The sequence below is a fragment of the Dryobates pubescens genome, chromosome Z (assembly GCF_014839835.1).
Source record: "Dryobates pubescens isolate bDryPub1 chromosome Z, bDryPub1.pri, whole genome shotgun sequence".
Lineage (NCBI taxonomy): Eukaryota > Metazoa > Chordata > Aves > Piciformes > Picidae > Dryobates > Dryobates pubescens.
This window is the reverse complement of record NC_071657.1, coordinates 115,745,207-115,817,295: the sequence shown is the minus strand read 5'-3', so window position 1 is coordinate 115,817,295 and position 72,089 is coordinate 115,745,207.

Below are 72,089 nucleotides of genomic sequence, written 5' to 3'. Positions count from 1 at the left end.
TTCTAATCTATTCCAACTCTCCTGTCATTGGTGTGGTATCAAAGATCCACATCTACTGAAAGACTTATATAGTGCAGCTCTGAATGTAGTAGCTTCTAATTCTTAGGAGCTTTGTTAATACTGAGCTGTACAACTTAGGCAAGTAAGCTTCTTATGCAATGCGTGGGGCATCAAGCACTTCCACGAGGGTTTAGCATGTGGCAGCAGAAGACAGAAGCCCAGTTTGATGGCAGAAAAGCCGAGGATAGATGTGAGGCTTTGTCCTCTTTACTTCTTAGGAATCCAGGTGCCTGGCTCCAGATTAGAGGTAGATATGGTCTTTCATTCAGGTTTCACAGCTTTCTTGTCAGTCTGTGAATTATGTCTCCAACAGCTAGTTGAAACACTCACTTGGTATCTTGGAGACTCTTTCAGATCTTCCCAGTCATAATGGAATTCAGCTCTTCTACCTGAATGGAATAAAAGGTAAAATGAAAAGTCATTCTGTATTGTTTGGACATGTTTTCCAAAGGTGGAGAACAGAAGGTGTTGGTGACCAGAGTTATCTCTGAATTTCTACCTTTACTATTTTCTTAAGAGGTAGAAACCCTAGAAACAGATCCTTAATTTGCTATGAGGGATAAGTGTGGCTTTGAACTGTGGTCATTCCTAGACTTCATGCACTGGGTCAGCCAGGAAACAGCCAGCTATTGAGATTACCTGCCCATACAGGCTTTACTTATGAGATAACAGAATGATTTCTATATTTTCTTGCCTCTAGATGCTGATTTCCTCACAGATATTGTCTAGGTTTGTGCCTGTGCAATGATTAGATCTGGAGCACTAAAGCACTGATAAATTTGTCAGTGATTTGCAACACTGTAAGAAGCAGTCTCCTCTGATCCAGGGTTGGGACAGTGTTGCTCAGTGGCTAATTTCAGTACTTGCAAATCTACATGCAAAGACCTTGTGATGCCTTTGAATCACCTCTCATTTCATGTTTCCCACTAACAATCATCTCAGTGGTGTTTGGCAGCAGCTATGACATGAGAGAAAGGACATCAGCCACAGGGTCCTTTTCTGGGCACAGAGATATTTTCTAGCTGTTTCACATTTCACAGAATACCAGACTTGAACCTTGGTAAGAAGCTCAGTGGCCAATGAATGAGTTTCCTATGCCTGATTGCCACGCAGGCTGGGAGTTTTCACCCTATTTTGTTTAGATAGCTGCCTCTGATCATCTCAACTTTCTTATTTATTGGCATGCTGACAGCATGCCAGTGGCAAGACAACTCCCTCCAGGAGTTCCCATCATTTGGAGAGCAGCTTCCTCCCTCTCCACCTACTGCAGCTATTAGGCACATTCAATATACACCCAGGCAAGCATGCACAAAAATACCTAGGTGAAGCCAAGGAACAGCCAACTCTGAATACAAAACAGGCCTCCAAATAATAATACCTGTGGAGCCTGAAGAGTTGCCTTCCTTGCCCAAAAGGCTTTTTAGAGGTGCTGGGGAGGGAGGGAAATGGCTTCTGAAACCTTGGGTTAAACCCTGGAGTGGAAATTTTGAGTGCCTCCACAGTTTTGAGGTGACCAATTTGGGATACCTGAAATAGGCCTGAAGCTAAGCTTCCTCTTCAGCTGTTAGATCCCATGGGAGGGGATGTGTATATCACTCAGCCAGACTTAATTTTTCAGTAGCATCCTGACTCTTCACCATCAAAGAGTTAATTTAGCCCACAAAAATGGGTAAGCCTGAGGGACAAGGGATTGGCTAACAAGGCTTTCAGCCTGGTCAGATGCAGTATTCTGGTGCAGGACAGGTCTTGCTCCTTGCATCAACTCTCCTCAAAACCAGATGCTAGGAAATGGTAGAAATCAGGGGGGAGATTTATCCTTCCAAGGCTTGTTCAAATGGAGGAGCATCAGGCATTGTTTTGCAAGATGAAGGCACTTTTGCCTGACTTTCCTTCAGGTTTGTAGGTGAACTTATAGTGGTGGAGTCACTGATAGGCTTGCCAAGTGGCAGAAGTAATAGGAATAGAAAACTGGGGATTTCCCAGCCAATCTTCACATAGCCAAGTATTCCAAATGATGTGTTGCTACTTATAAATCACTAAATGTTAAGGACTAGGGTGATTATTTGGACAGCTCATTTGCCCAGAGAGGTGAAGAGCTGAGAGAGACACCCCACTTCTTTTAGAGAACCCTCCCTGTATCACCAGCTAGAGTACAGAGAGATGTCTCTGAGTGGCCATTGCATTCTCCTCTCTCAGAGGCTGAGAGCAAGCTTCCCAATTTTCTGTACCTTCCAGGCAGAAAATCAGAAAGCTAAGCTGCCTTAAAATAAAAACATTTAGCAGTGCATATGTTTTCAGATAACTGCTTGAAGTTAAAGAATGTGCATTGAGAAGTGAATGGTTTGACTACTAGTGGCCATCACTTCATCTACTCACTGAATAAGGCAGGTGTATGAAAAAAGAGCAGAAAAAAGAGTTATGCAAGCTATACAAGGATTCATCTAGCACAGGCACATCTTCCTGACAGGGGCCAGCAGTAAATGCATGCTTGGGGAAAAGTAAAATAACAAAATGAGGTTTTCCTCAGAGAACTCTCCCAGCATCTTGAGATTTGCATTTCAGCATCTTCCGGAGCCAGAGGAAATGTCTTTGTGTTTAATAGCTCTTGAAGAATTTTTCTTTCATGAACTTGTCCAGTCCTTTTTGAATCCATGTAAATTTACATCATCCACAACATCCTGTGGCAAGAAGTTCCACGACTTAATTATACAATGTATAAAGAATCATTTCCCTTTGTTTGTTTTGAACCCTGTCTCCTCCGTGCTTTATTTGATGTCCCCTTGCTCTTGTTTTGGAAGAGACAGAGAACAATTGCTCTCAATTTCCATGCCTTTTTGATTTCATAGATCTCTGTCATCTACCCCTCATTCGCAAACTGAATCATAATGAGCAATCTAAGGTTATCACACTGACTCTTGATTGCTTAAAATTGTTTTTCCCACCTAATGGGAATCCACGTTTAGTAAAGAGAAGTGCAAGATTTTTTTTTCAGAATGAGGAAGAGCAAAATGTCTGGGTGGATTTGTAATATCAGTAACCATCACCATTTACAGGGAACAATCTTTGATCTGTGGGAAATTCCTCTCAACCATCTGTCTGAGGAATTATGAACGAGTTCCCTGTCTTGCAAGTATGCTGCAAAAGCAATCAGAGGATAACACCACATCTAAATCTGCTTATCAAAACCACTATCAGGAAGAGATGACAAAAATACACTATATGTTTACTGAAAGATCAGCTCTCTTTGTTAACTTTTGGTTCAAATTATATAGCCAGTAGACACTTAACATGTTATCTCCTTGAGATATCAGTGATACTGTATTACAACATTACAGAGCACTTTATGCACTAGTGACAAGAAGCTGAGAGTTTCTCAACTGACATATAATTATCTAATGTGCTTGATGTGCCAAAAATTGCTGCTTTACATGGACGAACTGAAAGCAGAGAAAGAGAAAATACCTGAAGTATTTGGTAAGCAGAAGGAAAAGATAATCCTTAAAGCAGAGGTTCTTAGCCTGGAGAAGAGGAGACTCAGGGGTGACCTTATTACTCTCTACAACTACCTGAAGGGAGGTTGTAGACAGACAGATGTTGGTCTCTTCTCCCAGGCAAGCAGTACCAGAACAAGAGGACACAGTCTCAGGCTGCGCCAGGGGAGGTTCAGGCTGGATGTTAGAAAAAGTTCTATACAGAAAGAGTGATTGCCCATTGGAATGGGCTGCCTGGGGAGGTGGTGGAGTCGCCATCACTGGAGGTTTTTAGGAGAAGACTTGACAGGGTGCTTGGTGCTGTGGGTTAGTTGCTTGGGCGGTGTTGGATTGGTGATGGGTTGGACGCGATGATCTTGAAGGTCTCTTCCAACCTGGTTTATTCTATGTATTCTATGTATTCTTTCTTAGAAAAATATCTCTGGAAAATAATAAGTCAATATCAGAAGCTTTTTTAATAATAAACTGGAGTTTAATAGAGTCATAGAATCATTTACATTGGAATAGACCTTTAAGATCATGGAGTCATTAAAAATCACTGAAAGTACTTGTCATCCTGTATTAAGCATGAACCTAACTGTCTTTCCTGACAAAAGTCTGACTGGTTCACTTTCAGAAAACTAGTCCATTCATTCTAAGGTTCACAACTTATAAAGAATTTCTGACAGCAAATGTTGAACATGTGCCCAAACAAATGCAGGCTTTGGGGTCTTTGGAGGAGCTCTAGACAGTGAAGAGAACACATAAAATGTCCTGCTTTGGGGTCAGTCGCTTGAGCAGTTTAACTAATTGCTAGTCTGTGTGTTTGTGCAGTTGTGTTTGCAACATCAAATGATTTCATATTTCTGCCTGCCTCATGTGATTTTCTCACAAGCTACCTCAATATGATGAATTGCCATCCTGAAAATGGAGAGACTGAGGGAGCTGTGGTTGCTTAGCCTGAAGAAGAGGAGGCTCAGAAGAGACCTTATTGCTCTCTACAACTACCTGCAAGGAGGTTGTAGACAGGCAGAGGCTGGCCTCTTCTCCCAGGCAACCAGTAACAGAACAAGAGGACACAGTCTCAAGCTGCAGCAGGGGAGGTTTATGCTGGAGGTTAGGAAGAAATTCTACACAGAGAGAGTGATTGGCCATTGGAATGGTCTGCCCAGGGAGGTGGTGGAGTCACCATCATTGGAGGTGTTTAGAAGGAGACTTGATAGGGTGCTTGGTTGCATGGTTTAGTTGATTAGGTGGGTTGGATGATAGGTTGGACGTGTTGATCTCAAACGTCTCTTCCAACCTGGTCTATTCTATTCTATTCTATTCTATTCTATTCTATTCTATTCTATTCTATTCTATTCTATGATACCTTTACTTAGCTAAATTCAATAAAAGTGAATATGCAAATGGATTTTTTTCTCCTGACACATTTGAATCCAGTCAGTCACTGATAGAGAAAAAACAATATTCAATATGAACCAGTGGGTTGACACAGGTTGTTTTTTATAGTCCTGCAGGACACTGACCATTATCTTAACCGTCATCAGTTCAGAGTGAATGTGAGACCCAGATCCTCAAAGGTATTCAGACATCTATCCCTGTTTAATTTGTACACCTAAGTAATTTGTAAGTTATGTACTCACATATCATGGATTAAATTAAAGGAAAAATAACAATTAATTTCTCATGATCCAAAGTTAAAATCAAAGCTTGTCACATCATGGCAAGTCATTGCAGAGATGTATGTTATTTTATATGCCTGGGAACATGTTCACCTGGCTGTAATTTTGTCCCTGTCACATGAACTTTCGCTCCGATTTTGAAACAACATACTGTCCCTACTCCTCATTTGACAAAATTTATTAAAGTAGTAGAGACATACATGAGAACTTGACATGGCTTATGTGTTGTTCTTGTGAGACAATTGTCTTTTATCCTGGATTGCCCTGTTCTTTGCTTGGCATGCCCCTCCTGTCTGTATCTAGATGGAACGACTTCTTTTCATTATCTCTTCTGCTCTGATTCCAAGCTTTCTGGACCAGATACTTCCTTTTTTGTCTTTTGTGTTCTTAGTATTGGTTTATGACATGCTTAAGTATAGTATGACTCCTAGACTCTTGAGTTTATAACTATTAAGCATCACACACATACAAAGAATAAATGACACCAATAAGATCATCTGAATCCATGGAACTTGTTCATTCTTCCATGCTGTTGGAAAAGGAGCCCTGCATCTCAAGGTACAGTCATTCTTGTCCATGACTGACTCTGTTTCAGTGGAAAAGTCCCTTCTATATTCTTTTTCCAGGTTTCTCTGGCTGTTTTATCTTTCTCTTACTCATTTGAGTAATATTGTGTGTTCAGATCAGGCGTAGATAAAATGATACATTTTTACCTTGCAGATAGAAATGAATCAACTTCTTGCTCTACTTATTAGGGGAAACAAAACAAAACAAAACAAAACAAAACAAAAAAGGAGGGAAAAACAAATTGCATTTTAAACTGCAACTTTTCCCTTAATTACCACTTGAGAAGAAAAATAAACTCAGCTGCTAGGCAAATAATCATCTTTCTGTGAAATTCTTTATCTTCATTAGTGTTAATGTACTTTCTGTGTGTCAGACTGCCTGCTTTTCAGAGGTTTCATAAAAATATTTCTTAAGGGCCTAGCTCAACCCAGCTTGCAGCTGGGTGAGCTGGAGGGAGCAAGGTAGACCTACTACTTACATGATGCAATTATTAGGCAGAACTGCAGTTCTTATCCTTTAGGGCCAACATACCTCATAGTAATCCAAACAGTAAGTAGAAGCATGATAGCTTGGAAGAGGAGGAATTTGAGACATCTATGAATCCTCTTTTGGCAGAGGGTTATCAAGAATTTGAGGTGGTCTATGGCTTACACATATCTTTATTTCCCACTCTTCCAACATGTGATTTACAGTGCCTCTTGGGGTTTAAGCTGGTTGTTAGAAATCAGTTCTATCACTCCAGAACAGAATTTTGGGTAAAAGATGTAGGGAAAAGTGAGCTTTTTGTTGCCTCATGAATGTCCTTTTCTGGTCACAGAATCAGATTTTCTGTGACAAAACAGCCAACTCAAGCGTAGGAAAATGCCTTGTGCTATGACCCTGTTCCTGCCCATGAAACCTTGATTTGCATGATGAACTGGGGAGAAAGAAGTTCTGGATGCAACAAGCCAGTCTGGCGGAGTCCCTCAGAGGTTCACTGCAGCACTCTGCAAACCATTTCCTTCTTGTTTACTCAGTAATTGCTCCTGCCCTTTCTTTCCAGCAGGCAGGAAGGAAAAAGAAAAGGTAATGTGACCTTTGGTATTTTGAAATAACATGATAACTATGCGCATCTTCAAAGGACATGACTGCTGAGGAACAGCTGGGGATGATGGTGGGAACATCCTCCCCTTAAAATGCAGGCCTGGTGGAGGAACCAGAAGAACCTGCAGAGCTCGTGAGAAGCAGTGGGGAAAACTAGGAGTGGCCGGAGCAAACTCATTGTCCCCTTTCATTATATCTGAGATTGACCTTTATTGGTTGCCTCTGGGTACGGAATGGGCTGAGTTGAAGCTCTTCAGAGGAGGCAGAACTCAAGCACCCATGCAAAGTATGGAAAAGGAGGAGATAGGGTGAATGGGAAAGTCACAGGGAATGATGATGGTTTTCCCTCTAGGGCCCTGCCAAACCACTGTAGAAGTTGAGCTTAGACTTAAAAAGACTTAGTTTTGCAGCATCTGGATAGTCCAGGAAAAGTTTGTTACTCCTGTTTGTGTGAAACAAGAGTGGTGAAGCAGAAGGCACCTGAATTCCTCTGAGGATGATGGAGAAATGAAATTGTAATTATTCATCAGAACCATTGCTTAGTGGAAGCTGAAGGCTTCTGCAAGCATTGGTGTTTCTGAGGGCAAAGAGACGAGACCTTTCCTCTGAAAATCCAAAAGAAATATTTTAATTCATGAGAAAAGAAAATAATTTCTCATTTCTCACAAAATCATTCTTGGACAGATTGCTCAGAAAACATAAGTCTTCAGCAGAAATAGAAGAAAAACACTTCACTTCAGGCTTCTATACTAACTTTGAAAGCACTTTATTGAAAACACAAAGGACAAGTTGACCAGCTGTTGCCCTAGGAAATGAACTTGTGAAACATCACCAACACTGATCAGTCCCCTCACCAGTGTGACCTTGATTATCAAAAATAAACTTACTAGAAAATTGCATATGGATGAAAGCTTTGATCAAATACATAATTTCCAAATGGATCTCTGTTGTTGTGGGCTAAGGAAAATTTGTGTGTAGCATAGTTAAAGATTGTCAGGAAAGTTGGACTACATGATCTTTCGAGGTCTCTTCCAACCTCAAATGTACTGTGACATTCTGTGTGATTATAATCTAGGGGAATTCTTCATAATTTGAAGAATGTCTTAATATTGATATTGATCTCACAGACAATGCCCCATGAACTAAACCAGAGACTAAGGTCAAAATATGGCATCCCTTATTAGACTCATAATTGATTCTGAATTTTTGACTTCATGCTTCAGATTTAGTGACGATGCATTCTGGGATTCACCTCTTTATACTGTTAAGGAAGGCTGAAGGTTTATGGAGTGAGTCCACTATTCTTTGCTCAAGTGTAGAAAAGTGTAGAAAATGAAAGGAGCCTTGAATCCTTCAACATGCAATCCTGCTGTTTTCCCCCTCCCCTCCATGCACTGATTTACATTTGTGAGTAAAGCTGACACAGGACAAGGTAGATGACCTCAAATGTTTGCTGCCTAAAATCAACCAGCAGCAGAAGAGTTTTGCTCTCCAGCATCTGTAGAGCTGTAGCATACCTCTACAGTCATGAGAAAAGAGCAGTATTTGGAAACAGAAACTTCCACAACTTCTCTTGAGGCAGATGTAAGCATGGCTGGTCTGTTATAGGGATGTCAAAAATGATCTGGAAATGGAACATTAATATATATATTTAAAAATAATCCCCTCCCTAACAAATGATGTGAATGTTTTAAAAGAATGCATTATATAAAAGCATCTAAATAAGCATTTTGTTTCACTGTAAATAATTATTTGCTGTAGGTAGAACTTGTTTTCAATGTAAGAAGAATTTGGTAACTCAAAGTCCTCTCAGCACTGGGTCTGAAGACATAAGGCACCTGCAGCTCCCTTCAGAGCAGCTGCCATGACCTCCAGGCATGCTCAGGTCCTTGGAGATTAGAGCTGGCCACTTTGAAGATGAAGAAACCTCACCTTGCTGTTCTTGCCTCCAGCTCTGCTGTCCTTCTCTGAGCACATTTGTGGTACAAGCTGGACACCTTGCCCAGCTATAATTATATGCTAATAGTGGCCATAAAAAAACCAGAGTTCACCACTCTTTCTGTGCACTTTCATGTAGGCTTCTTGACATGTTTTACAAACAAGGAGGAATGAAGTTTCACAAGAGCCCTGAGAGGTAGGGAACAGACCCCTACAAAGGAGCCCTCATGCTACAAGACAGCAGCTAGGGAAGGTGTCAGGACAGAGGTTTGTTTCTGGAGAAAGGTAATCATTGTTTTGGGAAACCTGACAACTGTGCCGGAGGAAAGAGGCTGATGGTGCACGGACATGTGTGGGCAAGTGCTTCGCAGACAAGGGAGAGCTTCCAGTGTCGGCACCCGAATCCAACCATCAATCATGCTGAGGCCATATGTATGCAGCAAGCACTCTGCGACCAGACAGAGGAGGCACATGATGCAATGGGCACAGGTGTGCAGCAGAGACCAGGGAAAGGCAGCAGGGCTTTGCATACATAAAGCGTCTTTCCTCTGATGTTTTCAAGGCAATTTGCAAGCATTAATTAATTCTCACAACGCCCAGGGATGGTAGGCAAGGTAGTGTCACTGGCAAATTAATTTCATAGGTAGTGTCTTTGATATCACACACTCATGTGTTCATTGCATAGGATTTGATGCATTACCCCATTTCCCCAACACACCTGCTGCCCTTCAGCTCTTCTATGCAGCATCCTGGATGAATTTACTACTATTTCTATTATTATTATTATTATTATTACTGTTGTTTACTACTACCATTATTATGGCAGGACTGGTGCTGTGAAGTGCATACATGCATCCAAAGAAAAAGACATTGCCCCAGAGAGCTCATAGTCTAAACAAGACAAGATTTATATTTGTGCAAGTTCATACTTGTACTCCAAGAATGCCTGCTGTAAAACACCTCAGTAAAGTTTATACTGAGATTGACAAAGATTAGTTTGTTGGTAGAGTTTTGATTTTGGTTATTTTTTTGCATAGTTCTGCTTTTAGCCTATCTGTGTTACACGGTGACTGACCATGAAGATATTCTTGCCTAAGATCTCCTGAGCTTGAAGAATATGGTGCAGCCATCTGAAAGCCCTGTGCTTTGGTACCAGGTTGACATCAAGCAAATATGATGTCTATATAGAGAACTGAATAAGTAGAGACTTCTGTCAATAAACATTTTCATAGAAAATTATCAAAATTAAGGTAGGCGTGGTGGAGTTTTCTTGTTGTTCTTTTTTCCCCTCTCAGTCAGAGAGGGATGGAAATGGAAATGGAAAAAAAAAAAAAAGATGCAGACAAACTTTTATTAATAACTAGTAGGAAATGGAAATTTATCAGCCAGATCTATCTGAAACTTACTGGGCTTGAAAACAGGCATATTACTGACTGGGTCTTACCAAGTCAGTGACTTTGGACACTTAACGGCATGCTTCAAAGCTTTTTTCTTCCTTCCTCCTCTCTTTTCTTCCTGTTGAGTCATTTAGGATTTTTTCCCCCTTTCCTTTCTCCATGTTTCCCAGTTAGGTGATCCCAGCTAGGAGATATAGATTGCTTCCCTCAGTTGGCCTAAGGCATGCATAAAAAAAGAATAATAAAAAAATCAACCACTTTCATTCAACTGGATATCTAACCTCTTCATAGGCATTGACATGGTTTACAGCATTATAGAGCTGAGCTTCAGTTTGGAATTCACATGGTTCTTCAGTAATTTATACTATAGGTAAGCCTTATTCTTTGCCTTTTGTATCTGTGCCCTAAGGAAAAACAAGTGTTCCAATGTCAGTTCCAAGCATTCTGGTCTCTGAGTCACATCTCCTTTGAGATGGTTCTGTTTGGTTTTCTGGGCCTTGAGCCTTACAGAAGAAAGAGACTTGATAGCACCATATTCCATTAATTCTTTGTGTGATATTCTGAAGTCCAGTAGAGTGCTGATGTTGACGTGGCTTTCATTTGGCCCAGGTCTTTGAATTGGAGAATTGAATTGCAATAATTTGTCATGGGCTCATGGGTTAATATTTCTTTCTGTCATTAAAGGTTGGTAGATCATTTTTGCTGATCAAAAATAATACAGGTGTGAGTATGCTCCCTTGTGGTAAGCCATTTTCCTTCTTGTCACACAATCTACTTAATTTCTTTCAAAGTTCATCTCAAAACCATTTGTTTGCTAATAAAGATTGTATCAGTCACACTCTGTAATGATCTTTCAGCATGATAAGCATTTTTGGCAAGGCTTCCTATTAGCTCAAGCAAGAAAAGGAAGCAGAGACGCTGCTTTTTCTCACCAGTTGCATTGTGTTGAGAATACCCACCAGGCTCTGGAAGATCCAGGTTCAATTCCCTCTTCTGCTCAAGGGGATCTGAACTTGTCTCTCCACTTCCCTGACTGCCCTAACCACTACACGAAAGAATATTCTAGGGTAGGGCTTTCTCAGTTCCTCATATTAAAACTATTACACTTTGCATAGGTTAATTAAATATTCATGGGAACAGGAAGATGGCAAACCTATGCAAATGATTATATATCTTCATGGTATAGTCTTTCATTTGGAAGCACAGGCCTGGTTTCCATTATCCACATCAATGAATACTTAAATGAAAAATACAGAAACATTAATAGAAGCAGGCACAGGAACTGAGGACTTCCCCTTCCAGGTGAATGCACTAACCACTAAACTAGAAAGTCATTCTCCCCATGACCCAGGAAATAGTGAAGTACAGTATACAAATAAAACTGCTCCAACAAGAGAACTTCAGACAGGTCTCTCTTGAAACCTTTCACTGTGAATATTCACCCATAACTTGAGACTTGGGTTCAAGTTCCTTGAGAAGAAAGCTGTAATTTGTAATTACCAAGGTGTGTACTGTCCATCCCTGGTAAAAAGGGAGAACATTGACACTATTTCTTGCTCTTGCTTGCCTGCTTAATTTTTTCATGCCTCTTTAGGTGATCAAAGGGTTGTTGTGTTGATGAATGATGTATTTTTTCTGTATAATGTTTATTCTGTACAATATTTGAATATTGCCTTTTTGAGTCAGATGGCTTATAGCCTTCTCCATTTGCTTCATAGTAGGAACTTTCCCATCACTTGTAGATTGTGCTACTGAAGGGAAACTCATGTTGTCACTAACTTTATTCTATGGGGGAGGAAGAGGCACATAAGATGTATTCTTGGTCTTATGTCTTTCTGGCCTGTCTTGTGTCTTGTACCCACCAGAAAAGAGCAGGTACATAAAAGTGTATAAGCAGTGAAGACCAGCACTGTGGACTCACTTTTACCTTTTTGGCCCATGATCTTCCTACCGATTTCTGAGAAAACCTCTTTATTAGCAGTCCTAGTGAAACTGACTAGACAGATGAGTTTGGGAAAAGTCCACTAGCTAGACCTTGCAGAGAAAGCAGGAAGAGGAATATTTGGTATGGGTTTATTTGGCTTGTGTGTCAAAGTTTTGGTAGTAGAGGGCACTAGATGCTGTTCCTGTGCTGCACAGAGTCAGTTCCATCTGGCTCCAGGATAGGCCCGCAATTGACCAAGGCTGATCCAATAGTGATGTTGGTTATATCTCTGTGACAACATATTCAGGAAAAAATAAAATGTACTCCACGGTGTCTGAGAGGAAAAAGAAAAAAAAAGTGGAAAAAAAAAAAAGTGAGATGCAACCTTGTAGAAATGAAAGTTAGGGAAGATGTAATGGGAGGAGGTGCTTCAAGTGCCAAAGCAGACATTTCCCTTGCAGCATGTAGCAAAGCCTATGGAGACAAAAATTGTCTCCTTGCATCCCATGGAGGACCACAGTGGTGTAGATATCCACATTGAACTTAAGGAGGACCCCATGGGGGTTAATTTGTGCTGAAGGAATTTGTAGACTGTGGAGAACCCATGTTGGAACAGAGTCCTCGCAGGAAATGTAGGCTGTGAAGAGGAGCTCATGGAGAAGGCTTTCTGGCAGGACCTGTGAATCTTTGAGGGACCCATGCTGGAGCAGTTTGTGAAGAACTGCAGTCCATGAGATGGACTCACATTGGAGAAGTTTGTGAAGGAGAGTACCTCATGGGAGGGTCCTCACATTGGAGCAGAGGTAGAGAGTGGGGAGGAAGAGCTATGAAATGGTCACAACTTCCATTCCCTACCCCTCTGTGCCACTATGGGGGTGGAGGTAAAAGAATTGTGGGAATTAAGTTAAGCTTGGGAAGAAGGAGGGGAAGAGGTTTTTAGTCTTATTCTTATTTCATTACCCCACACTGATTAATTGACAATAAATGAAAATAATTTCCATAAGCTGAGGGTTTTTTTTCCCGTGACTATAATTGGGAAGTGATGTCCCTCTCTTTATGTTGATCCATGAGCTTTTAATCATATTTTCTTCCCTTCTCCTGCTGAGAATGGAGAGTGATAGAACAGTATAGCTGGCTGCTGACATCTACAACATAGTTGGTGTCATCTGAGCTAGTTATCTGGGCTTCACTGACAGTCAATGGAGAGAAACAAGACTTTCAAGGAGATACTTCATCTCATGCTAACAGAGACATAAAGTGGACAAAATTTAACTGTTAAGCGGGTTTTGCTTTACTGGCTGTTACAGCATCCTGGAGTGTGTTGTCCAGAGGAAGGTAGGCTGTCAACAGTTAAGATGTCTCCTTCTCCTGCATTTTACTATCTCTTCAAGATTTAGTTGTGCTCTGTGGTTCTGATTACCCTGAAGACTTGAGATATACCCAGTAGCAGAACAGCTTTTTAATGGGAAAACATTGGTTTTATCCATAAGACACAATTCAGGGTAGTGCTGAGAGTTCCAGCCTGGTAGTGGAACCACTCTGTGGTGATGCAATTCCAGATGCAAAGGCAGCACTGATGCATTGGCCAGGCTTGGGAGTCATATTAGAAGCTCTCAGAAAAACTAATTAGCTCAAAGGCAGAAAGGCACTGATACAACTGTGTTTCAGGGTAAGCCTGCTCATATTTTGCAAAGGTCTCTCTTTCTTCCCTCCTTTATGTATTGTAAAGGTACCAGAGGCTTCAAAACCACTGGGCTGTGGGCAGCTGTATCTCAAAGGCATCCAGGACATGAACCTCATTTCAAACAGCAGAAGTCAGTTTCACACATCCCTCTGTGTCTTTATATAATTTGTCTCCATTTCATGAAAATAAAAGATACGCCTTGCTCTAATCCCCATTTTTAACAGAGTCAGTATGTCTTACTCATGAATTTTCATAAAGACTTGAAGGATGAGAATGTACACGAGCACACTGATAAAGCTACTTCATCCAGCAACTTGAAGGTGCTTCCCAAAGTCATGATGCATCATTTCATATGTTGCAAAGCTGAGTCACAGACACTCTGATGTGACTAATCTTAACAATGTTCTTTGATTCCGTAATATGTCACTGTGAAGTTTGAAATATTTGATACATTCATTTCAACATTTCAGTATACTTTCTGTTCCCACAGTGAATATACTCATTGGGAAAACAAACTGTTGGTGGGGAAAAAAAAACCCAGTCCAACACTTGAAAAAACTGGTTGATTTGCCTTTAAATTTATCTGTGGACCAAATTTTGCCCTCATCATTGGGATGTAACATCCATTGACTTTACTATTCATATATCCAAAGGCAAAATTTGTTCCTATCTATCAATCTACCTACTATTTTATCTACTATCTGTCTGCTTAATTCTATTAATTAGTTAATGTTTGTAAAACACTCAAAAGATGTAAAGCCCTATAGAAATGCTAAGTATTATAATTATTGTTATCTGACTGCTGTATCTCTTTACCTATCTAGCTATCTACCTTCTCTATCTATTATAATAACAATAATACTTAACACTTATATAGTGTTCTTAATCTTCAAAGTACTTTACAAACATTAACTAATTAATCTAATCTAGTCATCTCACAAACAATTGCTTAAACAAACCAGTGGTTGTTTCTACAAAGTAAAATTCTTTGGAAAATAGAAGATTCATACTTTAAGGGAGTGGTATTTTATTCAGGTTTGACTATCATTAGGTAATAAATATGTATAAAAGTGGAGAAGCAAGAAGGTGGAAAGCTCCATCACTAGATAATGTAGAACTTGCAACAGACAACAACAAGTTATAAGCAGCTTCAGACCATGAAGAGGTCTCCTGACCTGTATAATCCTGAATTACACACTGCTATTTCTACCACTTTGTTGTTGTTGTTGTTATTCTCTGACCAGCAGCAAGACTGTCAAATGAAACAACTTGAGTTGGGCTCTTGGGTTCCAGACTTTTTTTTTCCATACGGAAAGAGTGGTGATGGTGACCCCGAATTTTCAAAGTGTTCAGAAAATGCAGTAAGGTTAAGGAATTCAAAGACATTAAGAAGAGACCAGCTTCCTTTGAAAACAAATGTACCTCTGCAGATCTAAATAAGTGAAGCATGAACACTCAAATCAAGCACTGCCTGATTATTGCCCTCACTGCTGAATTGTTACTGCATTGCCTGACTTGCTTTTAGACTCTATTTTTCAAGAAACATCTTTTATAGAGAGGAAGAACAGAGATAACACATATCATTTAGCATTGAGACTACAAATCAGTTCTGGCTCTGATACATGTAGGACGTGAGGCCACAGCCACAATGAAAGACTATCCAGGCCTTGTGTAGATTACAGTAGCAGAAAATGAAACAAAAATAAACAGAAAAAAAATAATAATTCTGTTTTCCACTTGATGAAAAGGTATGTTTTCATTTTTCTTTTGTTGTGGTATTTATCTATCTGTTCTATTTAACTATCTACATAGGCAAAACATGCTGGGCAAGTTCTGGTAAGAGCTAACCAAAGAATGAGTTAGGATTCTCCACTGAGTTCCCACAAGGCAGCCTGGCAAGCAGTAGAACTATCACCATTATTGGACAGAGATTTTTGTCGGTATTGGTTCTGCCAAAAAAAAAAAAAAAAAAAAGTCATTATTTGACACTTTCCCAACATCTCTTCCTGTAGCATCTAGGTTAACATAAAATATATCTCCCCCAGCTGAAAAATCAACAAGCTTTTTGTTCCTTTTCCAGGCTCCCTTGAAGCCACAGATGCATTTTACCAGGTACTAGCTCGAAGCACTAGTGTACCACTGGAAGAGATCTCTAAAATCAGTTTAACACCAGCAGAGATCTCTTAAACACAGCTACCTTTTGTGTAAGAGTTTGCTTTTAGGTATGCTTGCAAATGAAACAAAACAAAACAAAAATACACCACCACCACCCCAAACCAATGAAACAAAAAGTGTCACTAAAGAAAATAACACAAGGGTGAATTCAGATTGCAGATCATTCATTTTGTCATCCAGATGAGAATGGCATATTGAGTTGCAGCAATTGAAGGCAAATCAGGCTTCCAATACAATCAATGCAATAAACAGCTGCGTTGTTTCTGTTACACATTCATTGATGGTGATCTGAATGAAGTTCTTATCAGTGAGGCATGAGAGCCAGCCTGGCTGAAATTCAGGTGATATGGGCTCACCCATGCAATCTCTGGGTAACCTTGTACACAAGACCTAATCTAACCCCTACCTTCATATCTTATTTTTTCCCTAGCGGTGCACTGCACAAATACAGCGCTTTGATGGTCTTAAATGTTATATCCAACAGGGCTCAAAATTTAAAACTGCTTAGTTAAAGCTGTGGTTCAAATGAGAAACCTGTACACAGCATCTGCTAATAAGGGATGTACTGACATACAAGGTATGCAGAAACCTGAAATTAAGAGTTGAGGTTGGAAAGCTACTGGGTCAGGAACTGACTTTGGGTAGAAAAGGCAAAGATACTACTGAGTGTTTTCAGAAGATTGAAGACCTCCATTACTGTTGCAGGGCTGACACATCTCATAGATATGGATATATGGATATATGAAGCTGACCAGAAGGAGAACTTTGGATCCAGTTTACAGCAACAGTTCAGGAACTGTAAATTCTTTGATTTTGGTTAGGCTAAATGGGGCTCCTCCTTCTCCTTCACCTTGAACCCTATGCTCACTGCTAAGTATCTAAATAGAAAGCTGTATACAAATATAACTGCAATTCTTCTTCCTCCCACCTCCCCCTCTTCTTTCCTCTCTAGAAAAGTTCCTGAAATGCTTCTTTGGCAAGGAAAAGGAAAAGATTCCTCGTTCTTTGAGAAACAAACCCCCATATACTTAAACCCAAAGCTCCTGATCGGTTTGAATTCAAGGCACTTTGCAGAGCAGCTATTGCTTGTATGCGCTCCTTGGTGACGCAGAGGAAGACAGAACATGTTTTTAATTGCAAAGCCAAATGGTTATGCATGGGTCTGTCATGCCTGTGAGAACTTGTTCTTCCCCAGCCCTCCCTCTCCTTCCTGCTGAGACATCCTTGCCAAAACTCTGTTTGAGAGTGGTCACAGGGAAAACATGAAGCCTTGCAGGGATTTGGGGAGTAGACGTCAATCTGTCAGAGGTGTCACCAGAACTGGATATATCTGCTGATCTGTTACCACTTGCTAATTATGGATTCAGCAGCTAATTGTCATAAATCTTGGTAAGAAAGGTGGAATGAGACAGAGTTTTCAAAATGGCATGGTCTGGATATGTTTGCACTTGGCAGTTGCAAAGCAGAAATGATCATCCCCATGCCAGGGCTCTTCCACTGTCTGATGCCCTGGTGAATATCTGCATTGTTATAAATACCAGTTTGCTCCAAGCAGCATTTCTGACATTCCTTTGAAGATTGGTGACAGCCAAAGACTGGAATAAAATGAATCGTGAAAGGATTTTGTTTAATAAACCAAAAGGTGCTGGTAGACACACCCAGGCAGATGTTATACAGGATGAAATATTGAACCCCTTGTCCAGCTGACCTTCTCATCCACCATTCAGAAAGCAAAGTAAAATTGCCAGGCAGCCATGAGGTCTCGTGTTTTGACTCTGCAAACTCACAAATGAGGCATTATGTCAGTGGGGATCCAGACTGCTGCTAAAACTGGTCTTAAGGGTTAACACTTTTCAGATGTGATTAAGCCAGTCAAGAGTCTGGATTGAGAAAGAAAAAAAGAGGTTTAGCAAGTTTCATGTAGGTTTAGGTGTTCTTTCCAATGTTTCAGTCATGTCCACTTACCCACCATCTTATGCAATCTGGTTTAAACCTTTCCATGCATTTTGAAAGCTGCAGCTCAGGGTGGAAAGGGTAAAACCGAGTCTTCAGCATCTCAAAGGCACCTAATTTTCTTAAATGCTGGGTGCTTTTTCAGAAAATCCAGTCCTTCAGGGTATCTGCAGTTGAACATCCAAAACTAACAGTCTGAAAGTTTTTGTGGCTCTAAGGATCACAGGCTCTGTATTCTTATGAACTGATCTTCTGGTGTTCGGTAGCTTCTGCAAAAGGTTAATGCTAAATATTATTGATCAACTGGCTTGTCATTCACAGAATCACAGAAACATTCACAAAATAACAGAATCACTGGGAGGCAGTAGATTTAAGGCTGCACGCAGAAGAAATATCTCTCTGCTTTTCATTTCCTAGCCCATTGCTTGTTTTCAGACAATTTTTGCAAAATTTTAATTTAATCTAAGTTTTTATCTAGACCAGGATTACTGACTACTTTTGGAAATATAAACTAGTACATGTCACATAGTCCACTAAAATCTGCCAGATTTTCCAGGTAAAAAGGCACAACAATTCATTTTAAGATTGGTTTTTGCTAAAGTTGACTGAAAACTCCACAGTGGAATGTTTATTTGTTTTCACACTTGAAAAAACTGATTCATAGTCATTCAAACATTTTACTGAAATGGACCATTTTTGATTCAGGTAAACTCCAAGCAGAGTACAATTAACCTTTAATGACTAGAATTGCACTGGAAACTAGATTTTCAGGATGCCGTGGCCTGCTGGAAACCAGCTCCTCTGAAGCACATCAGGATCACTGCCAGCAAGGAATCAGGAACCTGAAAACGTTAAAACATTTTGGTCAAAAGTTTTGATGTTTCCTGTTGGGTGGGAAGTGAGACAGGAAAGAGGCAAAACCACTATTACTCACTTCTTCCCTGAGCTTCCATGTCTCCCTGTCCAGCCGTCCAAGAATTCATTATTACCTTGCTTGCTAGAATAAAGTAAAAATGAAATGTTTACTCTGAATTAAAAAGAAGCGTAACATTAAAATATTGACAATTACTCTACAGAGAATGGTTTCCTTTTGCAAATTTCTAGTGCTCATAATAAACCATGCCCATTAGTTTTCAAGTCAATTGCTGTTTAGTTAAAAAAAATATGTGAATCCTTCTGTGGGAAATGTAAAATTATTTCTTGGGGATCAGAGGATGAATTTTCTCTATGTATTACTAAATTCATATAGGTGAAGGTCTTTCTGACAGAATTCTGCAATCCATATTTTTATTTCTGAAGGCAAAAGCAACCATTTTCCCTTCAAAAGGCAGAGATGCATGTCAACAGAAACCAAACAAGCAAAAAAAAATGAATCAACACAAAAAATGATTCCCCTCACAAATCCAAACTTCAAAAAAGGTAATTGAAAAAAAAACCTAAGTTCCAAAACACCTGTTTTGAAATTTCTGCTGCTGGGATTTTAGGGAAAAAAGACCAACAAAATAAAAAAACTTGGAAAAGACATGCAATATTTTTCTTTGCTTTAGATTGAGATAATTTTTATTTCTAATTTCATGAAAAACCTTATAGGAAATATTTTGGATTTGACTTAAGGTAAGTCAGCCATTATATCCTTTTTTTTTTTTTTTTTGGTAGTGTCAGGCCTGGAATATCAACCTTTCTAATAGATGCAAAACATCTAATGGACTGGATCACCAGTAATTTTCCACAATGGGGTGACTCCTGTGTAAGTCTGATAATATGAACTAAACTGTAGCAAAAATATTTTTATTGGTGCATTAATCCTTCATTTATTTCTCAATGGCTGCATGAGCTAGGAAAAGACCAGGAAACACAGGTGTCCCAAAGCCCTTAAATCTGTTGCTTTCTTTTCCCTGTTGCTCTGGGGAGGCCAAGCAAATAACATCAAACCATTACCTGGTGCAGGTGGTTTCCTTCCAGTATAGTCATGTCCTTTCTCCCACTGGAGAGACACTTCCTAGATGTGTGTGTGTATATTTTGTGCGAGAGCACGTGCAGGTGGCTGCATACTTGCATAAATCACATCACCTACTTGCTGACACATTCTGGTCCCTCTGGAGTTGGCTGGGTCCCAGCTCTACTCCCACAAATAAACGCGGATCCTAAAGACCACTGGCTCAGTCTTGTAGCTTCCATCCTGGCAATCCTTGCCCTTCTTTTACCTGGATCCAAACTCAGTCTCCATTGCTGTTGATAAATGTAGCATCCAGGGTGAGACAGGTGTTTAACTTAGTGATTTTTTAATGCTTTGTGGACTGCTGTCCTGGGTGACTATATAGTCTGCATTTGTTTGGCTGGAAATATGGAAAATCAATTAGTAGCAGAGGGGTATATTTTTGCCAGCCATTATCTGAATTTTAAGTAGGTGTTTTCTTTGTCTGGCAATATCTTACCTTGTCCTTGTGCCAAAAATAGCTCATAACTTGGTATTATATTCTCTGAAGACAACCTTTTCAATCACTTTTTGTGCAAAACAAAGTAATATCAGTAGAAGTGGATTAGTTTTTTTCTTGGTGTTGATGAAAGGGGGCATAGTTGCATTTCCAAAGGTCAGCTGTTTTTCGTCAAAAGCTATTTGCTTATCTAATTATTATTTTTAAATTTTGAATCAAAAATACAAAATCCCAGCTAATGATGAAAAAAAAAAAGATGAGTGGGAGAACTTTTCTGTCTACATTCAGTTACTTACTTATTTTGGTATCTGCCTGCAGTTTTTATTTGATAGTGAGCAATATCACAGCTAAGATGTCTTCTATTTGCATATTTTACTCTAGTACAAAGATTGATGTAGCTTGGTATGTATTGCAGAAAAAAAAAGTGAAAAAAAGTGAAAGAAAAAAGAAAAATAACTCATCTGTTGCTCTAGGCATGTTTTCAGAAGGCAGTTATAAAACAGACAGCTCCTAATTTGTGTGATGTCAATTGATCAACGTAGCTGCAATCAGAGGTAAAGCACAATATTGTTCCTCCACCTGGGCCTTCATGCTTTGTCAAAGCTTCTCCCTTCTATTATTTCTGGAGGTCTAGAAACCTCTCAGGGTGGTAGGTGGGAGCTAAGGATGTCAGCCATTGGCTAGTTGTTTTTTTCCAGATCAGTTTTTGTCTGCCTGCTGGATGTTTAGCTGCTCATTATTCTGGCCATAGGTGTAAAATGCAGCTCATGGTAACAGGAAGTGTATTTTTGTCAGATCAGACATGGTCCAGGCCATGCATTTGGTGCATAATGGAGAGCTTATAAAATGAGGGAATGGCCTGAGTGGATGGCCTGGAAGTCTCTTGCGTGCAGAGGCACACACCATTCAGCAAGCTTTTTGCTATGAATCACCCACGAGTATCTGCCTGTTTTCAGAATTAATCAGTGCTGACTTGGAAGCATTTTCATCTGCATAAATTCTCTTTCTTTCCCCCACCTCCTTTCTCCTCCTTGTGATGAGACAAGCTACCATGGATGCTACAAGCATAGTGGAGCTGCATTTCAGCTGCTGCTATGAACATGAGATTTTCTCCAAAAAAAAAAAAAAAGGTCCACACATGGGTCTGTTGGCAGGCTCATCTCCCACTCTCTTGGCCAAATCTCCAGCCACGAAAGCCACGTCTACTCAGTTGGATGTGTTTTTAAATGTCATTGGTTGGACTGATTATCAAATCCAAGAAATTATCTTGACTGTGGTAAACCCCAAAATTCTCTAAGAAAGAAGCTGCTGAAATGAGTAGGTCTTTGTAGAGTTTGCCTAGTTTTCTTGCCTAGCAGCATAAAGTGATCTGAATTGCTTGCTGGTAATGGGGCTTTGTGAACTCCATCAGGAGTCACAGAAGTACTGATTGGAGAGGCTGTCTGGATATCTGCATTCCAAGCTCTAGCCTGAAGAAGGCATCAAAGCAGGTCAAACATTGATTTACCTCGATGGAGTTTCCACAGACTCTCTGGGTGACTTTGTTTAATGTGGGGCTGCCTTCCTAGAGAATAAGCTCTTCCCAGTGACAGTCTGTGCCCATGACTCCTTGCTTTAACATCTGCCACTAACAAGAAAGAACTGGCTCTTTGTAACTCTCCATCACATATTTGCAAATTGATCAACAGATAGATTGTTTGTTAACTTTATCTAGATAAACTTATCTCCTTCAATCTCTCCTTGTAGGTTAGATGACAGGGACACCTAGATGCCTTGCTGTCTTTCTGATGAGACCTATTCAGTTTTTCTTGAACTGTAGGACCCACAATTGAACACAGTATTTCAAGTGCATTTATGCTCTGCTCTGTAGAAGTTGAGAGTAATTTCCATAATCTGATGGTCACACTCCTTCTAAAGTAACCCAATCAGAAGTTAGTTTTATTTGCTGTGATCTCTCATTCAGTTTGGTATCCATTTAGGAGCCATGCTGTTATTCAGCCTGTTCCCTGCTTTCTATGGCCCATGGGGTTATTTCACCACAGATGCAGAAATTTATACTATCAAATCTCTTCCTTGTAAGATCTTTGCTGCCCTAGTCTTTAAGTTTCTAAAACCCTGCCTGGCTTGAGGCTCTTAATGTTCTGGTTATCAGATGGTTGTAATATGCTTCTTACCAGCTCCTAAAAAGACATGGAGCCACTAATGACAACCATTTCAACTCAGTATCACGCCAATTTTCAAATTGTTTAGCAGTTATTCCTTCTTCACCTTCCTAATGATAAAGCTATGGCAGACAAAATCCTTGTTCAATTAAATATATATAATATCTACTTCTCTTTCCTTGTCCTTACAGCCAGTAACACAATTACAGAATGTAATAATGTTGGTTAACCATGAATTGCTCTAGACAAACTTGTATAGGCTGTTGCTTCTCGTCTTTCGGCAGATTGGGAGCAGACATAAGAGGATGTGCACCCAGATCCTTCCAGGGCATAGGACTGACCACTCTCTAGTTTCCTGTTCTTCATATTGTTAAAGACAGATATATTTATATTTTCCTTCATCAAGGATTTGCTGTCCCTAATTGCCCTGATAGGCTTGACTGCCATAATGTGACCTTGCAATCACATGTGCCAGCATTTGCCGCACTTGCAGATGAATCCCATCTAATCCTACTGTTTGAATGTATTTAGCTTATATTTTTCCTCATTTCTTGCCCTCTCACTATCCATTTCCTTGCTAAACCATACTGGTGAGAGTTAGAGGTCTGGGGCCAGGCTCAGCCTGTCAAGATTGAGGTCAAAAAGTTGTGAAGCAATTCAGCCCTTTCCATACCACAAGGTTGTCTCTTGTATTCATCAATAAATGCCTATTTCCTGTGAATTTCCAACTGCATGCTTATGAAATCACTTGTTATCATTTATGTCTTTAGATGGTTTTAGCTTCAGCTGAGTTTTGGCCTTCATGATGTTGTCCAGGCTCTGAAACATAAACTCTTTTCCAATTTAAGAAAGAATGTAGGAAGGAGAATTTCCTGATAAGTTTACATACAGAGCATGTGTGCTGTTGCTGCTCATCCTCATAACACAGGAAGACCCACCGGATCCCATGCACCTAAAACTTTACACAGAATTTTCTCAAGAGGTTTGATTTATGGTTGATGTGTGAAGCCATACAGTTCCTTCCCCTCTCTGTGTTCTGTGTGTTGGAAAGCCACCTCCTCTTGGTATGGTACTTGCAGAAAATGTTTGTCTGGTTGAGGGGGAAGTGGGCTTGCAAATCTTCTTTTGTGCAAAGCACAAAGGAAAAGGGGTGGCTTGTAGTCAGCAGCAAAATGAGAAGAGGCTCTCTCCTCTCTTCAAAGAGCTTCCTCTTCCCCTTTTCTCTCCATTGTGAATGCTTTTAAAAGACCACCCTTCCCTTCTGCAGAGTGAAAACATCAAAGGGAATGGTGTGGTGGGGTATTTCCTTGTGTACACTGACTTACCTTACAAACTTGAGGAGTTCACAGGAGGTTCTCTCTTGTGAAGCATGTTCTGGCTGCCTGGTTTTGAATGTTGACCTTGCTGGCAAAACGTTCTTACATCTTCAGGCGAGCAGCTTTGCTGTAAAGCCAGACCTCTTTCTTAGCTTCTCACTTTCTGCTTATCCAATATTCTATTTTATTTTATTTTATTTTGGGCAAAGATAAAATATTTGAGGCTTTGAGAGTTTTGTAAGGTTTGGTTTCTTTTATCTTTTTTGTTTGTTTGTTTTTGTATTTGAGATAATTAGAAAGACTGAAATGCAACAGAAAATTTAAGTTCCCTACAAAAAGATGTTTATAGAGGACTCAGTCCTCTATTTATTAAGATACTTTTACACATGAGAATGTGTTTCTATCTCATCCAGGGATACAGGCAAGAGATAAGTTTGCTCATGCTTGTTGCAACATAAGCATTTGATTGTTTTATTAGGTGATAAGCCAAGAAAGAACAGTCAGCAATCAACCGGCTGAATCAAATTTTTATAGAATGAGATGGAGTTTGAGTTTAATGTCATTAGACTATCTTCAAGCCCCTCAATGTCCTCATAGTTTAAGGCAAACTTGGTTGCAGTTGAAACAAAACTAAACTGTAGGCCAAGAACCTTGGACTGTTTTTTTTCCCCATTGTGAGTTTTTATCCTTAAGGGTAGAGTTGCTCTGCACTGGCTAAGACCTTTGTCTGTTGTCAAGGTCAACACTAAAAGATACTCTTCACCCTATCAAACCACAGCATCTTTCAATTGTTACACTATGAAGTGTGTGTGTGTGTATATATGTATGTATATATGTATGTGTGTATGTACATAAAGAGAGTTTTACTCAAAATAAGCAGACAATGAGTAAAATTACAGTTTACAAATTAAAATCCTGGAGAATGTGTCTCCATGGCTTACCTTGGAGCAAACACACCAGATCTAACATCCCGTTATCCACCCTGTGTTTTCTTGTGAAGATTGTTCACATCCTCTTGAATCCAGTGCCTGAGCACTGCAGCATACTGGAAGACAAACTCAGGCTGGTTTTGACAACATCAATGTTTTGAAGAAGGGAATCAGAGCTAAAAGGTATACCAAAATCACTCAGGATATATGTTAGCCCAGACCAGACAAGTGAGGCTGTTAGCTTCAAACCACATGTCCCTAACTTTCGATTCTGGTGCCTAGTCTTAAAAAGAGAAATGTTTTCCCCTTCCCCTGGCAGAGCAGTAGAATGGCTACCTGGAGAAGTTGTAGATTCTCTGCCCCTGAAGATGTTCAAATCCTAGCTAGACGTGGTCTTCTGCAACCTGCTCTAGGTGAACCTGCTTTAGCAGAGAGGGTTGGACTTGATGACATCCAGAAGTGCCTTCCAACACTTACTATTCTGTGGTCCTGTGATTCACTTCCACCTCAAATTACAGTATCGTTCATGTTCACATCCCTGATCTTCATCCAAGAGGCCTCTGCAGAGAGCCCAAAGATTTGTTTCAAGCTAAATCCCAGCTGTGGCTCACAGTCCTATAGCAACATGCATATAAATGCTCTCAATCACTAGAAGCCAGTTGTGCAATATCAAGAGCAGAAAAGCTACAAACACTATCTCCCTGTTCAGGTGGCATGGATGAGTCTTAGTTCTATCAGCAAAAGGAGCAAACAAAATTCTTAAATAGGAGCTAAATTCAAAGGATCTGATTTTTAACCTACATAGTGCAAGTTGGCCAGAGCTTGTGTGCATTTCTAGAAGTGAGAGGGGCTGAATGGAGGAGGAAGTTTTTGCTCTCATCAGCACTTCAGTCTGTGTGTGGTTTCCCCATTGCCATTACCTCTAGGCGCTTTGGCAATTTTATTTGTGCTGTAAGGCAGAGTGGGAAGGGCTGACAAGGTGGGTTAAAATATTGAGTAATGAAGATAATTAATCAAGGGATTTCTGCAGAATTTCTTTTTGTTGTTGTTGGGTATTTTGGGGATTTTTTTGAACAATGAGCAGCTGAAGAGCAAACTTCAGTGGGCCTCTGGCTGCAGTGTGGGTGCTTGCAGGTTTTCAGGTCAAAGTACTTGACCTCAAAAACTGCTGTCTCTTCAGCTTGGATTGCTTCAAATTGAAAGGATTATTAATTGAAAAGTAATCTGAAAGTCACCTTGTGCTGAGGGTATTGCCAAGAAGGAGTGGGGATGAGTAGCAGGAGGATGAGTTTGCTCACTAGAGCAAACTCTTAGGAAAAAACCCACAACCCTGTTTTTTTTTGGTGTTTTTTGTTTGTTTGTTGGTTGGTTTGGGTTTTTTTGACATCCAGCAAGAAGCCATCATAAAAACATCCATCTCAGCCTGAGCTGTGAGTCTTCAGTAGTGGCTTCATCCTGTACCTGCTGCAAAACACTGAGCAGTCCTTGCATATTTGAATGTCAGCAGATAGACTGTTTCCCTGGTTGCATACAGCACCTTCACACTTCTATTTGTATAGGAGACAGGAGAAATTATGAAAATGGAAAGGACAAATAAAACAGTTTGGGGAGCAGAATACGGTCATCATCTTCCCCTGGAGTTGTTTAGTAGCTTGAGGTTACATTTTGGGCTGCTGTTAAGAAAATTCAACTAACCCTCGTAGGAAAACTGTGAAGCGTAACTGCAAGATAAATACATTATTCAAGGACCAACCACTCCTTTAGGCATTTCATCCCATGGGCCTGAAAACACTTGAGCAAGTCTCATGTCACTTGCATATGTGCAAGTTTTCCCAAACCACAACTTTTCCTTCCTCAGAGAAAACATTTTTAATTAATTCTCTGAACAACATCTCTGCCAAGTCTAACTGGCCTAGTGTATTCATCACATTATGGCAGCACTCGGCCTGTGTCTTATAAAACTTGTCATGACTGATTTTCACCCTTTTTGCACTGGTTGTAAAGAGATGAATTCAAAGGCATTCTGTCTCATGTAGGTCCAGATTGAGGCATATGTTTAACATAAAGACTGCAGTGATGTATTTTGCTGAATTGGAGCCTTTTATAAGAATGGCTAATCTGGCCCTTTTTGTCATTCTGTTTTGGAATAAACATTTCTGCAGTGTAACATTAATTACCGATTCTCCACCTTGATTCAGTATCACATTTAGGCTGCTATTCCCTGTTAAATCATCTTCCTTGACATGCGAAATGCAGGCTGCCTTTGTTAGATTAAAGTCTTTTTATCTGACCTGCCTTTAAGCTTCATCTACTTTGTTATATCACTGGGTAGGTAACAGAAAATTGCCAATATGTCACCCAGTGGGTAAATCAATTCATGAAAGGAGGCCTAGTGCTTTTAGATTGACTGCAGAATGGCTCTTTTCTTTTTTTCCAAGCATATCTTCTTCAGAACACCTGGGTATTCCTCCTGAGGGCTCAGGAAAAAAGTTTGAATTGCCTTGTTCTTTATTAGCTACATCCCGTCTCCTTTATATTACAGGTGAACATGATGTGCTCCACAGCATGTATTCCTAAGAGAGGTAGTGAAAGGAAAAGGGCAAATTATTGTGCCAGTGATGTGGAAAGCAGGAAAAGAGTGGGCAGGAATATTATCATTAGCAAAAATCTGGGGTGTTTTCTGCACATGTTTGAGACAGTTTCCTCCTAAGTGGGGTGTGCACAAGATACAGATGACCTCTTGTTTCAGAATAAGTCCAGCAGTCTCTTAAATGACAAGTTTTCTTGGGTGCCTGACTCCAGAAGTTTTCTGAAAAAAGCTTTCATTTTTAGAAAGCTCCAAAATAAACTGTCTGTCCAGACATGTGATTCAGTTAGTGAATCTGCCCATTGCAAAGCTTACCAAACCAGTAAGGGCTCTATGGGAAGAGACTTGAGAAAGGAGAAAAGAGACAGGTGTTTTCCTTGGGCAACACCAGACAAGTGAATATTTAGGGAAACTGAGGCAAGAAAGCATATCCGATATCTTCCTGGTTTTTTTCAATCTATGTGCAACATTTATGTCTTACAATGCAGTGACTGTCTGAGACTCCTTCCTGCAAAGGCTGTCCTTATTGGTGATCCCCTGTCCACCAGGCAAAGAACTGTCAAATGTTGGGGTTGTTGAGAAATCTTAGTGGTAAATGAACAGAAGGGGTTTGGCCCCCACTAATAGGGCTGCAAACCCATGTTACTTACAACAGAAAGTATCAATCCAGGAGAGTCCAAAGTGTAAGAGATACAACAAGTACTCCCACAGTTTTATAATAGTGAGAACTTTACCAGAATCATGTAAGTATTTTGTGATGTGATGATGTAATGTGATAGAAGGAAGAAGCAAGGCTTCACCTCCCTCTGTTCTCTGCAATCTACCACAATACACTGATTGAAATAGAACACTGTGAAGCTCAGTTCTCCCAAGTCACATATGGTCTCCGGAAGCAGATATCCAGCTCCAGTGGAGATATTTCTGCCAAAACTGTTTAGCAGTAGCAAACTGGGTTCTCATCTTCATAAGACTTCTTTTATTTTCACAATTTTTTAAAAACATTGCCACTTTCTATACTTGGTTTTAAGTTCAATTTTTAGGGGAAAAAAGGGGGGTTCCCCAGCTTTAGAACTGTAAAACATTACCAGAAGGCAGTCAAAGCACCTTTTTGGCTAAAAACTCAAAGTTTGGAATAACTACCTCTGACTGTACTAATGCTTCTGTAAATACTTTGAAAATGCAAAATGGTATCTGGTGCCATGAGCTATATGTCTGTCGCAGACAACCAATATAAAATTTTTAAGATTCTTCTTCTGAAAGGTATTTGAACACTGTGACCCTTCCTATTCTTTCACTTAAAGTAGAAATCACTGATTAAAATCTATGGAATAGCTAATTAAAATCTATGTCTTTTCTTCAGTGTAAGAGAAAGAAAAATCAAATGCATGTATCTGATATACATTAACTTAAAGTCTGCTATTAAACCATAAATTGTTACAGTCTATGGGAAATCTGAACCCCTGCTGACTTTTGCTAATTCTATAAAGAGTCTATTTAATTTCCTCAGGAAAACAAGGCAAACCTTCCCTTGAGGGCATATACATTTTTGAATGAGCTACAAGTAAGTCCCTGAGGGCTCAGTTATCACTGATCACAGTGTGGTCTGTTGCATATTGCTAAGGGAAATTTACTGTGATTGTCTGTGATCACTGGCATGTGCTCATACCCATTAGGAGACCTATTCAGCCCACTGACATTTGGTTCCTAGGAGAAAAGGGTAGCTGCTCTCAAAACATTTTGAGTTTGCAGTATTTTTTTCCTTCCCAGTCCTTCCCCCATTCCCTTATTTTTTTCAGACAGAAGAGCAGATGGTCAAGATCAGAAAAGAGCTCGTACAGAGAGCTGCCATAGTGGGAAGAGAGTACTTTATTATTAAGAAAATGCTACATAACAAAACCACTTCCAGTTTGGTTAATTTTCTCACTTACTCTGTTCTGGGAAGTTGTAGGGGTGATGTAAAAAAGCAATATGATCAGCTGCATCTGCATCTATTGTGCAGAATAATTGAGCTTTAGGTATTTTCCTCTAAATCATGAGTTCTCTCAGAGGGTCACAGGTCTGGTACTAAATGTACCAGCGGCTTCAAGACTGGGTATACTGCAGTGTTGATAGTACCTTATCAGTCTAGCTTGCTGTCACAGAATACAGGGCAGTCCCCCAATTTCCATCTCTCTCTCAGAGATTACATTTGCAGTCTTGAGTGCTGGTCTAATTGACAGCAAAGTAGCATTTAACTGTTTTGAATAGACATGACCCTATATATTAGACAACTGTGAAGAATTGTGAGTCAAAGATGGTTTGTAGTATGCTTTGAAAATTACAGAAAAACAACACACAAAGACAATCCTTTACCTAATGGAATTACTGAGAAAGTGCAGTGACATCACAGCTACCCAACTCCATTTTCATGACAGAAAGAATGACAACATAAGAAGAAGCTTTCAAGAATATGTTGAAGAAAAAAAAAAAAAGAAAAAAAAACAGAAATAAAAGGAAAAAAAGAAAAAAAAAGAAAAAAAAAGAGGCAGAAGTGATATTAAGCACATATAAATCAGCCTTGTAATTACTGCTTGGAAATCTGTCAGATAAATTTTATAGTGAAGCTTTATGAGACTTCACCTTTAGGCAAATTTCAGACCATGATTTTCTCTTTATAACCATTCCCAAGCTGCTCCATGGTATCACTTGTGACACTCATAGTGGTTGGTATAATTCTCTCTGTCTCCTAATTAGCACTCTTCCATTATCCAGCATACAGCACAGATCAGTTTCTTTTATTGTAGCATGTAGTATGTGACAATTACTAGTAATTTAAAAAATTATGGTGTCACCAAATAACATATTCTTCTCTGCAGAGTTATTTCCTCCCAACACTGGTGGAATAGGGAGGGGGGAAAAAAACCCACCACCATGAAAAGTGAGATTTCACAACCACGGTAAACCCCCAAATTTTAGGTTCTTTGAGGACCACCCAATTAATCCACTTGGTGCTGCTCAGCAAATCTTTTTAATAACATGACATGATTAAGCTATTCCCTGATTTTTCAAAGATTTGCAAAAAGTTACTCAGAGACACCTGTGTGGAAAAAAAAACTATAGTCTAATCCATCATGGTTTGATGTTTGCCCATAGGCAGTTCTCTTCAGCTGAACTAATGGCACTGTGTCAGGTGAGAGTCGTATCTTCACACCACAGAACTATTTTGCCTTTGGGAACACAAGGATTTTTTTTAAAAGATTATTCCTAGTTGTTACCTTTGTAGAAATGCATTTATGCAACAGGTGATACTCTGAAGATGAGAAGTGAGTCTAGTGGAAAACCACATTATGTTTAAGGAATCTCTCTGTTTTCACAGTGGTGTTTTTTTCCAGATGTGTAATACTTAGTATTTACAAATAGGGACCCTTCGGACCCTTCTTGCAATGACCTCCAGTGACACTGGAAGCTGTCACTAATTAAATGTCAGTGTTTCTTAGAATATCAAGGAAGCATGCAGAAACTGTGGTCACAGTTTTTCTTCTATTTCAGGGTGATGAGTTTAGGGCAAAAGATAAAACCAATGCAGAGGTATCCTGGGGTCTCCTTCATGGCACTTTTTCTCTGGACTTCAATGGCATAGTCATCTTTTACCATCTGTCTTGGGTATGCATTAAACTGTGATAGACCAAGCTTTTGCACCTGCCAGAGCATAGCTTGGTGTCTTTCTATGGCCCCCAAAGGGCCAGATAAATTTTGACAGAATGGTAGAGTAAACCAAGCAACTGCAGGACAGCCCAGTATTTGCAATTTTTTCTTCCCTTGGCTCATTAGTTTTGACTATTACTGGTCAAAAATGCAATGCAATGCATACTGGTCAAAAAGAAATGCAGCAGAGAGCTACATCTCTTTAGCCCTTTCATGCAGGTAATAGCTGATTTTGCTTTTATCCACAAAACATGTAACAGTTAAAAAGGTTTTTCCCCAGTTTATTCTTTCATTTCAACTATCTTACCCATCCTTTGTCAAGCATGCATCATAAGAAAAGAGGAATGAAAAGAAAGCACATATGAACAAGAAAAACCCTTACTTCAAACCTGGTTTAGATATTTTCAAGAACAAAACCCACTGGTGCCAAATAACAGGAGGTGGTGTCAGGTTGCTGTGGCCTCTGTGAAGAGCAGAGACTGATGCTAATGTCCAGCTGCACGAGTGAGAATCAGCTGTGTTTCTTTGCTTACCAGACCAAATATCCAGCAAAACAACACCTAAACAAATGCTGGAAATTGAGCAGCATTCACATGCTGAATTGAGACCAGCTAATGGTGAAGCTATAGCTTGAAAAAACTGTCTGCAATGATGGTTACAGTTTAATTGCAAGCATATACATGCATGCATTTTCACACCTGGATTGTTTCCCCACCCTTTCTGGGGACTAACCTTAAACACCTCACTGACGCAGATGTAAGGAGAAAACAAGTTAGTTTGCAATGTGTTTTAATGGAGAAGTCTTTAGGCAAAGCACTGAGATCTGGCAGGCCCACAAGAAGAAAACACACAGGTAGGGATTAGCCACGCTGGGTTTGGCCTTCACTCACTTGTGTTGAAAAGCGTGGCCAAATCATTAAAACTGGTGATGTAGGAGTAGAAAAGCCAACTTCAGTCTGTTTGGATCTAATTCTTAACAAGAGCCAGAAGGTTATATGAAGAATGAAGAGAGGCTGTTTGATGGTTTTAGTGGTTTAACCAAAACTTTAACTATTTTTTTTTTAACTTCCCCTCCTCCAGCATATAATCTTCAGAACTTTATGCTAAGTTTACTAGAGGTTGCTCCCCCCAATCTTATCTTGCAGCTTTCTTCATATTGGCAAAAAGACAGCTGTACCTGGGTTTGGTTAAACCCCAGAGAAAAGGACATTGCAGTGATATCTGTGTCCAAATTCTGCAGAAAAGAAAGCAAATCTAGTATTTTATGGCCAGCACAAACTTCTGCAAACATCTAGACTGCATCCCTGCTTCCTACTTTCATCCAATGGACTGAATGCCCTGACACTGGCAGATTTGTTCTTCATCTCTCACATGGATGTAATTTGTTCTTTATTTCCTGTCACAAGCTACACAAGTGCCAACATCAGTTCCTACTGCATATCTACATTAACTCTAATGTAGCTTTACTCACAAGTCTCTTATTGATACAACACATCTCAAATCAAAGTAGCATGCCCTGTTGTCCCTGTAGAGCACCAAGACTAACTCATGTATGCCTTCAGATCAAATCCAGGGGGAATCACACTGAAAAACACACCATGCTTACCTCCAAGGAGGCCATGTTTCTCGCTAAGTCACAGCCTACTAACAATCTGTACCTGAACTTTACAGAGGAACAGCACAAAGCAAAATATTATTACCTTCAGACCTGTCACTGTTCTCTCTCCATCTGTGACATGACCAAGATATACTTGAACTGAGCCACAAATTCCTCCTGGTTACACTGGAAATCAGATTCTACCACCATGGCACTTCATTTATTTGCTTTTATTAGAATAGGAGGCCATGGCAATTCATCATCCCTGGTTTGTTTTGTTACCAGTAGCATACAGGAAGTCATCAGTCCTCTCTCAAGGAACAGGGAATACAAAGGGGGATCCTAACCCCTATACAAGAAGCCACTGTGTTGTTTTGCCAGGAGGGTGGCAGAGTCCTTCAGGCCTCTGTGGTCCTGTTGGTGACCTGCAAAGCAGACCTGGATAATGGGCTGTTCCCACCAGCTGCCATTTATAACTTGCAGACAGGAGGAAAGGCTTTTGGGGTAATAGGTGAGGTGCTACAGATCAGGTGTCTACACACTGCTGATTCTGAAGCAGTGTGTAGAAGGTAATTCTGAAGGTAGCTGCAGCGGCTTGTTTAAAAGCACAGGAGGTAGCAAAGCTAATGTTTTCACTTCCAGCTGCCTACAAGGCACATGGCACCCAATGCAAGAAAATTTTCACACACAACATAAGTTGTCCACAGTGTTATGTGAGTGGGTAAAGTAGGGAATGGAGCAAGCTTAATATGAGATCTTGTAATTTTTAGAGCGAATTGGTTTGTCCTGTTGCAGTGCTGAATAAGCCAACTTCTCATGTACATTCCACTATCTCTCTCACCATGATCATGCTAACAATGACTCTTCAAAGCTAGTATATGAGTGACTCCTAAGAAATGTAACTGGCTGATTATGAGGACTTAAAGATTATTCAAGTTTGACGGGTTTAAGTACAGAAGAGGATGGCGAGACCGCCTGCATTGCAAGAAACTCTGTTATCTGACATCTGTCTTCATATCTGCGCTTCTAGGTTCCTATTCTTTTTGTGTGAGAACCAGGGTTTGTGATAGCATTGTGGAGTTTCCTGGCCTTTAGAGTTCCAGGGTAAAATTCTTAGGTCACTTCTCTCATTCCATGAGAATACTGGCAAGTTTTTGGAAAATTAAGAAGAGAAAATTGCTATGTGTGGAGTGAAGAACAAAGGTATGCAAGGTTATCATGATTTGTGAATATGATTAATCTTCGTGGAGGTAGCCCTTATGACCAAACCCCTGACATTGCTTTAAAGCTTTTGATGTAGTCTTGAGACTGAAGTGCTCCTTGGAAAGTATTATTAGTCTCAAATAAAGATGAGACTTTATCATCCTTCTACTATGATTTTGGTGATTTTTAGCCTACAATCCTCTGAATCAAACCAGGAAAGTGCAATTGTTCTCATCCATCAATGCTGATATGAAAAGAGCCAGAAGGACTTTTCCAGGCCAAAAGGACATTGTGTTACACCAAATTTAATCACATTGCTGACCATGCAATAGGAAATTTCCTGCTAAAGGTAGATGAAATTTGTACTTTAAAAATGTCCTCAGGAACTCCAGCTCATGCTAAATCAGCAACTCCAGTTGCTACTGGCTTTTGAAGAAGTTTAGTAAATGGAAAGATGCTAGAACATCTCTGCTGTTTATTATCACTTGCATTGAAGTCAGGCTCCATGAACTGTAATAGAGATGCGGCTCTCACCCACACATGGCAGCTGCTTGAAACTATATATCTGAGGTCAGTATTGTCTTTGTACCCTCTGATTTTATTGACTTACCAGTGAGATGACTAAATAGTTAATGAAATAGCTCCTGAATTAGTACACTTTTTGGCCTTATAAAAAGAGAAATTAAAAATTATTAATTAGTCTGATAAAAGAAACTTAATTTGTGTGTCACAATGTTGACATACAAGATGCAGTTGTCCATACTCTGCTTCAGACACTTCTGCTGAGGACCAGAAAACTTGAGAGAGGGACTGAACACAGAGAGGGAAATTTCACAAGTTCACACCCTAATTTTAATCTGCTGCAAGAAAGTCAGAGCTCATGTAACTCTGGGGTTATGCAGTTGCAGCTAAACTGAGCCTCAGTCTCAATGATTTTGCATTTGTGTTGCCAGCAGACCTTATTTTGCACTGGCGAAACACCAGGTTGCTTTATAGTAAAACCACCCCACAACATTGCTTCTGGAAGACAACCACAAAACCTAATCCCTTAATCCCACTTGAGAAAGCTGTTTTAAATGGGAGGCAGAGTTGTGTTCCTTTCCATACTCACATGACTGATTCTGATCTTAGATATGCCAGTGTGAATTGAAACACACACTATAACACATGAAAATTTGCTCTTGATCTGGCCCAGATACTGTGTATAAAGTGTGTATAAAGTGGCTCCATGTTACACTGATAGATGCATCAAAGACTCAGCAGACATTGTGTATCACATTACTGGCAAAACCATGAACTGAATTAGAAGTCATAATTAATAAAAAAAATTTCCCCTCCCCACTAACAGAGAGGGGCTAGGCCACTTACCTGCAGCATTAAAGATTTGTAGAATCATTTTAGTTAAAAAAGACCTTCAAGAACCTACCCAGGTAGAACTAGAAGTCATTCCGTCTTGTCCTGTCACTTGCTACTTCAGACCGCCACTTGGCAAGAGAACTGCTTGGGACTGGCCCCAGGACTGGAGTGCTCGAGCTGAGAGGTGCTCTATTTTGATTCATTTTTTGGGCTTTTCAGGGTGGTAGGACCTCAACAGACAGGGAGGACTGGCAGGGTCATCTTCTGGCATGCCTGCCCAGGAGGGTGATATCAGCCGCTGGAAATTCGAACTTGGGCAAAATATAGTAGTCAGGTGGAATATATATATATATATATATATAGATAGATAGATAGATAGATAGATAGATAGACAGACCAACAAACAATAAAAGAAACCAAACTTAATTTCATCAGCACCAGAACAAGAGGACACAGTCTCAAGCTGCTCCGGGGGAGGTTTAGGCTGGATGTTAGGAAGAAATTCATCATAGAAAGAGTGATTGGCCATTGGAATGGGCTGCATAGGAAGGTGGTGGAGTCAGCATCTCTGAAACTGTTCAAGAGAGGATTGGACATGGCACTTGAAGCCATGGTTTAGTTAGTCATGAGGTGTTGAGTGACAAGTTGGACTTGATGACCTCTGAGGTCTTTTCCAACCTTATTGAATCTATGATTCTGTGATAAGAGACCAACCCCCACCTTGATATAACCTCCTTTCAGGGAGGTAGAGAGACAAGGTCTCCCCTCAGCCTCCTTTTCTCCAGACTAAACAATCCTATCTCCTTTAGAGCTCCTCATAAGATTTGTGTTCTCAGATTTTTAGCATGTGTCCCAATTCATTAGCCCTTCTCAGGTGAATATGTATTTACTTTTTTCCTTAATCTATCTTCTATACTGTATAAACTATGCAGTAAACTCCATATTGCTCCACAGCAGTGATGTGGAGATCCAGAATTATAATACCTTTTCAAGTTATGCAAAGTGATGCCTGCAGAATGTATGTCCTTCATCTTGAATGAGGATTTGTGCAATGTAGGGCATCATTTGTTCATGAAAAATGCTTAGAAAGTCTGGGGCACATGCCAAGGTTGCAAGGAAAAATATTAAAAGGGAAAAAGAGACAATCAAAATCTCACTTTCTTGAGCTTAGAAATGAGCAGGAATAAAATCTTTGTTGTCTATCTCACCACTTTGGCAAAACTCATTTGCAAAGTGGATTTCCCTTCTACTCACTGTGATTTGTCATTCTGCATACAGAGTTCACTACGTGTTTTGGGTAGGGGAAATTGAAATTCTCTGGAGAGAATAAGGAAATGTCTGCTGTGGTTCATAATGGCTTGAGCAAAACAGTGATGACATTTAAATAGTGTTTATAAAGGGTATTTAAGTCCTTGGCTGAAGTGAAAAGTCATTATCATTAATATCCTGTGGTTTCTTATGAGGCTATATTTTTTAATGTTAAGTATAGATGCTTTTAGAATATTTATTTTCAGAATTAGGGTTTTTTTTGTGGGGTTTGTTTTTTTTTTCCCCCCCTGAGACTTTTTGCTAAGCAGCTTCCAACTGAGACAGCAGGCAATACACTCTGCAGTTGTTGCAACTTGATACTGGAACTGCCAATGACATGGCAGGACTATATGTAGGCTAGTTCCTGAGCTCGGTAAGAACCTGAGAGCTCATACCTTGCTTCCTGTATATATGTTTGAATTTACTCTGGTTTTTTTTTTGTTTGTTTAACTCCATTGGGAAGGGTTAGTTTTGCCTTTTCTGTCCATCAAAACTGATAGAACACATCTCCTGATAGCAACTGGAAATTGTTTTCACCTAATTCAGACCCTTAGAATCATAGAATGTTTGGGGTTGGAAAGGACCTTTAAAAGTCATCTAGATCAATCCCCATATAGGGACATCTTCAGCTAAATCAGGTTTCTTAGAGCCCTGTCCAACCCAACCTTGAATGTTCCCAGAGACATTGCTTTTACCACCTCTTTGGCCAACCTGTGGCTGTATTTCACTACCCTCAGTGTAAAAAATGTCTGTTACATCTAGTTTAAATCTCCCTTATTTTAGTTTAAAATCTTTACCCCTTATCCTATCACACACCAGACTATGAGGAATGCTTTCCTTTCTAAGTGTCTTTTTTTAAGGCAGATGGATTATGGCCTAAGAGTTTTAAATGAGGTTATTTCTTGGATCAGTAATGCAAGATGGTTTTATAACTGATTTCCACAAGGCAAAACACACAATGTCATGGAAAATAGCACTTGTTAATACTAAAGGCCAGATATGATCAAACAGAGGCAGAGGAATGTTAACACTGTACTGGAAGCAATCCCAACACTCAATGATACCCCACCTAGCACAGAAACAAAATACTAGAAACAAGAAAAAAATGGCAGGGTCACTCTGTTGCCTTGCAACTGCTAGGAGTTTTCCTTATGGAAATATACATTTTGTCTGGCTTATGTGCTAAATTTAAGTTTTTCACTACTGTTTTTGATACTCTTCACAGACAGTGATTTCAGTGTGAGAGAGTTACTAATACAGGTCTGGTCTAGGAAAGCAAGTGCATAAATTTTCCACCTAAGTGATCAGTCATTTTATCAAGGGGTGATGTGAAACAATGCTCCATAGATCTATATTTGCACTAACTTAGTCCTGATGACAGCAGTGTCAGTGCAGAATCATAGAGGGAGACCTTCAGAGTCACATACAAAATTTGCTCTCCACAGATGGCCATTTTAGTTACTTCAATTGCCCAAAATCCAAATTAGAACTATCCTATCCTATCCTATCCTATCCTATCCTATCCTATCCTATCCTATCCTATCCTATCCTATCCTATCCTATCCTATCCCATTTTATGTGCAGTAAGGACCTCTAGAAAGTAGATTACTAGTTTGTTATTTCTAGCAGATAGCTGAAAATTCTTAGTCTGATATTTTAAAGAAATGACACAGTATAAGCTGATCAAGTAGTTTTCCTTTCTAATAATAATATTCAAGTAATGTCAAATGTAAATTTGAAAATCTTGTGAGCAGGTAATGGGAGAGCTATGAAAAATCACTGAGCCAAACCAAACCAAAAAAAACCCACAAAAACCCAAACAAAACACCAAAAGAAAAAAAAAAGAGAAGAAAAATAAAAAGTGTGCATTTTTTTTTAAATTGAAAACTTATTTTATAAATCCAAGAAAGATATTAGTAGAAAACATTAGTACTTATACTTTTAATTTGCCTAGTTTATCAGAGGTCATAAACAGCATTTGTTTAATTATTGTTTTATACTTGTTTTCTAGAAACCTGATGATTTTCAGTAAATAAATTATCAATAAATGTTGTTTTTTTTTTTTTTACAAGTCATATTAAAGATTGATTAAAAAATCTGAGTGAAATGGAGATAACTAATTCAGTAACAAATGCAATAGCCAAAGTTACATCCTTTCATAATTCTGTAAAAGGATATATATGATATCTTGTCTAGATTTATACTTTGCTTCCTGTTTTCATGCTTTTATGGTTACAATTTATTTTAACAGCTCTGTAAGGTACAATTAAAGCAAATATATAATCTCTCAGTATTGAGTAGTAAGTAGAAAAACCACGTGTGTTTATGCTGTGTGTAGAATCATACATTGCCACATGAAATACAGAAAATTGAGTATTTCGTTTGAAGGACAAATGCAGATATGCATGCATATACAGCTCAGTAATTTCCCCACATTTCTAAGTGTGAGAACTTGAAGTGTAGGTTAATAAATGTGTATTTAAATATTCAAACACAGAAGTGCTTTTCAGACATGCTGAGAATATTACATTTTTTATATATGACAGTGTTTGCTCCTTACTTTGGGAAACAAAGTCCTTCATTAAGACAATTAAAGTATGTAAGACCAACATTTAGACTCAATGTCTTTAAGCTCTTTGTCCATAAATCAGTGTTATAGCTCATTTCAACACTCTGAATGACCCTCTCCTTCAAACAAAATTAAGCTAATGCACTCAGAACCTGACCATTGTCATGGGAAAACAATATGAAACCCTTCATTCTTTTATCATCACTGTCATTAACTATTGGCATGCATAAGAGCACATAATACACACGAAGCACTGACTTCTCTCTATTCCAGACTAGTTTATAACCACCTGAAGTGGAAAACCCCAAAAGCTGCTTCTGCTTCTGCATTACTTTAAATATATGGGCTGCTTGATGTTGGTGTTCAGTAAGGCAATACATCAGTTGCCCTGCTGAAGAAAGATGTCGTTTAAAGAAATCAGCCTTATTATGTCCCAATGACAAGCATAATTAAGAATGTCTGTTTCTTGAAAGGCATAAGAAAAGAGGGAAAGCTTTTGTTCACCTGAGCACACTACCATCCTTGACCCATCCAAGTAATTTAAGCCCTGGCTGAATCCGACAAGGACAGGTGTAATTGGGACCCCGTCTCAGCTGCTTCCAGCCTTGCAATTAGCCTAATAAGTTTGTCTGTGGAGGGGTCAGTAGCTAGCGGCCAGTTTGGCTGGAGCCTTCTCTAGTTGTCAACAGAAGGAGAACAAGGAGTCCATTGGGTCATGGCACAAGACAAAATGAACCCGGGTAATTGATCTAGTGACAGCAGCGTCGGTCCCAGGATGAGAGAAATAGGCAGCTGCAATGAAAGGCTCGGAGCCAAAATCAAAACCAAAATAAAAAAAAAAAAAAAGAAAGTCCCCAAAGAACTCCCATGTTTCTGAACACATGGCAAGGGGGCATGTTACATAGACTTTAAAGAGCATGCAGACCTGTGGACATTAAAAGCGGACATTTCATTCAGCGATGCACAATGATGTTGCTATCTTTGTTCATTTATATGAAATGGATAAAACAGGTCTTTCCACAAGGTTTTTAACTCTGTCTTCTCAACACACTCCCTTCAAAAATACCCAAAGGCATTTGCAGCCCATAGTTAAGGCTCTATAGGTAATAGTGACAGATGGGCAATTATGTTCTCTTGGATCTTTCAAGGAAAGTTCTGGATCTACCCCTGAGAATACTTTCCCAATTATTGGTGTGATTCAGTGTGTATATTCTGCACTTCACTATTTCAGGTGGGCTGAAATGTGACTTTGACTCATCCTGTGATTTTGAGTCATCCTTCCATTGCTATGATCTTGTGACAGCTTTTAATAAGCATAGTCTTTAATCAATTAAGTGGCAACTGCAAGTAATGTGTTAGTGCTCTGAATATGTCTTTAAAAATACCCAAACTTGCAGAAAATGCAAGTTCAAATACCAGCAGGGAAGAGACTGTCTTTTAGCCTTCCTTTGAATTACATGAAATTTCCTGTCTGGGTCTACATATCAATATCTTTCCTAGACATAAGAGACAGACTTTCAAAGACAATTCATCCTTCCTCACTTTGCTGTCTGCATAACTCAGTATTATAGAAATAATAGTAACACTGAATACTGAAGTTGAATTTAGGGATTGCAACTCTAAAGCTTGAGAATCTCTTTTTATTGCTGGCAGAATTGACATGTTTGGAAACAGTGTTGATTGATTGTATTGATAAAGACCACTGCTTATCATCACTCTGACTTCACTTCAAGGCTAGCATAAAACATATATATCTCTGTGCATGATTAGCCTTATGGTTACTTGTAATAATACCAACAACAATAACAATAATAATTATTATTCTTTATAGTTGAGGTTTGAGACTAATTTCTACCACTTTTTATAAAGATAGACAGATGCACACTCAGTATAGCTAGGTATCTAGGATTTAATGTCTCTCTACAAGGTAACCAGCCTAGACTCCCCTTACTACTTTTTTTTTTTTTTTTTTTTTTTTTTTTTTTTTTTTTAACAAAATACAATTAATATGACTGGGAAAATGTGAGAGGACTGAGCTGCCATTACACAGGACAGAAATGAGAACAGAGGCACCAGCCAGTTAAGGATCACGGGATCACGGGATCACAAGATGTCAGGGGTTAGAAGGGACCCAAAGAGATCACCAAGCCCAAGCCCCCTGCCAGAGCAGGACCATACAATTTAGCTCATGTCACAGAGGAACACATCCAGATGGGTCTTGAAGGTCTCCAGAGAAGGAGACTCCACAGCCCTTCTGGGCAGCCTGTTCCAGTGGTCTGTGACCCTTACAATAAAGGAGTTTCCCCTTGTGTTGAGGTGGAACCTCCTGTGCTGCAGCTTACATCCATTGCTCCTTGTCCTATCACAGGGAGCAACTGAGAAGAGCCTGTTCCCTCTCTCCTGACACCCAGCCCTCAGATATTTATAAACATTTATTAAATTCTGTTAAAGTCTTCTCTTCTCCAGACTAAAAAGCCCCAGGTCCCTTTGCCTCTTCTCGTAAGGCACATGCTCCAGTAAGGCACATGCTCCAGTCCCCTAACCATCCTCACTGCCCTCCGCTGGGCCCTCTCCAGCAGATCCCTGTCCTTCTTAAGCTGGGGAGCCCAAAACTGTATGCAGTACAGTTCAGGGATTGCTTAAAATAAGAAGGCTCTTTTCCTCTTTAATATTTGGAGAGAAGTTGGCAACAGCAGCAGATGTGTGATTCAGCCTTGAGGGGGTTAGTTAAGAATAAAATTAATGAAAATTGCTGAATTCTTCTTGGAGCAACCTTTTACTCTGCATCCTGTAAAGACACTCTGAGATGACTAGTTCAGTTGTAGACAGTGAATCTTAAAGGACTAAGAGGAACAGGTGGGAATAGAGAGGTTTGGGGAGAAATTATGACTGTGCTTATCCCAAGAAAGGTTGGACCAGTTGATCCTTGAGGTCCCTTCCAACCTGTGTTCAAGGATTCTAAGAGAGTCTGTGACTTGTGCAGGTTCAAATTTGGAGTCTGTGTCATGATCAGAAACAAGACTGGCTTTTTGAATCATAGAATTGTTTATGTTGGAAAAGACCTTTGAGATCGTGGAGTCCAATTGTTAACTTGACACTGCCAAGTCCATCTCTACACCATGTCCCAAAGTAGCTCATCTACATGCCACAGAATCACAGAATGTCAGGTTGGAAGGGACCCCAAGGAACATCTGGTCCAACTTTTCTAGGTAATAGCACAGTTTAAATGAGATGGCCCAACAACCTGTCAAGCTGAGTCTTAAAACTGTCAAATGCAGTGAAATCCATTACTTGGGAGATTATTCCAATGTCTATCTGTTCTCACTATGAAATTTTTTTCTCTATTCTGGCCAGCTTGAATCTCCCCAGGAGTAACTTGTACCCATTACCTTTTGTCTTTTCCATATTCTCCTGGAGGCCACCCTTTATGCAACGGTCCATGGCAATGAGAGCTCCCTTGAGCCTTCTCTTCTCAAAGCTGAACAAACCCATTTCTCTCAGACTTTCCTCATGTGGCAGGTTCTGACTGCAAACTTCATCAGGGTGCTTTTGATCACAACGTCCAGATGACTTATGAAGGTATTAAACAGTGTTGGACCCAATTTCAGTCCCCAGTATAGTTCCATCAGCATGTTGCTGACCACAGTTTACTCATCCTACTCTGTGTACCAGTTCTGGTTATGCTAGAGTGGTACCAGTGGAGTGTTGCTCACCTACATGTATCCACATAAAACTCCTCTTGGTTTTCACTCCCCCGTTTCTACATGTATTGAAATCAAAAGGTCTTTTCCCCTCATTCAGATAGCATGTTAGCTGTTTCTCTGAGCAGCTACTCAAAACTGTGGTTTGGTGGGTGGTCTTCTCCACCATTATTTATTACCTGATGATGACAGAATGATTTATTTTCTCCTGGGTTTTTCCCTGCTTCTTGCAAAATATTATTGGAAATATTCCAACAAAGTATTTTTTTTTCTTAGGATCTGCTGATTTTTCAACATTTATATGGTTTGGAGAATTGAGGTAGGATCCTTCTCACCTATTTTTGGGAGAGTGGGTTTCAGGTGAGAGACTGAGGTGGTTTTGACATGCAGGAATATCCAGGCAAGCGAAGTATCTGAGCGTGGAGATCCAGACTGAAAGATCTGTGGAGCCTACAGGGTGATGGCACATGCAGGTGCCTGCTCCTTTCTCTTTCTTATCACAGAATCACAGAATTATTGAGGCTGGAATAGACCTCTGAGGTCACCAAGTCCAGCCTATGATCTAACACTACCACATCGACTAGAGCCTGTCACGAAGTGCCACATCCATTCTTTCCTTAAACACCTCCAGGGACAGTGACTCCCCCACCTCCCTGGGCAGTCCATTCCAGTATCTATTTACCTTTTCTGTGATGAAGGGCTTCCTAACATCCATCTAAACCTGCCCTGGTGCAGCTTCAGGCCATGCCCTCTCCTCACAAGTTGCCTGGGAGAAAAGACTGACCCCCACCTTACAAGTTCCCTTTGGGTAGTTGTAGAATATGATTAAGGTAACCCCTGAGTCTCCTCTTCTCCAGGTTAACAACTCCAGCTACCTCAGCCTCTCCTCATAAGGCTTTCCCTCCAGACCCCTCATCAGTCTTGTCACCCTCCTCTGGACCCCCTCCAGCACCTCAATATCTTTCTTGAAGTAAGGGACGCAGAACTGCACACAGTACTCGAGGTGAGGCCTCACCAGTGCCAAGTACAGGGGCAGAATTACATCCCTAGTCCTGCTGGCCACACTATACCTGATGCAAGCCAAGGTGCCATTGGCCTTCCATGCCACCTGGGCAGACTTCTGCCTCATATGCAGCTATTGTTAACTAACTCTCCCAGGTCCCTCTCTGCCAGGCTGCCCTTCAGCCACTCACCCCCTAGTCTGTAGCACTGCATGGGGTTATTGTGTACAAAGTGTCGAACCCTAACCTTGGCCTTGTTAAAGCTCATACTGTTGGTCTCAGCCCATCGACCCAGCCCATCCAGGTCTCTCTGAAATGTCTTTCTACCTTCCAGCAGATCGACACTGTCCCCAAACTTGGTGTCATCTGTGAATTTACTAATGTTAGACTTGATCCCCTCATCTATGTCATCAGTGAAGATGTTGAATAGAACTGGGCCCAGCACTGATCCCTGGGGGCACCACTGGTCACCAGACACTAACTGGATGTTACACCATTCAAAACCACTCTCTGTGCCTAGTCATCCAGCCAGTTTTTATCCAAGCAAAGGGTGCACTTGTCCAACCCATGAGCTGCCATCTTTTCCAGGATGATGCTGTGGGAGACTCTTGTCAAAGGCTTTGCTGTAGTCTAGGTAGATCACATCCACAGCCCTCCCCTCATGCACCAGCCAGGTCACCCAGTCATAGAATGAGATGAGATTGATCACCCAGGACATTCCTTTCCTAAACCTTTGTTTGCTGGGCCTGATCCCCTGGTTATCTTTATACACTTCTTGATGGCACTCAGGACGATCTGCTCCATAATGTTTCCAGGCACTGCAGTCAGGCTGACAGGCCTATAGTTCCCCAGATCTTCCTTTCAGCCCTTCTTGTGAATAGTGTCACATTAGCCAACCTCCAGTCATCTGAGACCTCCCCAGTCAGCCAGGACCGGTGATAAATGATGGAAAGTGGTGTAGCCAGCTCTTGTGCCAGCTTCCTAAGCACCCTAGGATGAATCTTGTCTGGATCCATTGACTTTTTTAGGATCTAAGTGGCACAGCAGGTCACTAACTACTTCTTCCTGGATTACAGGAAGGATATTTTGCTCTCCAACCCTGTCTGCCAACTCAGGAGCCCAGCTTCCCTGAGGATATCCAATCTTTTTGTTAAAGACTGAGGCAAAGAAGGTGTGAAGTACCTTAGCCTTTTCCTTGTCTTCTGTTACTATGTTGCCCCCTTCATCCAGTAATGATTGGAGATTTTCCCTGGCCCTCCTTTTGTTATTAATGTATTTATAAAAACACTTTTTATTATCCTTAACAGAATTGGCCAGACTAAGTTTTTCACGTCTCTAATTCTCTTTCTGTATGACCTTACAATATCCTTAAATGCTTCCTTGGTCACCTGTCCCTTTTTCCAAAGTTGATACACTGTATTTTTTCCCTCAGTTATTGTGAAAGCTCCCTGCTCAACCAGGCTGGTCTTCCCTGACAGCTCATTTTCTGGCACACAGGGACAACCTGCTCCTGCACCTTCATAATGTCATTCGTTAAGTAAGCCCAGCCTTCCCAGGCTCTTTTGATTTTGAGGGCAGCTTCCCAAGGGACACTCCAAACTAACATCCTGAATAGATCAAAGTCAGCCCTCCGGAAGTCCAAGGTAGAGGTTTTGCTGATGGCCCTAGTAACTTCACTACATATTGCAAATTCTATCATATCATGGTTGCTGTGCCCCAGTCAATCTCCAACACCCACATTTTCCACCAGCCCTTCCCTGTTTGTGAACAGTAGGTCTAGTGGGGCACTACCCGTGGTAGGCTCACTTACCAGCTGCAACAGGAAGTTGTCATCCACACATTCCAGAAACCTCCTGGCCTGTTGTATTGTACTTCCAGCAGACATCTGGTAAATTGCAGTCCCTCACAAGAACAAGGTCTAGGGAACACAAGACATCTCCAAGTTGTTGAAAGAATGTCTCATTGAAGGCTTGGTCTGGTGGTCTGTAGCAGACTCCAAGCAGGATATCAGCCTCTTTGGTCTTCCCCTTTAGCTTTATCCTTAGACATTCCACCTTGGTGCATCTCACATTTAAGGTAGTCAAAGCATTCCTTAACATACAATGCTACCCCTTCACCTCTCTTTCCTTGCCTATCCCTTCTAAACAGCCTGTATCCATTCCACTGCAGCACTCCAACCATGCGAGCCATCCCACCATGTTTCTGTGATGGCAATTATATCATGGTTGCCCTGGTGTACAATAGTTTCTAACTCTTCCTGTTTATTCCCCATACTCCGTGCATTGGTATATAAGCATTTCAGAGAGGGAGTTAAGCCATTAGTTTTCTCACTGATAACACTGCAAGGATAACAGGGAGCCTATGAGCCCCATAAAGGCAGTCTGAAATCATCTACATCCCTGCCATTTCAGGTCAGCTCACACTGAGCCAAAGCAATGACTCTTGCTCATTTGAGTGTACTGGATTAAAATAAACAGCCTCCGCCAACCTAAAGTATGCAACTGCTTAATAACACCTTAGTAAGTCCTTCTGGCCTCCTTAGTTGAAATTTTAAAAATTACAGATAATTACAAGTGGCAGAAAATGAGTCTTATAACAGGAAACGCTGGGCAGTATTAATAACAGGTTTCATTAACAGATCCACCTATACTATGTATGACAGTTGCAATAAGAAAAAAACCAGCAGCACCCCCCCCCACACACATTAAACAACAAAAAACACAAAACCTACAAACAAACCCAAGAAAAAAGAACCCCACAGCAGAACAGAGACTTAGCATAGCAGGTATTAGGTAGGCAAATTGTCCACAAAACCATATAAGAAAATTTCAGCTTTTAAAACCCCACATTTCAAGTTGTAAATAATGAACTCATGGAAAAGTCACTAACATCACATGTGCTGATTGTTATAAAAATCTCTAAATCAAAAAAAGTAAGATAAAATCCTGAGTTTGCAAAATATGGCAGAGCCCTACCCAAGGCAGAAGAATATCTTGCTGTGCAATGGCTGAGAAAGTACCTCAGATTTCAGTAAAGAATGGGTATCTAAGTAACATCATAGTAGATGGAGTCTTTGCTTTAAAAAGAACAAATTGCCTGAGCAGACCAAATTCATCAAAAAAATGTATCAGATTATTCTTTGGATCTGCTAAATCCACAGAACCAGAGTTTCTCTGGATCTCTCTTTTCTTCTTAAAAGTAGTGTCTGTACCTATTTCTCATGGAAAGGTAATACACAGGCACCATGTCTTTGTCAGTGTCAGTGTGGAGCACCAAGAGTCTTAGAATGGTAGAGGCTGGAAGGGATCTCTGGAGATCATTGAGTCCAATCCCACTACCACAGCAGGATCAGCAGTGATGTACAGTCTTGCAAATAATGTCCCAAGACTCAACATCCCACTGTCAGAAATGCTTTAGTTCCTCAGCATCTTCTGCTTCCACTACAGTAATTTATCATGGGAAGAAAATATTTTGGGACATAAGTTATCTTACTTGATAAATGCAGATCTGCTAGCTGACTGAAGACCTCATCTTATACACTCCACAACTTTTATTCTGAAATGCTTTCCTTTACATCTCTTTGGTTGAATGGGTGGATTGTCCCATGTTTTCAATTTGCTGAAAGAAACTGTGGTGAAGAAGACTATGTCAGCCATATATGGTGAGTATAGCACGAGTGGAGAGCACTTGGCCAGTGCATTGTGTATATATTTGATTTTGCTGCATGTGTACTTCATAGCTCACTCAATGCTCTGCGTCTCATTAGTTCTGGGTGGGTCTCTCCAATCAGAATAAGCAGCCTTCATTTCATGATGGTTTTCATCTATCTAATTTAATAATAACAATATTGATGACACATGAAAGTCCATAGCCAAACCTGACAGGATTATTCAGATAGTAGAAGAGGTAGGGTAGAGTGCTTGCTTGCTTCCCATTAGAGACAGCTGGTGAAATTTGGATTCTTTTAACAATGTTTGACAGATCATGTTTTAGGAAACAGAACATAAGACAATCTTGGGGCAAGACTCAAAGATTTGGACCATTTCTGCCTGAACTGCTCTATTTCATTCTTGAATTTAAAACAAATGCAGCCATGCAGAACTCACCAAATAACCCCAGCAACACTCGGAGGGTTGGAACTCTAGAACAGGTTGCCCAGGAAGGTGGTGGTGGCCCCATCCCTGGAGACATTCAAGGTCAGGCTTGATGCCTTTCTGAGCAACCTGATGGACTTGCAGATATCCCTGCTTACCTTAGGGGTGATGGACTAGATGACCTTTGTATGTCCCTTCCAACCCAGTGCATTCTACGATTCTATGACAAAGAAAGATCTGGAGGAATTATAAGTGTGAACACTGAAACAACCACCCCCTCAGATGTCTATTGCCTTTCAGATCTCTGAGGACATTACCCAACAGATGACTTGGCCACAATGGCTAGGACTTCCCATGCCTTGTCCTGACCTGCAGGAACTGGTCAGTGGAGTGTGGTGGAAAGCAGTTAGCCATTGTGGAAAAGGAAAGAAAATCTGAGGGCTGGATGTTGCTTTTATGGAAAGAAAAAGAACAACTTTACAACAAAATGTGGAGCATATGATTTAATAGGCAATGCTAAATGGCATATACTGGGGAGAAAGGAGCCATGACTCCTACACTGTTTTTGAGTGTCCAGGGTGTATCACAGTCTAAAAAGGTTTTTAATCTATGGGTGTGTATCTTTTATAGGTATGATTTTTCCCTTCAGGCATGAGCCCTGTGTTCACACCTTGGTCAGTTAGGGGAATGATGAAATATTGAAACGCAGACTAGCATTGGCATGAAAGACGCAATGAACTCAATTGGCATTTTTGTCAAAGAAGCCTGAGCAGTGATTTGATTTCAGCTTGTATACACCTTCATGAGAAAGATATATTTTATGATAGTTCTCTTAGTCCAGCAGTTTATAAAACATCCAAAAATCAAAAATAGAAGACAGAAAAATTCAGATGGAAAAGAAGTAGGTTTTAATCACTTAGCAATCAGAACAGTAAATGGATTCTTTCAAAGCACTTTTTTTCCCCTGCTGATGGATGCTTAATAATGAAGACTGAATATATCTCCCTTGAAAGCATGCTTACCTCTCAGCTGAACATGAGTGTTTTATGGTGTGGGTTATGTGGCAAGACAAGCACGATTCTTTAGCTCCTCAAAAATACTTTCTTTTCTGAGAGGATGTTTCTTACTCTAGAGGCATGGGTGGCACAAGAAGTAACAAGTTTCATGGGTTTCCTTTTTCTTTGTCTTTCCCTGTTTGGTCAGGAAGCAGAGATAGTGAACAGTACCAAGTATGTCTGAAACCTGTCATATTCATCCCCTGATTATGGGTGGTAGCAAAGTGGTGGGATCAAGGAAAAAAGTTTGAGTAAACTTCAGGCAGTGTATCTTCTCTCTCATACACAATTATTCCTGAAAACCATAACCTGCAAACCAGATGGAGGTATTTGAACAAAATTGTCTACAGTCATCTTAGAGAAGACAGTGACTCTTTAAAAATGTATATATGCTTAAATATATATACATATATTATATATATAAAATTATAGTTGTCCAGTGCTTGCTGTCAGATTCAGATTGTATCCCTTTGGCTCCACTTTCATTCATACTGCACAGACTAAACCAAGCCCTTCACCTGGAGGTGCTGGCTTGCAAGTATTTGTTGACACACTCTTGGGGCAGGGATGTACAGGGGACTGGAGGTGGAAGAGGAGACCTACCTGCAACCTGTCAGGGTTCAGGGTAAATACCCACTGAGCCATGTCCTGCAGCATGCTTTGGTTTGCCTTGAGTCTTTGCCATGGACCTGCTGTATGAATGTCAGGGCACTAATATCCCTTTGTCTCACATCCCCAAATGTCCCATGAAGATGACAGTATTTCCTTGCATTTCCTTAGACTGTGTGAACAGATACAACCTCTGGCACCAAAAATAACGGTAACTGGGATAATATTCTAACTTTATAAAAAGACGCATGTGGGTGTCTCAGAAACATGGCTTGAAGACTGTTTTCTCCTCAGAATGATGTAGCCTGGAATCCCTTCAAGGCTCCTCATGTTAGCAGCATAACAACACAAATGGCTTAAGAGTGAGTATGCAATGAATTACAACCTCCTCCTACAGGAACTGAGTTCCCTTTAAAAGAAGCTGTTCTTTTTGCTGCTGAGCTAACATGATTAAACAAGACAGGTCTGGCAGGGCTCTTCCACATTGTCAAATCTTGAACAAAAGGTGTAATTTTCCTATTTCTTACGACTCCAAACAGCCTGCTTATAGAGATGACAATTACTCACAGGCAGCGTAACTCAAGATCTTTCCAGTGTTTATATCTCCACATGAAGCATACATTTACATGGCAACAGCATGGGACAAGACATGTCTTTAATTTTCCCATCATAATTCATAGCAGAACCCTGCCAAAAAAGCACTGGAGCTGATTACCAAGTGTGACTATGATCGGATCATTTAGCAATTTGAGTTTCCACACCTTTTGTGTGAGGCTGGGCTTTGTTTTACTTAAAGCAATAATTGTATTCTAATTTCATAATATGGGTCATAGTTGCTTCATCTCTCTGTGCCTTCAAGGAAAAGAAAAGGTGCTCAGAACACAACAAACATTTTCTTAATTAATTTTTTGTAAAGGAGCTAATAAATGTTTACCTTCATACCTTCACAGATGTTCTTGCTGTGAAGTGACTTAATTATCATTCCCACAGCCCCCATAAGAAAGATCACAAAGGGTTTATACATTGGTGTTACCCTCAGTAATAATGAATTACACTTTCATAGAGATAAATGATCCTTTTTAGGGGTTAAATGTTGGCAAAGGTGTTAAAATGTGTTAGAGTTAAGATTAAATAGCTCTTAATTCAGGCAGAATTTCAAAACAAACTGTGCAGAAATAGATGATTACAAACAGACTTGTACTCCATCCTGGACAGTGTTAAATGTGCCTTCAAAATTCTCCCAATGAACAACACAAAAGAGGAGGGCATCTCTCATATCTCAGTAGGATAGATCCATAGCTCATTGAGACATTTTGACTTTGTTCTCATGCAGAGCATGAAACTCCATGCTTTAGTTGGAGTGACAGGATTGTATCACTTTATCAGGTCACATAACATGTGACAGGTCATGGCATGTCCCAGCTGGTCTAGGTTTCATTGGATTACTAATCCTCACCTTCAACACAGCAGTATGGGTTCCCACAAACCTTCAATCCCAGCTCCCTCATGATACATCTAGTCAATTAGCTCTCTTTCTCATCTCTAAGCACAATCTGCAGGTGCTGGCAAGAGTAAAATGGGCAGTAGGGGTCTACTGTGTCTACATACTATGTGATGCTACCATTTCCATGAGCTTCAGAATGGGTTCAGTACTAAGTCCTTTCCTAGAGATCACAGGAAATCAAATTGTCTTAAAAGAAAGTCGAGATAACGCTCATTTAAAACATAAAGGAAAATAATTTCAAGACTTTGAAATGTTCATGTCATAAGACATAGAAACTTTCTCTCTTTTAGGAAACTGGTCCTGATCTCATGCTTGCCATGAATTTCTAACTTTATGTCATACACTTGTCACTTCTATAGCTTCTATAATCTGGGAAGGTACCAAACAGCAGTGTTGATTATGTGCTAGTCTCTGTCACAAACTTCATTTGAGGCAGTCTATGTGCATTTTCTCTAAACAGACATATCTGTGATATGTAGCTTCTACCCCTAACATCCAGAATGTCTTTAAATCATGTAAACTCAGCTCTTGTGCTGGACCTATCCTTCATGTTCCCAGCTGACCTACCTTTTTTTTTTTTTTTTTTTTTTTTTAAACTGCAAATGCTTGCAGAAGGATTTAGATCCTAAAAGCTCCTGGTGATATTTTGGAGTCCCAACCATCCTTGCCTGCATTCAGAAAAGCAAGTTAGATGTTTGTCTCTTCAGTTGGACAGGTGTGCCATGAATTTCCTTTTGTGTGGTGCGCTTGTGCTCCTGCAGGACACTGTGGGCTGACACTTCTGTGCATATTAGTTTTCTGCAGCTATTTCTATGTACACATATAAATAGAGACCATGTATGGAGGCTCGCTTCACTCAGGGTTTCACAGCAAGCATAATGTGCTCTATAAAATGTATTGGTATGACTTAAGACTTAGTATTTCTTCTTACAACATGTTCCATGACCACTTTCTTTAACAATATGCCTTAGCCCTTTTATGACATTTTTTGGTTGCACTTCAAAGGGCTTTTAAGTTACCATTTCCCTAATCCTTCACAGAACATGACAAGAAAGGTAGTTATGCACAGTCATCTCTTCTTGCAAATCAGCAAGAGGTGCTTATGTGAGTTTCTCACAGCACAGGAGGAGCAGTGTCAAATTTAGGATTAGGATTTCAAAACATCTAGGACCTTCTTTCTTGTCTAGGTCTGTAAACATCTATGAAGACTCAGTTTTCCAGTCCCTAGAAGTTCCATTATTTGTAGTTCAACTATAGCTCTAGGTCAGCACCTATATGATTTAAAGGGCTTGCTCATGGCCCTTTGTAGCCAACAAGGAAAGAAAGGATTCTTCAGAGCACCATTTAAAGCATGCAACAGCCCTCTCCTTTGACTCATTCCCTTCTTTTTTGTCTATACAGATAGTTTGCAGTGTTAAGCTTTCCAGTGCACCTACATTAAGATAGGGAGTATAAATGCCTTTGTCTAGTGCTACATGACTAAATACAACCATTTGACTTCACCCATTGCACAACAGTCATGCCAGCTTCATATGTAAAATAGGTTTGAATTCCAAATAATTGCTGGCTTTTGATTTTGACATAGTGAGTAGGATTCATTTGCCTAAACCCAGGTGTTTCAGGCATACATCAACACTTGCCGCAATTGCAGGGGTAGTACAGGCCTCCAACAAATCCTGCATCATGTCTTGGAGATTTCTTATCTTCCCCAAGGTCCTCAAACAGCCCAGGAACCTGTGTTTTAGCAGCCTTGATCTATATATTTGTAAACAGGCTCTTTGATATCATCAGAAGGTATGAACTATGCTTGTTGGAAGTTGGTTATTTCTATTTCTTCATCAGTTTTCCACGTGTCAATAATTCAAAGAACTAGATTGAGCCTGGCTCTCATTTTCCAAATCCTCCAAGCAACTTCATGCAGCCTTACAGACTGTCAATAATTACATTATGAAAACCTACAAAATAATAGAAATTTGTTGCCGGTTTTAAGCTCACCATAGAATTGAACCCAATTTTTCTTCTATTTGATTTGGGCTTTGTCCTTGGAGCATGAAATATAATTAAGTGAAAACAGGTTTACACATTCATTGTAACTGTGTCAAAGTATAATATTTTATGATTTAAAGAGAATTAACATCAAAATAATGCTGATCAATACTGGAAGCAATCTCTGTGGATATCTCAATGCTGTTTTTCTCACAAAAATCTGAAACTCCTACAGAATTACCCCCTTTTTGGGTAAATATTCTGTCTGATATCAGTTACTTCCCCATCTCTTGCTGTAGCTCAGCATTTTCTCAGTTGTGAGCTATGCCCAGAGAAACGTGAGAAGAGAAGAGAGCATGGTTGGACTGAATACTTGCTGTGATGGGAACAGCCTTCAGCACTGACTTTTCACATGGCATCTAGGTCTTTGCATCTCAAAGTATCACAAGACAAGAAAACAAATGAAAGACAAAGGAAGGAGAAAGATCATATCACCACTTTATTTCTTTAATTATCTGAATAGTCCCATACACCAAGTCAGACATCTAGAAATGCTTGAGAGAAAGAGGCACTTCGGGAGACTGATTCTACCCTGTTATAGGTATCTATTCAGTGACTTCTGTGGCTGAGACGACTACCTGTGGACACCTATAAAATAAGGAAAACGAATCCCACCCTTAATGACTTGCCAACATCATTCAGGACACTGCAGGGCAGGAATGCAACTATGGTGTGCAGACTCCTAATCCAGAACCTAAGCCAAAATGTGCCTCTCCCATGCTCTCCAAGAAGAGAAACCAAATCCTCCTTCACGAGAGCTTAAATTCCATATACATTTTATGACCACTGTCCTCCAGATGAAGTCAGAGCTCTTAGATAAGTAATTTGAGGTAGATGGTGAATCCATCTGATTATTAGCATGCAGAGAATAAGTGATGGGCTGTCAAGAAATCTGATTTCTTTTCTCCTTCTTGTTCCATGTTTCTGCCTATTGTCACAACTTGTTTCTCCATCACTCAACTTAGTTTTAACATGGAAATATGATGGATTGTCTTCTCCCATTGTAATTACAGGGTTCCAGTTTATCTGCTTTCTGAATGAAATGCTGTATAGCATCTACACAAGGCTTGCAGAGAAGCAACAAAAAGACAGGAAGGAGATACCAAGGCATTTCAGTTGAGAATGGATGTGATTAGGCAATGGGCAGGGTGGGCTAGAGCTCACAGTGTCCAGGGGCCCATTATAATTAATGGAGATGTAGTGATTAGTTCAGATGTCTAAGCGTAGCTGTTATTGTAGTACTAATTCAGTGTTATCCAGCTTAGTTTGAAAAACTTCTAAATTATCATGCTGTAAAAGATTAAAACCATCATGATTCATAATGCCTTTATCTGGCATGGTAGACAAAATAAACTGTTTCAAAGTTGCTCTCTAGTTAAAGTAGGAATCTATTCAGGGAAGATCCATGCTTATGCAGTTCACAGATGTCTCCTGAAGGATGATGAAAATGACGCTTTCTGTCCCCTCTGTTCCATCACTGGGATACAAATTTTGCTATACAAAGACAGAGACAGAAAAATAATGAAAGAAAAATTTACATTACATCACATTACATAACTAGCATCTTTGTAATAGAATTACTGACTTTAAGAGCTGTTAAAGCAACAGTTAGTAGCTTGTCTCACTTATCTGTAATTTACTCTGTGTCTATTTAGCCTTGATGTACAACCCAGGTCAATTGCTGTGCCACTTTCCTGTCTTCGTACTTCTGAGTTATAGAGAGAAATGTGTGTCTCATGAATGACTATCTCTCCTGGTCAAGCTTGTTTCTCATGCTTTTCAGCAGTGTTAACAGATAGTGCTGAAGAGTTAATATCAGCAGCTAATTGGCAGAGCACATGTGAAGCATAGAATGTGGAGGCTGAAGGAATATCTTAAATACATAAGTGATAAGGATTTATTATTAGAAATGATTAATGAGTCCTTTTTTTATTTTTTCCCTCCTTCATCTCTCATCCTCTTCCCTGGTCAAGTGTATTTTTAATTTTCCCTTTCAGGAAGATTTTAATTCACTCTTGAGGAAATTGATGTAGAGAATTTGTTGTTGGCTGTATGGCAACACCTGGAAGGCCAAATCATTTATGCCATGTACTGAGTGTGTGATACTTGTGGATCCTCAGGTCTGCAGTTGTCTCAAAGACCTGTGATATTAAACCAGAATACCCTATTTCCTTTAAACGATCTTTGCCTCCATTCTCAGCCTTTTGCTTAGTATTGCTTAATTGAAGGCCACTTTCCACTGCCTTTGATTTGAGGCCTCTTAGTGGCGGTAGCCAGTTTTCCTTCTCAAGTCCAGTCTGCAAGGGAAAAATAAGTTGGTTTTGAACACATCTCCACTTTCACATTCAGTCTCCATGGAAAAATTACAAGCAAACTATGACAGTGACTACAGTATTAGGAATCAGCCTCTGAACGTTTGTCAAGATGCACTACCTCCACCTGCACTACCTCCCTTCAGATGGGGAGGTTTGGAGCTTACATCTTTTCAACAGTGATTGCCTTTCACTCTGAGATGTCTGGACCACTTTGTAAACATCTTTTAAATCCATTGAAGTTACTGTGTGTGTCCTAATTTTTTTCAGATTTGCAGCTAGAGGTACTGAGATCCAGAGTGTAAGATTACCGTTTTCTTAAGATGGAACTGTAAGTTAGAACTTAAATTGTGACCTTGAATGAAAAGCAAACAGAGGAATTGGCAAGCAAAGACGTATTTTTCCCATGCTGTTCTACCCACCCTATCACTGTTCTTCCCACTATTTTACCCAATTATCTGGGCAATAGGCACAACAAGGAAATTCATCACACAAAATTAAGTGATGAATTTGAATTGAACAAGCAAGCCCACATTTTCACTTATTCATGGCTTAGTGCTTGCTTGCAAGAGGTCATGGTCCAACAGCTATTGGGTTCAATGGCAAGTGACCTTTTCTTATATTCAGCATAAAGTCAGGTAAATGGAATTTGCTCACTTTTGGACTGGACGATTCAGAGTTAACTCACTTCTAATTTACCAGTCTTTCATTTCTAAACAGATGACATGACTCTCTTATTTATTTACTAAATGGATTGATTTTGACCATATTTAGGTAGTAGTATGTCTCTGCAAGATATCCAAGCCATGTCTAATCTAGAAGGCCCGGGGATTCTTTAGATGTGATGTGATCCTGAACAGACATGAATCCAAAGAAGATACCGATCTCTTTATCCCCACAGATTTCATGTGAAGTGATTAAATGGGGGGGACATAACGCATCCCTACATATATCTGATCAGGACAGGAGGGGACCTGGACATCTTATTACATCATGGAGTGTCCATGTTTTTTACATCCATATCAATATCCATATCTGTTGCCTAATCTACACACAGATTCAGATTTCACCAGGTTTATGAAATAAGGACCCTATAAAAATAAATTAAAAATAGCCTGTAACATCTTCTCCAAACAAAATAAAAAATAATGTAGGTTATTTTCTTATTTAAGATAAATCACTATATCTATGTGGAAAACTACATAAGCATCCAAATCATCCTCGGCTATACCCATGAGACCACATGAAAATGAAACAAGGGAAGGATTTTCCCAGCAAACAGAAGTTTCTTCTAGGTTTATCCCATACTTCGCTACATCTCATGGTTCAGTGACATGATGTGGAGTGTTATCCACTGCAGGGTTTGCTTAACTGAACTTGTTTTCAGCACACTAAAGCTTCCCTAAGCTTCAGGGTTTTGGTTTTTTTTTGATGTTTGGGCTCTGTTGGAAAGATATTTACAGTTGTTCTAACATTACCCTTCATAAAAAGATTACCATTGCAAATTGCACTATGGGGAAGCAGTAAAAAAACTGGGGCAGGATTAAGGTAATCCTAAAACAAGCTAATAAAATACACATATAAGTGTGCTATTTTTAAACAGAAACAAGATGAGACACATAATCTTCAGTAAATTTTCTGGAGCAGTAAACCTTTAAACCCAACATACAATATGTGTGTTTGTGTGTGTATGTGTGCCTATGTATATGGGTATTTTCTTATACTTGCCTTTGCCAAGACACAAAGCTGAGCTTGTCAGAGTTACATCATGTTTATAAATCTCCTCTTCAGTGAAACTTGTCTGACACCAACCATTTCAGCTCACATAAGCATAAGTCTTCTTTGAGAGATGAGTGTTGGGGTTCTTTTTGTTTGTTTGTTTTTGTTTTGTTTTTATTTTATTTTATTTTTTTGTCCAGAATATATTTCTTGGAAGGTCTTTTAGTTTTGTTTTTAATTATTACCATTTGATCAACTTTTTTACAGAGGTAATAAAAGGGACAAGCCAGAGATAAGAATTAAATGTTTATAATAAATTTAAATTTCCTTTTGCTATGTGTAACCACAACCACCAGTCAGTAAAGGGCAGGATATTTTTCAGAGCTGATGCTATAGGCTTGATACTGGGGTTTTTTCCTCTTTTGAAGTCTCATAAAGGTGTTTGGTGTTGAGTTTTTGTTTGCTTGCTTGCTTTTTTTGTTTGTTTGTTTTATCCCTACTGTGTGATTAAGAATTGAATTTTATCCTTGTTGATGTGAATGACAAAAGTCCTGCTGGCTTCAACTGAATGGAAAGAAGTGTTTAATGCATGTGATCATAAACTCCACCTGAGTTTCTGGAACAAGGGGCAGATCTCATACAGATAAAATAATGTCATTGCTATATGAGGCAATTTATCCTGCCCTTAAGGCAGAGTTGTCACAACTCCATGGTGAAAATTGTTGCAGCTTGAAAGTGGAATTGCTACAGCTCTATCTTGTAATGAAGGTAATTTATATTAGTGAAAACCTATCCTGGTGATTTAGATCCTGATCTTGTTTACACCAAGGCTGATGGTAAAATTGCTGGTGGATTCAAATGAAAACCACTGAAGCCTCCAGGACTATTAGAATTAACTTGAAAGATAACCAAGAGAATGGGTGCACTTATGAGTTCACTGTGATAGAAATTTCATGAAGGAGGCTGGGCTGGGCTACTACCATATGACTTCACTGTGTCATACAATTTTGCCTGTAAGATCCAGCCAGAATTAAGACAAGCTTATGCTCTTTGCTATTTTCACCTCCTTACTTCTTTATGCCTGGGCAACACATTAATTTGTGTCATGTGTGAGGAGTTTTACCGCAAATGCTCTGGAATCTCTAGGTCTTTTTAATTATGGCTTCCTATTTTTTACTGCCATCTCTTTAATCCTGAAAAGATAGTACACTGATCTCAAAACTTGCTTCAGGGTGGCAGCTAATTGCATATTTGGCCAAGCACTGGACTTCCTTCCTTGTAATGTTTGTCTCAAGTGCTAAACGAATGCAATTTGTGGTGCATTTTACTAGCCAAATGTATATAATATTACATATTATTAGAATGCTATTAAAGCAAAGACTTGTGGTTCTCCTGCCAAAAAATTCTTTTCCCTTGTATAAAGAAGTTTCAGAGTTAAAACTTCCTGCCTCTTCAAGCTTCCAGTGATGTCCTGACCTTAATGAACTGGGAAAGGCTATTCTTCTCATTCCAGGAAGAAGTTGTAGATATTTTCCATTCTTGTAACTTAGGGCAGGACAAGGTGTGACTGCATCGCATGTAGATACCTTTAAGCTAATTCCAGCTAACTTGTTTGGGTAGTGCATGCAGGAGAATGCAGAGAAAACCCCAAATTGCCAAGTCTATTGGAGGAGCAAATTCATAGCTCTGCTAAACTCCCTGCTGCCAGCAATGCCTCAGGAAGCTACTTTCATGTAAACACATTACAGTCACACCTTAACCTTGTCTGAGCTGTTCACTTAGCTTTTCACCTCCTTTCAGCTTACCTTCTAGCTGCAGTATTTTATTCTTACTTTCCCTGACTCAAACCATGCCTACTGAGGACTGAAACACCTCTCCTACGAGGACAGACTGAGAGATTTGGGATTGGTCAGTCTGGAGAAGAGAAGGCTTCAGGGCCACCTGATCTCGTGGAAGATGTCCCTCCTGACTGGAGGGAGATTGGACTAGATGACACTTAGAGGTCGCTTCCAAAACAAATCATTCTATGATCCTATGATTATTCTTATAGGACCCCTTTATGGACTGAAAGGCTTCTATAACTTCTCCCTGGAACCTTCTCTTCTAGAATGACCAGGTTGCTCAGAGCCTTGTCAGACCTGACCTTGAATATCTGAAGGGATGGGGCCTCAACTACCTCCTTGGGCAACCTGTTCCAGTGTTTGACCACTCTCATGATATAGAACTTTTTCCTAATATCCAATCTAAATCTACTCTAATTTCAAACTGTTGTCCTATCACTGCAGGCCTTTGTAAACAGTCCCTCTCCTTGTAGGCCCCCTTCAGGTACTGGAAGGCTGCTATTAGGTGTTCCCAGCACCTTCTGTTCTTCAGGCTGAACAACCCCAGCCCCCTCAGCCTGTTAAGATTTACTTATCCCTTAATGAAAGACTAAGTTTTGGTTTTGTACTAAAATTCTGCTTCAGTATAATTTGTTCATGGAATGGCTCCATGCTTCAAGCACACACTGGATAACAAACATGGATGTAGTTTGTTAAACAGTTGCTACAGGAATAACAAAATGTAGAGAACCACCTTGCAATCAGTTTTATGGATTGTGGTGTTTGTTGTTTTTGTTGTTTTTTGTTCCCCACCCCCAAAATGACTATTGTTTTCACACAGTGAATGGATGGGGTTAATAATTTTATCCCAAAAGTGAAATATTTTTGCATGTGTGGAGATTTGGAGCTCACTCTGCTCAAAATTATATGAAGACATGGCCCGCCAAAGAGGAGGACAATGTTATAGAGTCTGAAGGATATTGCCATGGTGTTGGGGTGCAAGGACATGCAGTTATATCAGCAGGTTGAAGAACTACTAGAATTGTGATGGAAAGGAGTTATCCAAAGTTGGTGTGATTGTACCCACACTGTTTCTAGAGAGTAGTTACTGGACTGAACTATTCCAGAGCTTTCCTCAGAGAACCCATGAATCTTGACAATGCAGACACATCCCTGGTCTCCCCTGTGTGTTTTTCAACAGCACTAACGTATCTGTGTTACTACCAGCCTAAGGCTGGCTCTTCTCCATTATGGGAAATGCTTGTGCAGAATGAGTGTGGGTTCAGAGAGAAATGCAGTCTCTCTTTGCTCACCACCCACAAAAGGGGTCCCTCAAACACCAGAAGATAGGTGTTGCTGAGTCCTGTTTTGGTTAGGATTTTGTTTTCACTGCGTAACATGAGAAAGGCTCACAAACCCCATTTTTCTGTTCAGACAGCACCAGACTGGAGTGGAAATACGATGTATTTTGTTCGTTACATGGGCTTTTAAGCTGGTGTAAAACGATGATTTTGAAACATTAACTTTTTTAACCTCTCACTTTACCTTGACCTGAATTTAGGGAACCGACAGATTCTTTCCACCCTCCCTGTCCCCTGCAAGAAAAAAAAAGAAAAAAAGGTTTAGATTTCAGCAATTTTGATGTTATTGTGCTTAAAAGAGCCAGTTGGAAATGCAATGAATATCTTGTTAATGACATCCCAATGACAACAGAAGTTAATAAGGGTTGTAAAAAGTCATTTACTTCAACTGACTTACTGAAAATGCACAAGGGCTGTCAGTTTCATTAATGCAAAAAACTGTAGGAAAAACCCTGCTCTCCTTTTTTTCCTTTCTTTTTGAAGTTGCAAACATGTTATGAATAAACTGTTAAATAGATTTAATATCTGACACAAAGAACCCCTGTCCCAGATGTCTGACATAATTTATAAATTACCGTGCTTACAGAAAGTATGTTATTGCTATGTGGCTTTACCTTATTTTGTTGTAATGACTGGATGTTATTCCTTGAGCAACAGTGAATAAAATAAATCACCAATAACTAGCGAAGGTCCTGTAAAACACTGATATCAGCACAAATTCTGTTCATATTTGAGTAGTGCAAATTGAGGATCAGTTATGTAGCAAAATAACTTTCATGCTCGCTTTGAGGGTCTGTCCTGAAATATTTTTAAGCCATTCCTTAATTTTGTTAATGCTTTGGATTGTCTTTCCTAGGGAAGACAGCTCATCAGAAGCCACCCTGTCTCCTCTTCTGTAAAGTGAGCAAACTTTATTGTTGCATCAAGTCACTCATAAGGATGAGAAACAATGTCTTTAATGCTGAAGATTTCATCCATGACAATTAGGATTCCTTTTTCTCAGTGACTGCATTTTCACCTTCAAATCCCAAAGGTCACAGAGAGGTAATGTTTTCATTAAAACATACCTGCTAAGGTGACCTAAGCCTTAACATAAACAAAGTCTTTTAAATGCAGACACCTGAAATACCTTGGTTTTCAATCCTGGCTCCAGTGTTTGAATCTCAAAGGTGAAGAAGGCATACCAAATTCCTTTGAAGCCTAGTTTTCTAACCCTAAACCATTTATTAGAGGTAGATTTCCACTTGAAAACAAATAAGCATGCACACAGAAAATACCTTTATAGCAAATTGTAAATATGCAGCATTACATGTGTATGTGTGTACTTCCAGTTTGTAAGGACAGGTGTTTTTAAAGTAAAAATATCCCATCTTTTATTTTGTAGATATAGTTCATGTTTTTAGATGGGCAGGTAATATAAAATTTTATAGGTTAAGATGAGGGAGGGTATGTCCAGGAGGAACAACTTTTAATAGAACATGAACTCACAGCTTATTATTAGGCATCAACTAATGAAGACAAAATTGGGCCAGATTTTTATGGGTGCAAAGCATCATCAGACTCTGCACAATTTACAGACATTAAGAATCTGAACCTCAGGTCTCCATAGTTTCTGTAAGGATGAAGCAGTAGCTTTTTCAGGAGCTAAGCATTTTTATAACATTGAAACCCAAATAGTTCAGCAAAGGTTGCTTCAATGCTCCTGGCTAACCTGCAGTCCTACCCTGTCTTTCAAGCTCCTCTAGAAATGAATGCCAGATTTATGTTTCTTGTGTTTGTATAAGGAAATACGATAAGTCTAGGATTTTCTGTCCCCACATCCTCACTGATCACTTCAACAACTTCTATTTTTTCCTTTAATTATTCTGGTCCTGTGATTTATATTTTTATATGTGTGTATGTGTCTATATGTGTGTGTGTGTGTGTGCATATTTCTGCCTACTGTTCTGTGACTGGGGAAATAGTGGTTTTGGGCAGCAGAAGAGAGTGGGGTTCAATGTTCCTTCTGAGATGTGTCACTTACCAAACATGTTAAAAATTAATAAAAATAATGGTTTGCAGGAAATATTTACAGCTACATCATGATTTGTTTACACTTTTCTAAGAAATGAGGAATCAATTAAAGATTTTTCTGCATCTCTGGTCTAATCTATTGGATGTTTTCACTTTTTTATTAGTTGAGGTCCATTTAGTGACTGTCATCATAAGTGATTTTATAATTACTGTAAATTTCCTCATTAAACAAATAAACATCAATAATACACAGAAGTTTTGTTCATTGAAGGAAGGAGACATCATGCCTCAGTAGATAGAAGTGATTTAAATGACATGGAGGTTCTTTGACCCACAGCATGTAGCAACCAGTCTAAATGTTGCTGGTAACCTGTATCTGAGCATTAGATGTGTAGCAAATCAAGTTTCCTCAGATACTGTCCAAAACGAATACTCGGTAGCGAGAAGAACTTTTGGAAGCAACCAAAGGGAAATGCTCCCTAACTTGATGTTAGCAGCTAAGTTTAGGGTCTTAGGTGGATAAAGCATTCCTCTGCTGGCCTTTAAACCACCTATCTCTATTGCCTGCACAGGTAAGTTACTTAAGGAGAGTTTACATAATATAATTTTAGATATCTAAACAACCTTCAAGTTTTGTTTTTGTCAAGTGAAGTGGAAAAATATAGCAGTCCTCTAAGGTCTGAAAGGACAGGAACAACAGCAATCTGTATCCAGTCTTCAAGTTCAGGAAGAACTTGCTCATTAAATGCATAGCATCTTCTTGTTTAATGTGTCAAGTGCACAGATCAGAGTGTAGTCAGCTTTTCTGCTTTGAGCTTTGCCACCATTCTTTCTTGGAAAAATTAATTCTGCTGCTTTGCAATAGCATGGACTTCGCAGTGTGGCTAACTTGTTCAGTCAAGCCTGAATTTTCAGGAGCAGTAAAACTGCTCTGTAGTAATCACTAGATAATTGTACATGAAATATTAAAAACAAAACTGGACATACCACTTACACTGAACTGCAAAATATAGAAGCTGGTAAAATAATTATGATATAGTTAAACAGTGAAATGATTTAAGGAAATACTGGGATGCAAGACAAAAAATTAGGTTGTAGCCCTGTTTGACAACATGAATGACTCTCCTTACCTGTATACTTGTTCTGTAGAATAGAAAGGGATTGTCCATATGTTCAGTGTCTGTAAAGTTATATGTTAGCAAATGCATGCATGAATTTGGTCTATTCAAGGGAGGAAAATCAAGTAAAATTATCAATTCCAGTGAGAGAAATCTAACAATTCAAGTTTGTATATATTACACCAGCTGCTTAGGAAAAGACTGTGACAAGAGTGTCACTAATGGCTTACAGGAGAATGAAAATGCCTTGGCTCTTGATCCAAACCCAGTGAAAGCCCATGGGTTCTTTTGGGCTCTTTGCACCAGAACCTCAAAGATCCCTCAGTGTAAGCTCAACACAGAAATTAAATGGGTAATGTGGCCATGACTGGCATTCCTTTCAACAGGTAACCAATATCTATGATCATCTGTGGAGTTACATCAATAACAACAGCTATGGATTCATCTGGTGCCAAGATATGAATTTCTAATCAATTTGTTGTGCTGGATGAGGTCAGAAACAATAGAAGTCTGCAATGGGATGTTCAGCCCTGTTTTTTTGTTTCTGCTTCCTCAGAGTGTGAGAAAATGAGAGGGCAAATAAGGTGAGCAATTATAATCACTCCACTTAATCCCCCACTGCATGATATTTAGATAGGTCAGTGATGTAAGAACATGATTACACCAGAGCAGACATAAATATCTAATTTGTGTAGCCATAGGAGAAGGTACTGAACTGGGAGTCCCTTGAGAGGAACTTAAAGAACTGTTATGAGTGAGCCCAGGTTTGAGAACTGAGGGTCACCTATATTTCATGAAAACTATTTGCTTTAACAAGGAACTTTGGTTCATAAAATGGTTTCTCATATTTATTTTGATTTGATTTTCTTATAGCTTTTCATGTTCAGAGGAGGGGATGGGACTCTTTACTAGGGTCTTTTCTTATATGTTTCCTGCATTTCATGCTTGCAGTCTCAAAGGCTCTGAAAAACAGATGTCTGTTTTTCAAAGAAGGTTTTATTTTGTTGGCAATGCCAGACATTTTACAGTAGAAAATACAAAACAAAAACAAAGCCAGTGACTTCTGATGTCTCCTGTTTCCTTATCATCCTTTGTTATGCTTGTTAATCAGGGTTACTGGGAATATTTTAAACATTTATAATGTATACATTTCTCTCCTGCTTCCTAAACATCTGTTTATTTTACAACAATATGAATCTTGAAGGAAAAAAAAAATCTGCTATTATAAATTTTTTTCAAAGTGAAGAAGTAAACATGAAGCTTTCACATTTGCTACATCAAACGGATGTTATTTATTTAGTTGCTTGAGGCAGGAGGCCTGATCAGAAGAGAATTTCTTTTATGGCCTAAGGTGTTGAACTATTTTTAATAAGAACAATGCTTAAGGAAAAGAAAATTCCCAAAACCCCTCTTCAATTGGTTGGAGAGGAGGGAAGGGAAATCCCCTCTTGTGGTAAAGAAAGGTAATAAGCTGCTGCTCCATAGCACATCCAACCTGGGCTGTCTTAGCCTTCTGGCACTGAAGGAGGGATATGTGTCACCAGACATCATCTCATCTGATGGTAACCATGAAAGCATATCACAAGAATCATGCACCAAAAAAGCGTGATGAAGGCAACCAGGTCTTCTCTCAATGGCTGCACTGGGGACATTGCCAAGCAGGTGATGTCCAGCTGCTCATTCTTTTCCACAGCTTTGTGCTTGTTTTGCTCAAATGTTCATGCCCAAGTATTCAAATGTTCAAGAGAAAATATAAAATGCTAAGAATAAGAGAGGTGGAATTTTATTTATTGGCTACCCAGAAGGAAGTGAAACAGCTCAAGAAAGAGGTGGTTGCTCATTCAGGAAACATTTTGAGTCTCCGTACCTATACTTGGTTCACAACTACAGGCAGAACTCAAGGTTGTCTGCTTTAAAATACTTGCCAACAAAGTGTAAGCTAGAAATTACAATAATATAAATTAAAGCAGATGTAAATTATTTCAGAAACCAAGACTACTGAACCCATCAACAAGAATCATAAGACCCACAGTAGAAAGATGACATAAACGTTTAAGTTTTGTATTTTCAGAATTAAGCCCTAACTTGAGAAAATGAAATATTTGTTACCTGGTTTCTATGTTCAGTGCAAGCAATTAATTATCAGTGTAAATCCAGGAAAGATTGTGCCTGGCCAAAATGAAATAAAAAATATGATGCACAATGCAAATATTGTAGGAATATAATAGAATGTTAAATGTCAAAATTTATTTTGGACTGTCATTACTATATTTGGATAACAGAAAATATTCTAGAAACTATAAATTGAATTTTTAAGTAATAAAAATGCTGAAGTTTTACTCTCTGGGCCTCACATTTCAGAGTGCTTCAAATGTATTTTTAACTTCAATGAAAATTTTGTCTTGCAACCACATTTCCCAGAAGTGTTTTAGTTTTCTCCTGCTTACAAACCTCTCCAAATAAACAGATACAGTCTGCTTTGCAACCCATCCCTCTGGTGAGAAAATGCACTCTTGCTGTCTTGACTAACAAATAATAATCAACATGTTAATGTGAAAAGATAAAACAAGACTCTGCAATGCTCATTTGGGTCAAAATGAATTTATTTCCCAGGGCACAGGAAATCCCAGTTGAATTGGTTGCTGCAGTGACACAAGAAACATGCAAACTGTACCCTCGATTAGAATCTGGGAGGGAGAGATAAAAGGTTTATCTGTGTGACAAGAGCTGTTTGATGGACTATTAGATGACACTTTTTTACGTTCCCTTAAATCTCACGGCTTCTGTTGCTGCTTTGTCACCAAAAAAACCCCAACCCACACAAATGAATAATCTTGCCTTTCAAAGAAGGCTTTCTGGCAAACAAAAGTGGTGAGAGCAAATATGTAAATGTCATTAATATTTTACTCCAGACACACACTCAAAGACACGCATATGTGTGTGGAAAAGTTTAGGCACCATCACGCACTGTAACATGTAACTCTGCCTGTGTGTGTTTGTTTCTGTGTGTTTCCATTTTACATGCCCTTTAACAGGTCAAGATTTTCAAGAGCTCATGTGCTTGTGAGTTGGCATAAGCATGAAAAAGCAAACAGTGCTGCATGAACCTATGGCCATAACTGAAAATACAGATGTATAAATGGCACACATATATGTGCCCAAATTTAAATCTATGTATGTATATATTCACACATATCTCTATGTATACAAATATATAGGCAGACTGTCATGTAGTAATGTACTCATGTGTATTTCTATTTTTATATAAATAAATACACATATATTTCCATGTGCATAATATGTGTTTGTACATTGCATAGGTATATATTTACGTTTTTTATATATATATATTGCATGTGTATGCAAAAAAATAAATGAAAACTTCGATTGAAACAGGATTTGACATATTTTAGTCTCCATGAGGGTAAGGATTACAGCCAGATCCTTAATCAGATTTCCCAGATTACTCTCTTGTATTTGTTTATGGGTTTAGTATGGGTAACAGTTGCTTCCTCTTCTCCTGAAGTTTCATTGACTACTTCCTACAGTGAATGGCTATATCTCACTCCCACTCTCACCACAATTAGATGTGGAAAGGCCTACAGGGTAAGACCTTTGCTTCAGAGGGGTTCATAAATTCTGTCAAAGGACAATAATCCTCCCAGAGATTAATTTAGATTTTATTTTCTTTTAAAAACAGAAAACCGGGGGAATTTCCCACACAAAGACATGTTGTCAAACCTGGAGCTGCATATAGTTATACCCTATGTACTGCATGCCTAAGCACTTATCAAAGCAAAATTAACACTGCCAGTAGCTTTGAGACATGTATCTTTTGCAAAATACCATAACCAGATATACCTACAGGCTTCTCCCCTCCACTCATTCTTCCCAAAGCTGATGTCACATCCTGCTCTTCAAGATCATGTTCATGTAAATTCATAGTTAGACTAAGCACTTTTCATTCTTACTTTTCTGGAGTTTTAATGGCTTTATCACATTGAGCCCAGAACATTGCAACTGATCAGCTGGGTCATCTAAGATGACTTTCCACCTCTCTGATTCTTTAGCTACCTGGAAATGATAGTGGCTTCCCCATAGAGCTTGCAGCAAAACAGCAGCTCTTTGAGATCACATCAAAAACATTTTTACTTCCTAAATGAGGTTATGACTCACGGTTGTCTTGGATTTTGATAAGACCATTGACATTGCCTTTGTTGTTCCCTCCCCTTTGCCTCACTTGTCTGCTAGCTGTTGTCTTGCATAGAGACACCCAAGTTACCTGCTAATTGTTCTGTTTCATAGCCTGAAGTTAGTGTGATTTAACTTCCCAGATAGGGCTACCAAGCTGTGGTATCCAAAGATCTAATCCTAACTGACTTTTGCTATGTCAGAGAGCTAATCCATCAGTTAAGGGGTGTGAGGGATGACTGGTCATGGTGTGGCTTCAAGCTGCTGCAGCTAAACAGAAACTAGATGGAAGGTACTGAGAACATGTCTATGTTCTGCATACCCATCAGAAGCAATGACCAGTGTCTTGGTGACAGGTGCAGGAAAACCGTCACTTTAAGGGCAAAGTTCACTTTATCATAAAAAAAAAACATCTCAGGAAGATTAGCTGGGATGTACATATCTTAAAATAAGTGAAGTTACTCCCCAGTAAGTTGGAATCTTAGGACTTAAAATTGTTCACAGCAGTAGAGAGGTGATGACCAGAAATGTGCCAGTTTATAATATATCAGCTGGGTTAGACTGTGAATTTGTGTCCCAGGTGTTCTGAAATTTTTCAAGCAACATATTGCATTACCTAGTTTCTAGAAGCATTAAGGAAAAAATATCTATATAACATGTATCTTATATGCATATGTATATATGGGAGAGTAAGAAAAAAAAGATGCACTAGAGACGAACTAACAGAAGTTACATCAAAAAAATCTGTTCTCCATGTCTACTTTAATCCACGTATTGCAGTTTAATCCACTTCTCTACTTCTCTGCACCTGAGTCTACTCACTACATCAAAGCCATCCCATCAAAAGTGCTTATTTCACAGTAATTCAGCTATTAATTACTGGTTTCCTCCCCTGCTCCCCACATCTCAACCCTCTTGCTGTCTTCCAAGAGTGATTTATCATGAATGGTGAAAATTCCCATGTCACCTTGTAGTGTAGAGCAAGTGGAAAGTGTGAATGCTGTTTGGAAGGGCTCATTGTCTGATTTATGTTATGCCAAAAATAAACATTTCTGCTCGGGCTCAGCCTTGTTAACAAATTTCTTCATCCGCGGGCAACGCAGACACTGCTGCCAAATTATGCACTGATGCAGGCTCAGCATGACTAGTTTGACTTCAAATCATAATGCCACTCTTTTATGTTTTGTTTTTTTTTTTAAATTATTTTTACTTATATTCTTTACTTTAGATTTTTATCTGTTTAAGGGCAGATGAATGATATCTAGTGACCACCTGAATGGTTGCTTTTGATTTGTACTGCTGAGTGACCATCAAGCTAATAATCTACTCAAAATCCACCTAAACTATACTAGATCTTAAAATATATTGGATATCATAATGGCAAACGTTGATTGAGTTTTGTTTTTTTTTTTTTCTTTCAACTGGGGCACAAGCAGATATAAAAAAAAGCTGTAATTTTTTTGTTTAATATTAAAAGACATTCTCACAGAAAGAAAATAATTGCAGTGCTAAGGAAATGTGTTATGTAGTCAAGAATGCAAAAATAACTGTGGCTTTAAAAATACATTAGTTTGTAAGCTACCTATCCCTCAAATGTCAGTGTTAAAAAGTAGAGACAAAATGCTCCCCGGGGATATTCAGACCATGTGGATATTACAAAGTGAAAAAAGCAGAGGCTCATGGATCTAAGCTATGTGTGTAACCTAGAGTTATTCCCCATCAAACTTCATAAAAGACACAATGGATTTACCTTTTTTTAAACACTCAGGAGAAATCACTGCTTTTGAGTAGCTACCGCATCACTTTGGCCAAGGATCTGCTTTCTAGTGATATATCTCCAACTTTGTTTTGTAGTACCTTGGCGGGTTTAGAGCTTTTATTATTTATGTGGAAAAAGAAAGAGTTGTTTATACAGTTTCACCTATGCAAGTCAAAAGACAGAGGACAGAATTATGATATCAGCTCCAACAATGTAAAATGCAGAGAGACTTTCCAGCAAAAGCAAAGTCATACCAGCATAAAAGAAAAGTCAGCAGCCTCTGAAGGGTGGTATTACAACACTGGCATGAACATGCCCATCCTCATCAAGTGGGTAACAGCAAAGTAATGCCAACCGACCCAAATAGCTATCAGTGAGATAAAAAGACTGATGAATATTTGTGGAATGTCTTGATTTGTTTTGCCTTGAAGAAAAGGAGATAGATTGTTTTGAAAATTATATCTAGGATCTACCTGGAGCTGGTTGTTTATCCACTGGCTGAGATTTTAAATAATGCTCCTTTTGAACTGACTTCCATTCTAATGAAGTCATAATATCTGTTGCTTGTATGGAGAATGTGTGGGTCTTTCTGTTCAAAAGCACACAATCAAAAGTTTGTGGATCTGGGCTGGAAAATGAAAGTATTTAGCTTCTAAGGGGACTGATTTTGTGAAAATTAGATACTCTGAATTAATTTAAAAATTGTACTTAAACTCAAAATTTATTTGGAAACCTGTCTGAATGCTACCATTTACAGCAGAGGTAGGAGTAGGTCCTTTTTATGATGTTACCCAGATGCCTGAGAAAGAATCGTTCCAGCCTCTGAAGTTCTCACAGCCTGAGCAGGTGGTTTATAAATGTGATGTTACTACCTATCATTTGCTGAAAGAAGATAAATGAACACAGGAAATCTGTGGCAGAGACACAGCACGGAACAACCTCTCCTTTCCCATCATATCTGCCCCTTTTGCACCCCACCCACCTCATTTCCCCCCTTTTCCCCCTCAAATCCCACAGCACCTGGGCTCTGTTGGAGTCTCCTCCCACCCCAGGTGCAGCCACTTTCTCTCCTTGCTCACTCCCCTTTTTAAGCCCACCCAGGAAAGGCAGGAGCCCCAAGCTGAGCCCATCTGGGCTGAGGGATCCTCCTCTCATTACTGGTGAGTCCTCATGGTGCACACTGGGTGAGGGTGGTGGTGACAACAAAGGCCGGGGGGCCTGGTGGCCCCCCGGTTAGGTAGGAATAGGGCTGATGACTACTCCAGTATCATCCACGATCTCCTCACTGGGACTGAGCTCCTCTCTGTGGTATTTTGGCTGGTCAGGGGGTCTTGCTCCAGGCTCTGGGATGGGTGCAAAAATGGTAGTGGTGGAGCAGGAGCTGTTTAGGCACCTCTTCAGGTACCTTCCAACCCAGAAAATTCTATGATTCTAAGTAGGATTAAGTTTTCCAAATTCCATGTCAGTATTGACACAGACATTTTACTGAATTGGGAAGCCCAGGGAGGGCTTCTCACCTGGGGATGTTGACTTGTCTTGTACCTCAGTTTCCCTATCTGCAGGGAAGTAATAATGGTACTTATATCAGTTTATTATTTACATCCAGTTAATCATTAAAAATACTATAGGAATCTATAGCATTAATTAAAATGCTATAAAAGAACAAGATTCATCTGCTATTCATTATTCATTGTGTAGGATTACTCACAGGGTACATCTTTTTCCAGATCAGGCTTTCTATCCAAAGGAATCATGTGGCTAACAGAAACTGCTGCAGCATTGTCAATGAAAGATAATTTTATTCTGTGAATTCTTCACATGCTTAAAGAAGTGACCAAGTGAAAAACAACTCTTCTGCAAATGTTCTTGTGAACTGAAGCCACTTATTGCTTATAGGCACATATAGCAGTGCGTTAAAAACACACAGTAGATTTTAATCTCAGTTCAACAAGTTTTGCTTGGGCACAAGTCCATTGGCTTCTTCACCCAACTGAGCAAGACACAAATCAGGCTGACATACGTATGCATGTCAGATAAAAGTGCGCAGGGTTATGTCCATATTAGTCATGCGATAACAGGACAGATACATGTTAGGGTGGAACAGTGTTAGCAAATTATCTCACAAAAGGCTATTTGTCTTCTGTGGGATGTGTGCCACTGTTTTAACAAGTCTGAATAAATCTGCATTCCTGACTTCCCATCATAGAGACAATCCAGTTTGGTCAGCAAAAGGATACAGGCTACAATAAATTGGTTGGAAAAGAGAGGCTTACAGAAAAGCCTTGTGTTTACCTTCCTATGGATCTGTGCTTTTTGCATTGAGACTCATCAGCTTGCACACTGGGAAGAAGGTAAAAGAAGGGACTTAGAATTGCCTGCAATTCATCTAGGATGTGCTTGGCTGGATTCCCTTCATAATTACTGGCCAAATGTGAAGACATCAGTGATGTGCTTTATCTTATTCACAAGTGAAGGCCCCAAAGAGATCAGCTGTTTCTGTATTAACTATGATGGCAGCTGAGGGGGACTAACTTACATTGGGTGTGTTTGGCTTGTTGGATGCAGAAATACTTGACTTGAATTTTTACTCAGCACTCCCCATGCCTCGTAGCCTTTAGAAATGGCAATGTGTAAAGCCACTTCATTTTCATTGAATCATAGAACAGTTTGGGTTGGAAGGGACCTTAAAAATCATCTAGTTTCA